The 66129-nt window shown below is 49.4% G+C and overlaps 1 protein-coding gene across 2 annotated transcripts; it reads right to left on the bottom strand.

Annotated features, from left to right (window-relative positions):
- Positions 1-16267: 16267 nt before the first annotated feature.
- CDH5 (cadherin 5) lies at positions 16268-49091 on the bottom strand. 2 transcript variants are annotated; one of them, XM_035025058.1, is made up of 12 exons: positions 48965-49091; positions 37026-37229; positions 32939-33227; positions 32647-32763; positions 31542-31706; positions 30491-30678; positions 28828-29078; positions 24972-25114; positions 23268-23392; positions 22831-22939; positions 20491-20736; positions 16268-19185 (listed from the first exon to the last, which is right to left on the bottom strand). In XM_035025058.1, exons 2-12 carry the CDS (start codon positions 37224-37226, stop codon positions 18665-18667), a joined length of 2355 nt encoding a protein of 784 aa, XP_034880949.1. In that variant the 5' UTR covers positions 37227-37229; positions 48965-49091; the 3' UTR covers positions 16268-18664. The 2 variants fall into 2 exon arrangements, with proteins under 2 accessions (XP_034880949.1, XP_034880948.1); XM_035025057.1 differs by having other exon boundaries at positions 37026-37244.
- Positions 49092-66129: the final 17038 nt, after the last annotated feature.

The following is a 66129-nucleotide window of genomic DNA, read 5'->3' on the forward strand; positions in this document are numbered from 1 at the left end:
ATCCATCCATCCATCCATCCATCCATCCATCCATCCATCCATCCATCCATCATCCATCTAATTTTCCTCTCATCTATCCACCTCCCTGTCCTCCCACACATCCACTTATTCTTCCTCCTATCGATTTAGCCATCCATATACTCCCATTTATCAACTATCTACCCCATTTGCATCTATACACCCATGCATCCCATACATACTTATTGATGTCTCCTACAGGTGTAGCACTCTGCTGTGTACTGGTAAAAAAAAAAATGATGTAGAAAAACCAAGTCCCTGCTCTTATGGAGCTCACAATCTGTTAGGAGAGGCAGATGTGTAAACCAATGGTCACAGAACAGTATATTTTCTGTGCTGGAAGTGCACAAAGGAAGGACACGTAACCCAATCTGCAGAGGTTAGAATAGGCTTTTTTGAGGTTGTGCTCCTTGAGTTGAGTTTAAAGTTCATTTAAACTGTCAGGGATGCAGTAACTTGGAATATTGGGAGCAAAGTTGAGTGAGTGAGCAGTGTGTTATAAGCAAAGACTGAAACAGCAGGTCCATAGTGTTTTCTTTCTTTTTTTAAAAAGATTTTATTTATTTATTTGACAGAGAGAGAGTGAGCAAGCAGGAGCAGGGGGAGTGGGAGGGGGAGAAGCAGGCTCCTTGCTGAGCAAGGAGCTGGACACGGGACTTGATCCCAGGACTCTGGGGTCATCCGATAGCGTTTTCTAACACCAACAACCAATTGTCCAACTCCCCAGATACCAGCTGGGTGTCCAACAATTCAACTCAATTCTGATGCTAACTACCTGAGGTTCACAGAGACACCCCATAACTTAGGGGCTCAATACCACAAGACTGCTCACCACTCTAGATCCCAATCACAAGGCTACAATTTTGGCTCTAAATAGAGGTTTCCCTCAATTGCCTCCTTGGATTCAATAATTTGCTAAGAGAGTTCACAGAACTCAGGGAGACATTTTACTTATGTTGATCAGTTTATTACAAAGCGTTCAACTTAGGAACAGCTGGATGGAAGAGGTGCATAGCACAAGCTTTTGGGGGATTAGTGTGTGGTGTTTCCATGATCTCTCTGGGAACATCACCCTCCCAGCACTTTGACATGTTCACTTATCAGGAAGCTCATCAATCTCATTGTTCAAGAGTTTTTAATAGCTTAATTTCCAGCCACCCCCGCTCCGCCCCCGTCCTGCCCCTCCCTGCCCTACTCTTCCTCCTGTAGATCATTGGGTGGAGCTGAAAGTTCTACCACTTGGTCTTTCTGATGACCATACCTATTCTGAGGCTATGTAAGGGCCCCATCTGAAATCACCTCCTTAGCATAAACTTAGGTGTGATCAAAAGGGCTCATAATGAATAACAAAAGATTCTCCTAACACTTTTAGGAAATTCCAAGAATCTTAGGAGCTCTGTACAAAACCCAATATAACAAAAGATGCTCCTATCACCCTTAACACCCTGTAGATTATAGGGGCTTTAGGAGCTTTGTGCCAGGAACCCGGCCAAGGATCAAATCTATTTCTTACTGTACCATAGCAGGTCATAAAGGCCTTGAATGACAGGCTAGGGCCTCAGGGGCCACATGAGGGTTTTCTGGAGGGGGTGACCTGATCAGTTTGGTGTTTTAGAAGATCTCTCTGACTACCTTGTGGAAGATGGGGTGGAGTATGTGTGTGCAGAGGGGATCAAATGATCCAGTCTCTGCAGAATGAGGACTTTGGCCAATGATGTGCTCTGGGTTCAGCCCCTGGGGTTGGCCAGGCCCCCACATTTGGCCTGGACCCAAACCCAATTCTCACTTCACTTATTTGGCCAAGGGTGAACTCAAGGCAGCCAGGCTGAGGTTTGTGGCACAAGGAGGATTTAGGTATTCTCTGTTTTCCAGGGTGGCATACTGAACCCTCATACCACCTTTAGTTTTGTGGTGGTCCCTCTCCAGCTATGGCTGCTATGGGCTTTCATCAGTTGCTCACTGGCTTCTCTGTCAAGGTCATTAGGAAGTATCTCAGTTCCATGCCCCACTTTTCTGCCTCTATAATTTATATTCACAAAACCCATTAACTTCCTATCAGCCACGCCATGATGTTTCCTTTGGCCCCGTGAAATCTCCATCCTGGTGGCTGACCACTGACACCTGACAGTGTTCATTCCAGGTGGAGATGCTATAATGAATCAGATGTGGCCCTGGCCTTCAAAAAGCTTGCAGCAGGGCTGAAAGATTGATCTGGGAGGGTCCCAATGATCTGGACCAAGTAATGTCAGTGTGTGGAAGAGGAAACAGCTCAGGTTGCAGACCTGGGCAGACCTGGGTTCAAGTCTTTGCTCTGCCACTCACTGGATTGTGACTCTGGGCAAGTCACTTTACTTCCTCCAAGCTTCAGTTTATTCATAAGTGGAAGGAAAAAGAGACTATTTGCCTATCCAAATCTGGGCTTTTTGAGGTCCTAGAGTGGGGAACAGAGGAGCAGGTGGGAACCCAGAGGGACTCTGCCTCTTGTCTCTGCACCTCTCTCCTCTTTCCCCATTATTCTATAAAAAGTCCACACTCCAGGCTGGGGGTGAGTTCATAGCACCTCACTTCTGGCCACAAGTGAAACTAACTGACCATCTTTCAACGCCAAGTCCGCATTCCCAAGAGAGAATCTGATTGGCTGAGCCGCATTAGATGTCTAATTCACGTCCAATCAACTGTGACCAGAGGGGTGGGGGCATATAGCACAAACTTGGCAGCTAGCGGACAGACGTGTGCATAATAAGTAGCGGGTAGTTCTCCGAGAAAGTGGGGGATTTGTGAGTTGGACAAAACTCACAAAGGTGTCTCCTATGTCATCTCAGGTTTTTTTGGAAGATTGAATAGGATAATGAATGTAAACTTTTGGCATTTTCTGGTATATACTATGGACTGTATAAATGGTAGCTGTTATCATTCATTCACTGCCTTGCTTAATAAGCATTACTGAGTGCCTGGTTTGTATTAGATCCTATGCTAAATGCTGAGGACAAAGCTTGAAAAATGAGAGTAATAAAAGTGAAACTATTCCACAGGGTCGTTGTCAGAGTTGAAAGGAATAGTACAAGCAGAATGTTTAGTACAGTTCCTGACACATAGTGAAGTCTCAATAAATGTTGTCTACAAATGTTGAAGGTCTAATTACAAAAGAGCAAAAAAAAAAAAAATTGTATGGCTTTTCTATATGTTTTTTTTTTTTTTTTGGTTCCCTGGCCACAGGACTGAGACATCTTTGGTTACAAAAATAGGTTTCAGTGATCAAAATGATGACAGCTGCCAGACTGACAGTTTTCAGATGGTGCATTTGAGTCTCATTTAAAAGTTTAGAAAAACAACATTGGCATCCTCTGAACTAAAGAACTTAAATTATTAACTAATTACTGACTAGGTTAAAAAGAACCATGTGCAACCTGTGATTGTCTTTATTTTCCTGACCAAGAATGGATCAACCTGTCCATCTACAGGAGAATAAATTGTGGATAGCCACATGATGGAATAGAGCAATGAGAATAAACATACTACAGCTACAAGAAATGTATGGGCAACTGACAAACAGGGTTGAGCGAGAGAAGCCAGACACTGAATGATTCTATTTATATAATTCTCCAAAATAAGAAAAGCACATCTATGGTGTTAGAAGTCTGGGCAGTTTGCCCTTGGTGAGGTATTGGCTAGGAGGGGGTTTTAGGTGTGCTGGTAATGCTGTTTCTTGATCTCGGTGCTGGGTACACAGGCGTATTTTGTCTGTGAAAATTCACTGACTAGTACACTGATGTGCATTTTAATGTACGTATATTATACTTTGAGAAAAAGTCTTAAAAAAAGCAAAAGAGTGCCCCATTTTTTTGTGCATCTGCCCGATTGAAGCAGTCTAGGCTGCTCCCAGCTGGAAGGTGGAGGAGAGATTGGGATTTCAGGCAAAGGGGTAAAGGGAAGGAGCTAATACCTGTTCAGTCCATCAGTCAACTTTCTTTCCGTGCTTGGTAACAAATATAGTTTCACTTCTTCTAAACAACTTTTTTTTTCTTTTTGTTTATTTTTAGATATCCCTTGAATATTGTGACTCTTACAACAGAGGGTGCTTCCCTCCAGTGGTTGTTACTTATAGTCAATTTTTGGGGTCCACCTCTGGCAAATGCAGGGATTGTGTCTTTCAGTGCCATCCTGAGCTTTTTCTTTTATTTCTTATCCTTATTTCTCCTTTGTCCCAATTCACTCACTTATTTTAAAAAAATTGTAATGCATGTGTTTCTCTTGTCCTGAATCACTCACTTATTTAAAAAAATTGAGATGTGTGTATATTTCCTTTGCTCCTAGTTACTCACTTGTTAGAGAAAACATTATACGTAGTATGTGTGTGTTTTTAAGTGGCTTTGATTCTCTTTGGAAGAAGATGGTGTATGAATAAACCAGTGGAGCAGAAAACATTTATGGAAAACCTGCCTATGTGTCAGGCATTTCTACCACCCGTTTAGGGGATAGTTACAGGGGAGGGATGTGGTGCAGGAGGGGCTGGCCTGGCACATAGTAGGTGCCCGTTGCATTTGCGAGGCATTTGCCTGTGGGAGGTAGGGCTGGAACACAGGGGATTGTGTGAGGCCTTTGCTCTAAGTTCTGGAAAGCACAGAGAAGTTAACTCTGGACTGGGTCAGGAGCTCTGAGTTTGGAGCCAGAAAAACCTGGTTTTGTTCCCGCCCTGCCCTTTGCCTGCTCTGCTTCCTGTAGCAAATTGCTCGCTCTTTCAGTGCCTTGGTCCAGCAGAAGGGTCTTATGCAAGCACTGCTTGGGACCTGGGTGTCCAGCATCTTTAGCTTATGGCCCCCTCTGTTGGGGCACCTAGCGAGTGTGAAGGGAACTCTTAACCCTGCCTCTCTTTTCTGTCCTGGTCCTCTCTGTCAAGAGTTCTGGTGCCTCTTGGGGACTCAGGAACATCTCCATATCACCCACACACATCCACAAGACTCAGAAGCACAGAGAATCCTAAACCGGGTTTGACCACTCTCGGGGGCTTTGCTGCCCTCTGCACCTGCTCCTCTTAAGCTTGGCGACTTAGGAGGGCTGAGACAGCTAGAAGCCTAGATGGTCAGAAAGAGAGAGGCCCCCCTTTGTCCCTCCCTTAGGAGGCAGTCTGGCTGCTATTCATTTTGAGCTGACTGGGATGGATTTGAAATGCTGCCAGGAGAACTCGTGCCCTAGAAGTATAGTAACTCTGCCATCTGAATGCAGCACAGTGTACGAACCATTCACACCCCAGCATGGAGCAGCTGAGCCTTTACACGTGGGGAAAGGCAGGGCAGCCTGGTGGACAGCAGAGTCTTCTGAATTCAGCCCTGCGGGGAAGGAGCTGTTTCTCAGCATCTCTGTTGGGACTATCGCCTTGTTCATTTTCACCCTCACACAATGTGCTGCAGGCATTCCGCCCCCTAAAACAGGGCACTCAGTGGCCTTGATATAACTTCTCAATTCAGTCTGGAAGAAAGGACACCCCTCCACACTGCAACCGTGGAGCTTCCTTAAATCAACCCGTGTCCTTGCTTAAGACCTTCAGGAGCTTCCTCTAGCTAAGTCAAGTCCACACTGGAAATGAGTCAAGATTCATTCTGATCTGGTCTCTGCCCACTTTGCTAGCTTCCCTTCCAACCACTCTCCACCCGAATCCCCAGGCTCTAGGTGCCTCTGACTTCCAAAGACCCTCTTCTTCAGCAGCTTCTCTGACCATGTCTCTTCTGAGGTTGAATCACTTGCTCTGTATTAGGGCTCTGGGGTTCCTTAACACACTTCACATTTCAGAATGATAGAAATTGTGTAATACTTTCTTCTGTGTTTGTGCCCACGTGCCTCCCCATTTGTGAGCCTTTGGAGAGCAGGAACCCAGTGTCCCCAGCTCAGGGTCTGGCTCAAGGCTCCATAAACACTTGCTGCACAAATGGAACTGGATCCTAAAGACACCGGCGACGGAGCTGGACCAGGGAGCTGCCTCTGCAGGTTCTTCAGGTGCATAGGCCGATCTGCCCTGGTGCTAAATGGCCCCACATGGCATCACCACAGCGCTTTCTCTCTCCCTGCCCTTCTCGATGTATCATTTTCAGCTCTCCTCCTCCTCCTCCTCCTCCCAATTGATACTTCAAAGCTTCACAGAAGAACTGTAGGTTTCTTGAGCCAACAATCTCCATGACTGCTAAATAAATAAGCTAGATTCACAGCCAATTCAGGAAAACCAGGTTGGGTGAGCATGACTGCATTTTTAGCAGGAGAACGATGGCTGCGTACAAGTCCTTTGGAAGGCAAAACAAAGCACACTTTTTATTGTAAGACACTTTCAGACCTATAAAAAATATTGCAAAAATGGAGTTCATGTGTATCCTTCATCCAGCTTCCCCTAATGATAACAACTTCCAAAACCATAGTCCAGTGATCAAAACCAGGAAATGAACAGTGGTACAATACAATTATTGTCCTTTAGGTGAATTTCACCAGTTTTCCTCAAATTTTCTTCTGTTTCAGGATCTGCTCCAGAATCCCACATTGCTCATGGTGGTTGCGTGTCCTCAGAGTCTTCCAGTCTGTAAGAATTTCTCCTTCTTTCCTTACTTACATGACCTTGACATTTCTGATGAGTACTGATCAGTTACAGAGAAGCTTTCTATTTGCTTCTGGTTCCCGGTTGGTTTCCAGATGATTGAAGTTCCTGGAGGTCTGCCTTTAGGATGAGTTCTGGATAAGTGCTGCTTCTTCTTTCACCCCTCTTCTCCTTGGTTCCCTTGGGATCCTCTGGAGCAAATGTCAGAGGAGGGAAAGCATTATGTGGAGGTGATTAACGTTTCTTGACCTTGGGTGTTCACTGTCATATTCCAAGTTCCCGATCACATCTGCAGTCAATTACACAAGTAGCCATGCATGTTGACTTTGGAATGGAGGCAGATTCCCTCTTGTTCCTCCTTTTCTGCAAATCTTTCTCCATTCCTCCCCTCTTCCATTTGTCCCCTGTTAGTGACAGATTAGAGGAGGCTCCAGGGCTGACCTGGTGCACACACTTCCCTGGAGTCATGCTCTGGGACACCTCTGCCAGGTTGCTGCGGGGGGTGGGGAGGCCGGATGTCAGTAGTGAATTGGGAAGTCGGACGGTGTGCTGATCCTTATAGTGTCCTGCACTCACTGATGGGGTCATGTGGCCCATGAGGTTGGGGACAGGAGCAGGGCCCTGGGAGAGCAGTCAGCTGGGGTAACAAAGCATCAGCCAGCTCAGTCCCCATCACATTCGGAGAGTTCTCCTCTGGTGATGAGCCTCGGCTTTCTGAGGGACAATGGAAGAACATTCTAGAACCCATTCACATTCATTCATTCATTCACTCAAATATTCATTCATCTGTTTATCTAACCAGAGCATACCCTGGTTGGTTATCTTTATTATTGTCTTTGTTTTTGCTGTCATTGTGATTCTTAGGTATGGGGACATAGGGATGAGCCAGACTCGGGGCCTGCCCTCACAATGCTCACAGAGACAGATAGACCATATAAGATCTCAGTGCCATGTGATAAGGGCTCTGTTGAAGGGATGTATTAAGTTTGTGGGAACAGGAGAGAGTGAATGACTTACCTGTGACAGGGATATATAGTGGGTGGGACAGGTGACCCTAAAAGATTTAGAAGGGTTAGGCTAGCAAAATGGGGAAGGGACTGATTTTCCAGGGGAACAGCATGAGCAAAGGCCTAAAGTGGGGAAAGCCTGTGATTACCTGAAGGAATTGAAAGCTCCCTACTCCTTTACTCCTTTATTCATTCATCTACCCATTTGCTCTGGACCATGTGCTGGGCACAGGGCCAGCAAGGGGAGGTGGATCTGGCCTTGCCTAACGGTGTTATAGTCAGGGCAAGAAGACAGAAGGTTATTATGAGACCAGAAATATACACTGATTTCTTAGGGAGGAGAGAGTGATGGGCAGGGAAGGCTTCTTGGAGGAGGATATCTTTGAGGTTTGACTTGAGGAGGATTTGGGCAAGTGAAGAAGCAGAGATGGTCTCTCACTGAGAGAACAACATGTGCAAAGGCCTAGAGGTCATGTGTTCATTCTTTCACTGACTATATCCGTTCGTTCAGGAAATATGTACTGAGTGCCAGCCATGTGTCTGTACTATGCATAGGGCTTACAAAGTGAACAATTATGGAGCTTATGTTCTAATGGAGAGTTTCAGTCCGGTTCAGCTAAGCTATGCTGTGATAGCATGCAACCGGCCAAATCTCAGTGGCTTGCAAAAATGAAGGTTTATTTTTCACTCATGTTATATGTTCATCGCTGGTGGCAGAGAGACTAGAGATGGTGGAACCGTGTGCTGGTTCTTCAAGTTTCTGCTGCAAAGTGACAAGTGTCTCTTTCACTCACATTGAACAAATTGAATCACTTGGCCAAGCTTGACATCAATGGGTTAAGGATGTGTAACTCTCCCACAGAGAAGGGCAGTGTAAATTTTGACCAATAAGACAACCTACCATTTGTCTGAGGAAAGGCTAACAGCTTAATATAACAGACTGTTTGGCATGAAGGCAGATATATCAATACAGAGATTAATATGTTAAGGAGAAGCCAGATTATGCAGGGCCTTGGGTAGTAGGCTGAAGAGTTTGGGCTCTGTCATCTGACAGTGGAGAGCCATGGGAAGTTTGAAAAATTCTGTTGAGTTTAAGGGAGTGCAAAATCTTATTTGCACTTTAGACAAATAATTTCAGTGACTGCAGGAGAACGGCTGGTGGGGGTTGAGGCTAGAGGTAGAAGGAGCAATTGGAGAATTTGGGGAATACCATAGTAGAGAAGGAAGAGGGCCCCGATTAAGGCTGGCACAGTTTAGAGGAGAGGGCTTCAGGAGACATCAGGAGTAAAATCAAGGGAATTTGTTCATTAGCACATTGTTCAACAGATATTTTAGAGACAGAATAAACACGTAGGTACATATATTTGGGTCTTTTGTGCCAATGATGTGACCAGTAACCAATCATTTTTAAAATGAAATAGGGGCACCTGGGTGGCTCAGTCAGTTAAGCGTCTGACTCTTGATTTCGGCTCAGGTCATGATCTCACAGTTGTGAGATTGAACCCAGCATTGGGTCTTGTGCTGGGCATGGGGCCTGCTTAAGACTCTCTCTCTCTAGCTCCCTCTGCCCCTCCCCCTCGCTCATGCACACATACTCTCTCTCTCTAAAAAAAATAATAAAATGAGACCCTGATGAAATCTTTCTCCATTAAAAAAAATGTCGATTAAAAAATATTTACTCTATATTTACATATAGTAATATTCACTTTTGAGGGGAGTACAGTTCTATGACTTTGACAAATAGACTTGTTTACTGCCACAGATAAGATACTGAATGGTCCTGTCACCCCAAAAATCTCCCTTGTGCACCTTCTCTTTTTTAGTCAAATCTTCCTTCCTTGCCAACTCCTGGAAATCCTGATCTGTTCTCTTTTGCTCTAGTTTTGCCTTTTTCAGATGTTGAATAAATGGGATCATGAAATATGTAGTCTTTGGAGTCTACCCTCTTTTATTTAGCATAATGCAATTGAAATCCATTCCAGTTGTTGTACGTATCAATTTGTCCTTCCTTTTTGTTGTTCAGTAGTATTTCGTTATATGTCTGTATCAGAATTGGTGTGAAAGAAAGAAAGAAAGCAAGCAAGCAAGCCCCAGATCACTTTTCACTCTTTGTGCTCTGCAAAATGTTAGCTGCTTTATGTGGTGCCCCAGATGGGGCTTTTCTTTCTCCTGCTGAGCGCTCTCTGCCTGAAGGTCTCCCTCTGCTTAGCCAGGAAAACCTTGAACTCAAAGGTAGAGCTTTGTTTTTTCCCTTTGATGAGAAGACTCACTTCCTGCTCAAAGTCCCATCAAAACCCAAAACTTCCTTGCACAGCTTCCTGTGTAACATCATTAACCATCCCTCCAGCAACCATTATTCAGGAGTGTAATAAGTTAATTGTGCTTTTAACACCCCAAGCCAGGAAAGCACATTGCAAAGTCATGTGAAATTCTTGAGCGTTAGACATCCCCAGATGGCCTCTGGATGGGCTGTGGAAAATTGGTCCCAGCTCTTTCTCATATCTTTGAGAAAGAGTAATGTAGGCTATTTCTATGCATTGAAAATCATATGAGGATCACCTGTCTGGAAAACCAGGTTTTTCTCATTCCATGGACTGCAATTGCACTGCTTTGGTGTTAAAGAACTCCAAATGCTAAGAGGTGCAGGTCCCACATGGCCAAGTTCAGATAAATGCTTTCAAAAATTAAAAAACAAAACAAAACAATAAAATTAACAAACCTTCCAACAATAGTTTTGCCTGGTTCAAAAGCAATGGTTTTAAAAGCAGTTTGGTTAATTTAAAAAACAAAAAGTGTTGCTTTAATAAATCATAAACTTAAAAAACAAAAACTCAATGTTAAAAAATGATATTTGGGGATAAACTTTGCTTATCATATTCAGTTTTCAATTACAAGTAAGTGATTACCTATTAACATAAAACATAACATAAAATAACATCCTTTCTGATTATAAACATACTGCATGCTGATATAGAAAATTTGGAAAACACAGAATTAAGAAGAAAAGAAAAATTACATAATTCCAAAATCTGGAGGTGAATATCTACTAGTAAAAAAAAAAAATTGGGATCCAACTATAAATAATGCATTGGATTCTGCCTTTTTGCTTGACTTTGAGTTCAGCTCAAGATCACCATGTAACAACATGACTTTTTTTTTTAAGATTTTATTTATTTAGGGGCGCCTGGGTGGCTCAGTTGGTTAGGCGACTGCCTTCGGCTCAGGTCATGATTCCAGGGTCCTGGGATCGAGTCCCGCATCGGGCTCCCTGCTCTGCGGGGAGCCTGCTTCTCCCTCTCCCACTTGCCCTGCTTGTGTGCCCTCTCTCACTGTGTCTCTCTCTGTCAAATAAATAAATAAAATCTTTAAAAAAAAAAGATTTTATTTATTTATCAGAGAGAGAGACAGAGGCAGGCAGAGGGAGAAGCACAGGCTCCTTGCTGAGCAAGAAGCCCGATGTGGGACTCGATCTCAGGATCCTGGGATCATGACCTGAGCCCAAGGCAGACGCTTAACCGACTGAGCCACCCAGGCGTCCCAACAACATGACTTTTAATGGCTGTCCAGTATTTTTTTTTAATGGATCTTCCATAATTTACCTAACCAATTTCTTGTTGGATATTTCCATTGTTTCCAATTTTTTGCCTTGTAGATAACCAGAAATTAACACTGTGGCAGGTGTACCCTATGTGTGCCTCTTAGGCTAATATTTGGAAGGGGGATTCATGGGTGGACTAGGGTTTTGGTTGTGAGGATCAGAGGACTCAATCCATCACCTTGAGGACAGTACGATTTATTATGTGTATCCTTGATCTGGGAGGTGCCTGGAACCAGGGCACACAGAGATGGACACTCTTTCTGGCCCAGAGTCCATCCTCCAGGATTGATTTGGTGAAGAGCAGGAGTGCTGGACATGGACCCTGAGGCAGGGGTTGGTACTGGGAGGGATTGTGCAGTGGACTGTGACCCTTACAAGCCAAAGGCTCCTGCAGCCAGGGCCAGCAGATCCCTATGAGTTGAGGTTCTCAGTGCCAACAGGATAGCTGGAGGATGTAGGTGTTCTCTTTCCTCGGGAAGGTGGAAAACTAGATCCTTGACTCTCCCACATCAGAGCCTGGCTGGAGGGGAGGGACAGAGCCAGAGCCTAAGGTGGGTTGTGGGGTTGGACTTTGTGGCTGCCTCTCTGATCCGGGTTCTCGGTCAAGGCCCAGAACCCTCAGAGCCTGCGGTCCACATCAGGATATTAGGGTGTGCTGCACTGGGGTTGCTGCTGAGCATTTGCTTATGTCGTGCGCCCCCAAGTGGTAATTTTTCCCGCGACCAGCTCAATGGAGATGGATAGCACTTCCTGGTCCAGCCTTCAGCTCCCAGGTCTGGGAAAGTCACCTGCAGATCCACATTTTTGGGGGAACGAGGAGGGGGGATTCTAGCACTAGTCTCTAACTTGCTGTGTGGCTTTGGTCATGTTGCAACCTTTCTGGGCCTCACTTTAGTCTTCTATGAGGAGGAATTTCATGTCAGCCTCAGAGATTTGACCTGGGGTAAGGGGAAGGGCTCTGAGCCTCTGCTGCTCCTGCCCACTTTTGCCAGGTGCACGGCCCAGGATTCACTGGAGCAGTATAGTTAGCAGAATCCAGGGAGCACTGGGTTTGTGCCCTACTGTGGTGTCTACCAGAGGCTACAGATTCAGAGGCAAGCCTCCTGCCTTCACTCCTCCAACCTCAGGGTAAACAGGAACCAAAGAGAGGAGGTTGCTAGAGTGGCTGGGAGCTCAGAGCCAGACCCTACTGGGGGGTTGGAGGGATAGAAGGTGATGTGAAGCCTGAGAGGCTTCTTGGAGGAAAAGGTAGTGGACAGATCTCATGAGATCCAGGGGTTGGGTAACTCTGAGTTCAGAGGGCAAGCCTCTGAATTTGGACATTAGATAGGCAGGAAAACTGAGCTCAAAAGCCAGCCTAGGTGGTGGTGGTGGGGTTGACATCCACAGGAATGGCAGAATAAGGAAATCCTGTTTTCCATAAAAACAATGAAAACACTGGAAAAAATTGTCAAAATCAACTTTTTCAGAACTCTGGGAATTAACCAAAGACTTTCAACAATTCTGTGAGTGTTTATTCACAAGAAGAGGCTAAATCTTGGTAAGAACCATGATCTTTGTGGTCTTTTAACTTACCCTAGTTACATTCCCCCCTCTTCAGCCCTGTAGTAGCCTTGAAACCCAATAGCCCCACAATCCTAGTGAAAATCAGCAGCCTACCAATGACTGGAAGGGGAAGAGTGGTGTTGGAGCTCCTCCAAAGCCCAGTTCCCAAGTAATTGTCATTATTTGACCCGTCTGGTGGTCCTTAGAAGACCTCGTTTTATTTTTTTTTTAAGATTTTATTTATTTATTTGACCGAGAGAGAGAACACAAGCAGGGGGAGTGGGAAGAGGGATAAGGAGGCTCCCCGCAGAGCAGGGAGTCAGACTTGGGGCTCTATCCCAGGACCCTGGGCTAATGACCTGAGCCAAAGGCAGACACATAATGACTGAGCCACCCAGGCGCCCCTAGAAGACCTCATTTTAAAGCTTGCTTTTATTTCACCTGACTTGAGATTTGCTCAATGCAAACAGCTTTTTTTCCTGAAGGCATTTGCTGAAAACAATCAGTGGTAATCCTTTCACATCTCAGCTGCTTGAGGTAGTGATAACAGCTCAGGCAAACAAGAAGCTGACCAAAAATCTTAAAAGGAAAAGTTGGGGAGTGAGCTGTCCACTCATTTGAAAAACTCTGGCACAGTCCTGGGAATCTAAAAGGCCACTCACATGTGTAGGGCTAAACACATGTCCAGGAGACACCAGGGGAAACCCCAAGCTCTCAATTCGGGTGGACCTTGAGGCTCTGTGCAATCAGAAAGGGAAGGCTAAGGCTGAGTTGTAAACTGCCTGCCTGAGCTTTGAAGAAATTTTCCAACATACACACAGAGCCTTTCAGCAAGCGCTGAGAGATTTATTGGTTTTAGGCATTTAAGGGGGTATCTGACCACTCATTGGCTGACTACCACCAAGCAGAGACTTCAGTGGCCACACACAACAAAGAGTACAAATTTTACAGCATTAGTTTAGGAAAGCCACTAACAAACTGCAGCAGCAACAAAAACCAAAACAACAAACCTTGGGGAGCAAGGGTATGGTTTCCACAGTTGCCATGTTATATTACTTAAAATATCCAACTTTCTACAAAAACTATGAGACATACAAAGAAACCAGAAAGTATAGCCCATTTGTAGGGGAAAAAAAAGCAATTGATAGAAACTATCCCTAAAGAAACCCAGATGTTGGACTTACTAGCCAAAGAGTTTAACCTAGTTATTTAAAATACATCCAAAGAACTAAAGGAAACCATGTCTAAAGAACTAAAGAAAAATGAGGATTATGTCTCACCAAAGAGAATATCAGTATAGAGATAGAAATTATTAAAAAAAAAATACAAAAACAGGGGCGCCTGGGTGGCTCAGTTGGTTAAGTGACTGCCTTCGGCTCAGGTCATGATCCTGGAGTCCCGGGATCGAGTCCCGCATCGGGCTCCCTGCTCGGCGGGGAGCCTGCTTCTCCCTCTGACCCTCCCCCCTCTCATGTGCTCTCTCTCTCATTCTGTCTCAAATAAATAAATAAAATCTTTAAAAAAAAATACAAAAACAAATGGAATCTCTGGAGTTGAAAATATAATAAATGAAATGAAAAATTCACAAGAGCTCAAGAAGAGATGTGAGTGAGCTGAAGAAAGATCAGTAAACTTGAAGATAGATCAATTGAGATTATCTTGTCAGAGGAACAACAACAAAAAAAATGAAGAAAATGAATAGAGCCTTAGATAGCTATTGGACATCATCAGACATACTCATATATGCATAATGGGTGTCCCAGAGTAAAAAGAGAGAGAAGGAGGCAGAAAGAATATCTGAAAAGATAATGGCCCCAAACTTTCAAATTTGATAAAAATATTAATCTACATATCCAATATGTTCAATGAACTTCAATAAGATAAACTGTTAAGATTTATCCCAGACACATCATAATGAAACTGTTGAAGATCAAAGACAGAGAGAATATTGAAAGCAATAACAGAGAAATTATGTATCACATACAAAGTTTCCTCAATAAGATTAATAGCCAATTTCTCATCAGAAGCTAGGGAGGCCAGAAGGCAGTGGAATGACATTCATAGTGCTGAAAGAAAAAGGCTATCAGTCAAGAATTCTTTATTTTGGAAAAATAAAGGAAAATTAATGCCCAGATAAACAAAATGGAGAGAATTTCTTACTACCAGACTTTCCCTACAAAAATTACTAAGGAGAGTCATTCAGGTTGAAATGAAAAGACACAGACAGTAACTTGAATCCATATGAAGAAATAAAGATCAGCAGTAAAGGTAACTGTATAGGTAGATATAAAAAATTAAAGAGGCAGGGCGCCTGGGTGGCTCAGTTGGTTGAGCAACTGCCTTCGGCTCAGGTCATGATCCTGGAGTCCCGGGATCGAGTCCCACATTGGGCTCCCTGCTCAGCGGGGAGCCTGCTTCTCCCTCTGACCCTCCCCCCTCTCATGTGCTCTATGTCTCTCTCATTCTCTCTGTCTCAAATAAATAAATAAAATCTTTAAAAAAAAAATTAAAGAGGCATATTTTTGTGTGTAACTTTCCCCCTCCTATCTGATTTAAAAGACAAATGTATAAAGCAAAAACTATAAATTTATGTTGATGGTCATACAATGTATAAAAATATAATATGTACAACAATGGATAGTGCAAAGGAGGCAAGAGGGAGTAGAGCTATATAGCAGCAAAGTTTTGTATAGTATTTAAATTACATTAGTAAAAATTCTAACTGGATTGTTATAAGATTTTAAATATAACCTAATGGGAACCACTGAGGAAATTAAAAAAAAAAAGTAAAGACATGACAAGAGAATTAAAATGGTATGCTAGAAAATACCTGTTTAACATAAAAGAAGGCAGTAATAGGGTAATAGAGGAACAAAAAAGATATAAGATATAGAAAAAAATAGGAAAATAGCAGACATATATCTCACCTTATAGTAATTACATTAAGTGTAAAAGGATTAAACATGCCAATCAAAAATCAGAGATTGGTAGGATGGATAAATTGCCATGATCCAATTATATTTTGTCCACAGAAGACACACTTTCTATTAAAAATGCAAATTGGTTGAAAGTAAAAGGATGGAAAAAGATATATTATGCAAACTAACTGAAAGAGAGCTGGAGTGACTATACTAATATTAGATGAAACAGACTGATAAAAATTGTTACCAGATACAAAAGTACATTTTATAATGCTAAAGGGTCAATCCTTCAGGATAACAATTATAAACCTATATGCCCCTAACAACAGAGACTCAAAATACATGAAGCAAAAACTGACAGAATTGAAGGGAGAAATAGACAATTCAACTATAATAGTTGGAGATTTCAGCACCCCACTTTCAATAATGGATAGAGAGTAACTAGACAGATAAGTGAGAGAATAAAAGAGTTGAACAACACTACAAACTGGCTATATCTAACAGACAGCTATAAAATACTCCACTACTAACAGCAGAATACACAGTCCTCTCAAATGCACATAGAATATTCTCCAGGATAAAACATACGTTAAGGCGTAAAACAAGTCAGAAATAAATTTATAAGGATTGAAATAATAAAAATTATGTTCTCTAACCATAAGGGAAAGAAAGTAGAAATCATTAACAGCAGGAAATTTGAAAAATTCACAAATATGTGAAAATTAAATAATGCATTCCAAATAACCAATGGATCAAAAGGAAATCACAAAGGAAGTTAGAGCAAAATGGGAATTAAGACAAATTGACCCCTGAGATCTTTACAAAATATCATCCTTGGAGGACAGTCCCCAGGAAACCCTGCTGGGAGGGGTCAAGGAGCAGGGGCCTTGTTGAAGTAAACTTCAACCCATACCTCCCCAGTTCAAGACCTGACATGGAGGTTTCCTCTTCTCATTTTGATTGTGAGGTTTTCCAGGCAAGACTCCAGTGTTGGGTCCACACACCCCAATACAGTGCTAGCTGTTCCCTCCTGTCAACCAGCTCATTAGAAATTGATTTCCTCCCTCACTGCTGATGAATCTCACCCGCCCTGGTCCATTTGCCAAATGCAAATGGTGTGTCAGCCCCAGCTTCCAGAGGCCCTGCCTGTTGTGTAGGGTGGAGGTGGGATTAGGAGGCATGTACAGAGGCTGAGTGAAGGCATTGAGCACTGGGAAGAAAGAGGGCTGGACTAGGTGTCCAGTGTTATTCTGTGCTTCAATGCAGAGTGAGTGTCTCTGAAATCCTAATTGCAAATGTCCCCTTGTGTCCAGGGTTCCTTTGATGATGATGGTGGTGGTGGTGATGTGTATGTGTCTCACATGAGCTTTCTCAGCTCTAGAAAGAAAAGAATTTCAAGATTTTTCTTTATTTAGGTATAAAAAAAAATACAGTACATCCCATTCCCAGTGTGGCCTATATATAGTCATTATCACTAGAGTAATTACTACAATGATAGGGAAAAGAAGGTTACAGGAATATGTTCATCCAACTAAAAAACCCAAATTAAAGTTGTTAACCTAAATAGCAACCCGCTTATTATGCAAAAACCCTTATTCTATATGTTTGTGAGAGCTAGAAATATGTAAGTTTTATTAGTAAACAAAAAAATTACAAAAACTAGATATTGGTTAAAAAAAAAAAGTCAGTGTTATCTACAATCTCCTGAAGTGTGAGGGCCCTTGTTCAGAGGGGAACCTCAGTCCATGACCAAGGGTGAGTTGGAGAGTTTCCCTCCTGTCCTGCCCCCTCTTGTTGAGTGATGCCACTTCCCCAGGACATGTTTGCAATGTAATGTTCCATATTTGGCTGAAAGTGGGAGATGCACAGATAACCACAGGGTGTGGACAGGGCAGGGGCCTTGCTTTTTGCAGGGTGTGGGGGCCCTGCAGGGGTTTCCTGAGATGTGGCAACAACGAGGTGCCTAAAGGCAAATGGCACAGTTCTGTAGTGCAGTCATGTTTGGGTTTGGACTTTGGCCAGAGTTGCTGAGGGTCAGATTTTGAGGGCCTTGAAGTCAAGAGATAAGGAGTAGATCGAAAGAGAGAAAGAGCATGAGTGAGTGACCAGGCAAGGCATATAGGGGAGAGGTCTTCTGTTCTGGGAACAGGCAAAACTGGAGGGGTTGTCGATGAGTCTCAAAATGGGGGGTCACAGCTACTCCAGGCTCTCTCCAAAGGGTGTGGGTGTGGAGGTTGCCCTCACCAAGTGATCTGTCACACTTGGTCTCCACTGTCCCTCCAGGATGGATTCACAGTTGCTTCAAAATTCAACAAGCCATTTTCCTGACTTTGGTTGAATTTTCAGTGCTTAGTACAGTAGTTATGGGCGTGGCAGGCCAGCGAGGTCATTTCAGGACCCACCTTCGATAGCTGTCAAGGGGCCCCCTCCTCCTTCTTGACAGGACTGGGGAGAGGCTGGGAGGGGTAGGGGACTTGGGAGAGTGGGGGAAGTTGAAGCAGGGTAGGCTGATGGACAGTTCCAGTCTCCCGTGGGACTGGGCTGACGGAGAGTTTTGCCCCACAGGCCATGCCATCCAGCGCTTTGCCTCTAGGCAGACAGGCACCAGGACCCCCCCGACCTCCCCAATCTCACCAGGGGGTTCAGGGACTTCAAGGGACTATCTCCCCCTGGAAATTGAACATAAGCTGCTTTGAGGAGCCACAGAAAGGCTCTGAGTGGGACCCGTGGTCCCAGGGGACAGGGTTATGGGTGTCCGAGCCCAGACAGAACCCCAGCCTGGATCTTCCAGCATTTGGGGGGTAGCTGTCACTGAAGTATGTTCCTGGACCTTTCAGGGACCTGGAGTTCGCTACCCAAGGTGGTGAAGTCTCTGGGACCCACGAGGAAGGGCTGCTGGGCTGGGGTGTCAGTGCCACAGTCTGCGGGCTCAGTGCCTGGTGTCCGACTGGCCTGAGCTGCCGTGGTTTGGGTCCCCAGACGAGAGGCCCAGCGCCCCCTAGTACACCAGCTCCTCCTGGGGCTCTGAGCGGTACAGCTCCGCCAGCATCTTGAACCTGGGCCCCCAGTCGTTGAGGAAGTCGTAATCGATGTCCGAGTCGGAGGAGTCGGTGCCCAGGGAGCTGAGGGACTCGGCGATGGACTCGGCGCCCTCGTAGCCGTAGATGTGCAGCGTGTCGTAGGGCGGGCCGCCGCCGTCGTGGTCCGCCTCGTCCTTCTTCACCTCGATCATGGCGGCCATCTCCCCCGGCCCGCCATGCACTGCGGCGGGCGCGTGCCGCGGCGGCTTCTGCAGCTGCGCGTAGACGGACGGCCGCGCGTCCAGCGCGGGTCGCGGGGGCTTGGCGCCGCCGTGCCGCACGGAGTTGAGCACCGACACGTCGTAGCTGGTGGTGTCCATCTCGCCGCCGCCCTCCTCGTCGTAGGTGACCAGCTGCTCATGGATCTCGGGCACGCTCTTGCCGTGGGCGCGGGCCTGCTTCCGGAGCCGCCGCCGCAGGAAGATGAGGAGGGTGATCACTGCAGCGGGTCAGAGCCCGTCAGACCCGGCCCCTGCGGCTCACCTGCGTCCTCCCCTCCTCCCAGGAAAAGGCCGCGCCAGCCCAGCCTCTCAGCCGACGCAGAGGTTGGTTCGGGCCAGACACTCAGTGGGTACCCGCGCCCCCTCCTCCACCTTCCAGGGGTCGGAGCCAGCCCCCCTCCCCCCACCTCCATGGGACAGACCCATGACGACCTCTCTGCTTTGTTTATATTTGCTAAGGTAGTTGGGGGGTTAAGTGCAATTCTGTGTGTGGTGGTGATGTCATTATCATTATTATCACTCGTTATTATTAAAAGGGGGTCTGAGTCCGGACTCTCTGCCAGGGAAGCGCCAGGATGGTGGCACACCCAGGGCGGGCACTGGCAGGAAAAGCCTGGAGCAGATAATTGCGGGTGCCCCCACAGCATCCCCGGGGCCTTTCATTTTGGTGCACAGGGCGATCCCTGACCTTCCTCTAGAGGGCCGGCCCCTGCCCCGTTTCAGGGCTGGTGAAATCCAGAAGAATTTATTCCCTTGGGAGAAGCCCTCAACCATCAGCTGAGGGGAGCTGGTGGATAAACACCTGCTGTGAGTGCCCCACTGCTTCCCCATCCCAGATGGCAGGAAGCTCCGGGGACCCACACCATTAACTTGTATTGACAACTCTCCCTTCATCAGCTGCCTCCCTTCCCTGTTTCACTCCCCACTCTTCCTTCTAGGGCTTCCTGGGAGCATTTCTAAAATAAATCACTTGTACCCCAATCCTTGTCCCAGGGTCTGCTTCCCTGGGTAACCCCAAACAAAGCAAGGCCTAAAATGCTCCTAAAATTTCTGAGACCCAAACAAGGAAAAAAAAAAAAAGAAATCAAGGCTGTAGGAATCCTAAAAAAGGCAGGAAAGCCACTGGAGGTGAGCTAAGCTAGAATTTTTTAAATTTTCCATTTTTTTTTTTTTCCAAAAGAGATATTTTTTCCAAAATTGGGTTCATGTAAATAAATGCCTAGAACGGTGCCTGGAATGTAGTAAGTGCTCAAAATGTATAAATTGAATGAATGAATGTCATATATGTAAAGTATTTTAAAGTGTGGGAGGGGCCATGAACTCTCCCTTTCCCCACTTCTACCCCCACCCTTAGGATGCAGGCATCCAGGGAGATAGCGCTTCTATCCCTGTGTCCTGCTATGGAACCCTGAGGCCCAGGGTGGGATATGGGCTGGAGGCAGGGTTGCCCCTTGGATCTCTGGTCTCTTCCTCCTCCTCTGAAGCGCCCCCAGTGTCCCCTCCCCACCCTCCTGGGCACTGACCTGTGATGGTGAGGATGCAGAGGAAGATGGCTACCAGGACCTGGATGCTGACGCCTGCCTGGCCTGCCATCTCCTCACAGTAGGTGAACTCGCCATGCTCGTTGCACTTGCAAATGGTCACGACCAGCGTGCTGGTGCTTGTGAGGCTCGGCCTCCCATTGTCTGAGATGAGCACAGGCAGGTGGTGGACTTTGGCACGCTCCCGGTCAAACTGTCCATACTTGACTGTGATGTTGGCTGTGTTATCTGGAAACACCAGGGCTTCAGTCAGGCTCTGCTATCCAGAGTGCCTGTCTGCTCATCCACACTGACAGTGTGGCCTGCCTCCTCCAGGGAGGCCTCCATGACTGTGCCAGCCCACATGCAGCCTGGGCTGCTTCTCCGCCCTTTGCATCCCCTGCCTCAGTGTGGGTCTGCTCCTCCAGAGAGGGGATATTTTGGGCAGTGGCTTTGACCTAGCCTCTAAGAATGGCTTGGCCCAAATGTAAAATCCTCGCTTTCTGTTTCTGTGAGCAACCCATATGTCTGACCCCCACCTCCTCTTCCCTAGCCCCGCTCCATTAACAGGTGGTTATCTTTTGGCTCAATTAATGCATTATACCAAGCTTCGACCATGGGGAAAAAGAAAGTGTTTAAAAGTCTTTTAGCACTGGGCTAATTTTGAAGGCTGTTTCTGCCATTCCTGAAAATCCACTAGAAAGTGAAAACAAAGCACTTATTCCCTGGGGCACGGAGGGAGTGATGACATGGGTAACAGGATTTCCTGGGTAGGCTGGATGGAACCGGGAATGTGCTCTGGCCCAAATATTGGCTCTCCTTCCCAGCTCCAATCAGTGGTTCCACATACAGAAGAATCCCCCGGAGAGCTTTTTAAGCATGCTGATTTTCAGAACCCTGCTCTCCCTTCCCCTCCATATCCCTCCCCTCAGCCCCCCTCCCCCTCTCACATTTCAGATTCAATGGCTCTGGGCAGGCAGAGGCCAGATAGTTTGCCTTTTGCAGGCTCCTGGGAAGTTATAATGCTGGCGGTCAGAGGATTTAGGGATTCCCTGCTCCAGGATTTATCTAGCCCCTCGGGATCAGCTCACTCAGGAAGCTGGTCAAAAGCAAAGGAGTCTATCATTTACATTTCAAATGAAAGCTAGTTACATTTTGTTATTAAGTAACTATGTCTATTATAATCGAAAATAATAGCTACGTGGCCACTGATACTTCATGAGAGAAATGAGTTTTCTCACTATACTCATTTACTATCATAATAGGACATTCATGTTGTAAGTGAATCTGGCACCAATAGGCTTGCCTCCTGGTTGTACATAGGGTGCCTCTGGGGTGGCACTTAAACTTTCTATCCCAGTGCAGACCCTCTCTGAAGTAGGATTGAGGTGAACATGGGGGGATGGGGTGACAGGTATTTTTGCCACATTGTTTACTGCTAAAGACAGCTGAGCAATTGAATGGTCTGTCATTGACTGCCAACACATCATGGCCGCCTCTCCCATCCCACAGGAGGCTCCTTAAGGATGGGTCTGTGGCTCATCCCCTGGGTCTGCCTCACACTGACCTTCCTCACAGGTGGTGGTGGCTGTTCCGTACAGGGATCCTCAGGTACAGGGATCCTCACTGGCAAAACCTCAGTTTTGCCAATCAGAGACAGGCAGGAATTCCGCCTCGCGGTGGGTGAAGGATGGCTCTATTGAGGCCCAAGAGGGATTTTTCTCTGTTTTTCTCAGGAAGCTGGTGAAGCCATGGAAGCCTGTCTACTTTTGGCTAGAGTTCAACCAACTCAGCATCATCATTCTTGTAAGCACATGCTCATCAGAAGCTCTGATCGGCCATTACTGACATCCCAGCCTCTGGGCTGTGAGGAGTGGACCAGATGCTGTCCTGGGGCCACCTGGTGGTAAGTAGTCATTGTAGCTGAATTAAGACAAAGTTCACTGTATTCTTGGCATTTGGGATTTCACATTTCCAATTTAGACTCTTTGGTAGTGACCTCAAAGTTCATAGAGAATTTGCAGTTGTGCTGAGCATAGAGATCCGGTGTGGAAAGGAATCCCTTGGCTCGTTAGTGAACTGAGCAAGTGTCTGCTCCCTATATCTATTCTATATTCCTTGCTGACCTGAGCATCTTCTGGGGAGTGTGGACTTGGCAGTTTGGCCAGGGCAGCTCTGACCATGGCACAGACCAGTAAGGAGTTGTACAAAATATCCCATAACTTGAAGACCTCAGTCAGGACCTGCTCCCCCATTTGTTGGCTTGGTCTTTGATATTGGTGCTTCCAGACTCCCAATAACCCTGCCCCTGCCAGAAGCCAGGCTGACTATTTTGATGCATACCGTGATTATCTGTGAGGGTGAAGTTGCTGTCCTCGGTGCTCAGGGAGAATTTGAATTTCACATCTCGTGGCGTTATGTCCTTGTCTATTGCCGAGATTTGCACGACCAGCTGCAGTATGGAAGATGGGGGACAGTCAGTGGTGGTGTTGGGGTGGCTGGGGGGTCAGTGGTGGTGACTTTGGGTTCAGACCTGACCATGGCTGCATTTCACCTGCAACACTAACCTAAATGGTCTCCACAAAGCCACTCTTTGGACCACCCTCCTCACACATCCCCTCTGGGCCTCAGTTTCTCATGGGGATATCAATCCCTTTCCTCAAGTCTGTCGTGCAGGTTACATTAAGCTCAGTGAAACGCCGGCTGGCTGTGGGTAGGAGGTGCTGCCTCTCAGCCTGTCCTCAGTGGGTGTGCCCCCCCCGAAACTGAGCCAGACTCACCTTGCCCTGGGCAGCGTTCTCACACACTCTGGGCTCATAGGGCTGGGCGAACTCTGGAGGGTTGTCATTCTCATCCAAAATTTCGATGTGGACTTGCACAATGGATTCTTTGCCTGTGGGGTATCCTGCAGGGGGTGGAAAGGGCTCATGATGCCAGCCCCAGAGATAGAAGGTATGTGGATGGGGAATCCTGGAGGGGTGCCCTTTTTGCAGGAAGAGGGGATAGGGACCTCTGGAAGAGAGACCAGGGATGGCATTCTGGATGAAAGGGTGGAAGAGGAGAAGAGGGCATCAAGCTTCATGCACAGGGATGTTTACTAAAGAGTTACTTGTAAGAATCAAAAAGTTAGACAATGCAAACCAATTAAAGAAGGTTTTAATTAAATTAACAATCAAATTGATCCAATAGTTTAAGTAATTACTTTAAATAAAAGTAATTTATCTAAATCAATAAAATTAATCACAAATAATTAAAAGGTAAACAACGTAAATGAGATGGGGTTAACAAATTAAACCACTTTAAAAGAATGGAATGTGTGGCCATTTACAATGCCCATGGAAATTACATTTAAAAATTGTAATAAAAAATGGTATTTTAGTGCCATGAGAAAATAGTTCTGGAATAAGGTTAAGTAAAAATTCAGGATATGATATTTATATAAATATGATGATCTCAGTTATATAAAAATATGTATAGAAAAATAAAAGACCGGAGAAAGTACACAAAAGTGCTAACAGTAATTATCTCTGTGTGGTGGGATTATGAGGGGATGCTTTCTTCTCTTTTTCTGTATTTTCTCTCATATCTTAAAATGAACAACAAACTGTTACTTTTAAAGTTTAAAAATTGTGTGAATGAGATTAGATGGGGAAGAAAGGGCAAAGACTGATCTGGAAAACATGCGGGAGCCCATTGCAGTTGGGGCTTGACTGCCATGCGGGGAGATGATAAGTCTCAGAAGTGCAATAGGAGGCAGGGGCCCTCTAGGGTAGCACCAGAAGGGCCTTGGTCAAGTCACCCGCCCCTCTGAACCCTGGTGGTCTCCTGGGTAAGGCAGGCATATTAATCCGTCTCCTGGAGGGCAGCTGTGATTTTTCTCATGTTAAGTTTTATAAGGATGCAAAACTCCAATACTTGCCCTTCCCTCTGGCAAAAGTTACACTAAGCTGGAGAACCTAATAGTCTTGAAGTTGGAGGGTACTTCAGATTTTGAATTCAACCCACTGACCGGCATATAAATCATCTCCCTCCCCTCCCAGCGAACAGTCTTTTCCAAACATCCATGATAATAAAAATCATGTGGTATTTGTTTGATGTACACTCCTTGGCCCCATGTTTAGATCACTGGACCAGAACCTCCAGAGAAGGCTCTGTGTTTAAAAGGTGTCTTAGGTGATTCTCATCACAGGGATGTCTAGCAGGCTGTTTTATGACTGTGCTTCTTAAACTGGAATGTGCATGAGATTCCAATTCAGTCTGGGGGGTGGCCCAAGATTCTACTCTCCCAACAAGGTCTCAGGTGATGTGGTTGCTGCTGGTCCATGAACAACTTGGAGATGGAGGCTCTATAGTTATTCCAGCCAAGTGGTGCTTCAGCAGGAGCTTATAATACCTCCAGAGATTGAGATGACAGATTGTGCCTTTTTTGAAGGAATGAGGGAAAGGAGAAAAGCCCAGGTCCCCTGGCATATGGGGCCACTCACCACTAGAATCCAGTTCTTTGGCCTCCACTGTCAGGTTATACCAGGGGTAGATTTCTCTGTCCAATTCTTTCTCGTTGTAAATGTTCCCTTGCTTGGTTATTCGGAAGAACTGGCCCTTGTCACTGGTCTTACGGATGGAATATCTGCCAGGGGAGAGAAATTCATGGTTTTCCATTGTTCTTTGCTGAGTGCAAACTTCTCAGCATGACTGATGAGGCCCTTCAGGATCTATCCCTTGCAGCCCCTCCATCCTCCTCTCACTGCTCATTGTGTTCTACCACCTAGCGGGATGCAGAGTGGTGGGATAATCCCATCTATTTTAGCAATGCTACCCGGGCTGAGCTGAAGGTGGTGCCTTAAGACTCCCTTGGTAGCACTTTGAAAACTGAGGCAGGAGGTGCTATAATCCAGTACACCAGAGTTAGGGTTGGTTTTTGTGATTAATGAAAAGATAGCACTGGGTGTTATATGCAACTAATGAATCATTGAACACTACATCAAAAACTAATGATGGGGGCGCCTGGGTGGCTCAGTTGGTTGAGCGACTGCCTTCGGCTCAGGTCAGGATCCTGGAGTCCCGGGATCGAGTCCCGCATCGGGCTCCCTGCTCGGCGGGGAGTCTGCTTCTCCCTCTGACCCTCCTCCCTCTCATGCTCTCTGTCTCTCATTCTCTCTCTCTCAAATAAATAAATAAAATCTTAAAAAAAAAAAAAAAACTAATGATGTACTGTATGTTGGCTAATTGAACATAATAAAAAAAGAAAAGAAAAGATAGCTGGACTGGAGCCAGGAAGAAATAAAAAAGGAGCTGGAATAGATAGGAAATAATTGAAAATAAATTAAGTTTATGAAGTAAAAATTTGAAAAGTTCTTCCAGAAATCAAGAAAAAGGTGTGAAGAAATGAGAGATGAATGTATATGAGATATATAACACATAATATATAATATATATATTTGCTGCTAATGATGAAAATTCCAGAACCAATAGAACAGAAGAAATAACAAAAGATACACTAAAAGAAAACTTTCCTGATCTTAAGAAAGGCTCAAGTCTACAGATTAAAAGAAGTCATTAATATCAGGCATAGTTTTCCAAAAGAGATCAATGTTTACCTGTATCCTGATGACACTTTTGAATTTCAAGGCTATGTGAGGGAACTGAACAGAGTCCAGACAGAAAAACATGTTCTTTTTTTTTTTTTTTTAAAGATTTTATTTATTTATTTGAGAGAGAGAGTGAGAGAGAGAAAGAACACAAGAGGGGGGAGCGGGAAAGGGAGAAGCAGACTCCCTGCTGAGCAGGGAGCCCGATGCGGGACTCGATCCCGGGACTCCAGGATCATGACCTGAGCCGAAAGCAGTCACTTAACCAACTGAGCCACCCAGGCGTCCCAGGAAAAATATGTTCTTGTGGAGAAAATCAGATTCACCTGAGATGTCCCCACAAAATTAAATGCTAGAAACATTGATAGTATTTTTGAAGTGAAGTTTCTATACTCTGAGGATTATAGGAGCACATCTGGTGTTATTAACATAAGAAGGCAAAGGAACTAAGGTATTTGTAAACATACCAGAACTCAGGAAGTGTGTCACCCATAGAGGTGGGTCCTGAAAATTTTTTATGAAAACTTAACTTCATCCAACTAAGAAATACAAAGAAAAAGCCTTCTTTGGGAGGAATTAAGATGAAATGATTTATTTCTTTATCATACATAGGAAAGCAATTGTGTGTCTGTGTGTGTGTATGTGTGTGATATTTTAAAGTAGAAAATGTCCAGGAAAACATTTTTAATTTTACAGGTAGAAGTCAGTCTCATTGGTAGAAGTAAAAATGAATGTATTCCATTCAAACATCCAGGAGAAAAAAAATGAAAACAAAATAGAGTCTATAGCAAATATGGGGGAAAAGAAAAAAACCATAAAGTTTGAGAAATGAGAAATGTGTAACAAGATAAAAAAAGTAAGATCAAGCATATCATTTATGATACAAATGTAAATAGGTTAAACCCAAAGCATCTCAGTTTAGATTAAAAAGCAAAACCAACTACCTTCTATTTTCGAGAGACAACTTAATGCCAAGTGAAAAGCAGAAGTTAGAAAAGTTGAAAGTACAGGTTGGAAAACTTCTATCAGGCAAAGATAAGTAATAAGAAAATAGGACCGGCAAACTTGACATCAGGCAGTGTGGAGCTAAAGGTAAGGTATTTAGCAGAACAAATTGGGTAACTTCATAGGGATAAAAGTTACAAGTCATAATGAAGGTAAAATAGTTATGAACCCTTGTGAATAGAAAAATTAAAATATATAAAGCAAAATCTTAGGTATTCTAGAAAAAATGAATGCAAACACAGTTGTATTGTATCCCAGAACAAGTTAAAGCAAAAACAAAAAATACCCTACCACTGGTAAATGAAAAGAAAAACATCAAATCAATCTCTTAAATAAATTCTTGGAAACAGTAAAGAAATAAAAATTATCATTACAGTCTATTTACAATAGAACGGCCATGAAAACTGTAGTAGTCCCAGAGCTTGTGTGATGTGGCCCAAATTTCCATTTTTGGGGACATGTTTTTTGACCATAGTAAGAAGACCTAATATCATAGAAATACTAATTCTCCCTGAATTGGTATAACACAATTCTCATTAGAATTCTATTTTTTTTTTAAAACAGATAAAATAATTTTATAATTCATATGAAAGAGTGAATGTTTGAGAATGCATAAAAGCTGTAGAAAGTAAAAAAACAGTGAGGGAGGGACTTGGCTTATATCTGCTAAGTTTTAGTATAAAGCTGCTGCAATAAAACAGAATGGCTTTGCCACAGAACAGTGGACAGAATAGAGGATTCAGAAATAGATTCGTGTATATTATATAACAAAGGTGGGAAAATGAGGACTTAATAAATGGTCCTAGCACAATTGGTTACCCCTCTGGAATAAAATGAGATTGGATTAAAATCAACTGCTACATGGCTCTAGAATGTATGAGTTAGATGAATATTTTTGGTCCCAGAGGGTAGGGGCAAGGAGTCTAGTGGAGATAGAACAGGTGGTGATAAAATGGGTGTGGTGTGATCCAAAACATTTTTTTTTAATTTTTTTTAAAGATTTTATTTATTTATTTGAGAGAGAGAGAACGAGAGACAGCAGGAGAGGGAGGAGGATCAGAGGGAGAAGCAGACTCCCCGCTGAGCAGGGAGCCCAATGCGGGACTCGATCCAGGGACTCCAGGATCATGACCTGAGCCGAAGGCAGACGCTTAACCATCTGAGCCACCCAGGCGCCCCAAAACATTTTAAAAACAATCAAAACCTCCGAACAGATAGACAGACACAACAAATCCCCCATGAATGTACATAGATGTTTGTGTAGTCATGAAGAAAAGGTGTGACAGGACCACCTCAAACCATGAACATGAGTGGGATTTATTGATGTTTTCTTTGTCGATCTTTGTGTTCTTTCACTGTGAAATGAACACTTTCTCCTTTTGTGGTTTTGGGAAGGCAAATTTAGTAAAACATATTTAGTGGAGGGGTTTCTCAGTTGGTTACCCTCTTGGCCATCTGATCTCCCTAGATGGACCTGTGGGAGCCGCTGTAAGGTAGAGCAGCCCTGGACAGTTCTAATGGCCAGGACCATGCTGGGTGGGGTGCCTGGGCAAGACAGGATCCCACCTGGCCCCTCGCGTCAGTGGAAGAGCTTGGGCTTCTAGTCCTGCCTCTGCCATGTCCCATGTATGTGCCAGGAGAAGCCATTTTCCCCATTTGAGTCCTGGTGTCAGTCCAGCAAGTGTTAAGAACCTCAATGCCGGGATCGTCATGGTCATCACCACCCTTATGCCCTCTACCCGCTTACCCAATGCTCCGCCGAGCTGCGTCAGGGTCTGTGGCCAGCACTGAGCCAATCAGAGGTTTCTTCTGGTTCTCCCGCAGCTGGAAGTGGTAGAAGGACTGCTTGAAGATGGGGGGCTCGTCCACATCTGTGACGTTGATGATGACACGGGCGGTTTTTCGGATGGAGACGCTGCTCAGGTAGTGGAGGTTGATGGTGGGGTCTGTGGCCTCTATGGTGAAGGTGTATTGCTGAATGTATTCGTAGTCCAGGGGCTGTGGAAGGGACAAGTATGGCGAGTACCTGCTCTGAGCCAAGCATGTGACATGTGATCTTCATAGCAACCCCACAAGTTTTACAGATGGGTGGGGTAGCTGTGGCCCAGAGAAGCGGTGTTTCCAGGGTCATCAAGAGGAGGGAAGGGGAGAGCGGCTGGGGCTCGCTGGCTATCTTCGGCTGCCCCCCCCGCCTCCACTGCATCTCAGCAGCCTCGGGGCTGCCTCCCAACCCTAGCTCTGTGACTGGCCCTGTTCTAAGTGTTGAGGACACCCAGTGGGTAAGCCACAGTCCTGCTCTCTAGGGGATCACAGCTAGTCGTTCTATCCACAGCTCCTTAACAATGTGCCTTTTCCTTATGTCTTTGCTCAAGATGCTTCTCCTGCCTTTGCCCACTTAGCACACTCCTACTCACCCCTCAAGAAGACAGATCCGAAGGTAATCACATCTTCCAGAACCTGTCCTGCCCCCCTGACATAGGCAGTTGCTCCCTGCATGGGTAGCTGGAGCACTTACGTGTGGCTACCCTGTTGGTCTATGCGTGTCTTCCCCACTCACTGGGAGCTTCGGTGCTGTGGAGATTGTATGAGTCCCCTGGGTGCCTCCAGTCCCCAGTGCAGGACTGGAGCAGGGACAGCCTCAGGAGAGTGCTCCTGGGGGAATGGCCCAGTTCAGGCAGGGGGGTTCTAGAATGTCCCCTTTGAGATGGGTCATCCCCGGCCCAGGTAGCCCCAGTCCTCGGCATGGCCATTCTAGAGGCATTTTGTATCCCTTCCCTCCTCTTCCAGATACAGTTGGTCTGACTGCTTTGTCTGCAGTAGCCACTGCCAGTGGCCACCCCCCACCCCCACAGCACTCATTGCTTCCTTCCCTGCCATGGCTCTCTGCTGCAAGTGCCTATAACACTACCGGGGCTCTCCGTGACGCGGGTGCCCAGGGCAGGCCAGAAAGTGCAAGAGTGAAAGCCCCCTGGAGCCCTCAGCCAACCCCACAGCTCCCTCCCGCTCAGCTCCTGCAACTCTGAGGCCTATTCCACACCATCCTCAGATGTCCCCGGTGGGACTGTGCCCCCCTTGCCCGCAGTGATAACCTGATAGTTAGGGAGCCTGTGTTCTTCCCTTTATGTGGCACTGCTCCTGGGGCGTCACTTCCCAAGTAAATGATTTACACCCAAATCCTTGCCTTAAGGTCTGCCTCTGGGGTAACCCAGCCTAAGGCACTGACCCTTCTCTCCTGGCTCCCCTTTCCCAGCTCTGGGGTCACAAGCTCTAAGAGTGCAAGGCTAGCTCTGAGCTGACCCAGAATGGACACCTTTGATGGCCTCTGACCTTGTGGTAGCCCCTGGATGAGTCCTGGGAATGTGGGGAGCCCCAAACCCCACATCTAATGTCATCGCTGCATGCCTACAAACCTTCATGGGCTTGATGATGCCCTCGTTGTGGTTGGGGTCCGTCTCGATGGTGAAGGTGTCCCTGTATTCACCCTGCACGATGCTGTACTTGGTCATCCGGTTCTGGGGCTCGTCTGGGTCCTCAACGAACAGAGAGCCCAGGGAGCTGCCCACACGGATGTCTTCAGGCACGGAGAATGTGTACTTGGCTGATGCAAATAGGGTGCCCCCAAGGGCATTGGGTTAATGAGATAGACCCTTATATTATCCTAATACATTTTTATACAGGAAATGGGCACAATAAAATAATAATAATCGTAATACAACCTCTGGAATTTGGGGTCCCAAGGCAAAGAGGTTCTGCTCTATCTGTCCTTCTATCTGTCCATCCATTTAACAAATAGTAATTGAGCACCTACTGTATGCTAGGTACTCTGCTAGGGGACCTATCATTTGACAAGAGAGACAAGTTCTACCTTTAGCGAGCTTCTGTCATGTACTACAGTGAGGCCACTTCAGGCTGTCCTTGGGGTGGCTGAGCCTCTGAATTACACCTCAGCACTGGAGGGTATAAATGATGAACCGTCTGACTTTCCTCCCCAGCCCTAACCAAGGCATGGGAAAAGCTCTTGTCAGACACTTTTTGTGGGGAGAGACTCAAGTCTGTGGGTGGGCTCAGGGCCCAGCCTCAGCTCTGGATATGGAATTTTGCCATACCCCTGTTCACCAGCTCACAGGGATTTTCTAGCTAGGGCCTGGATTTTTCTGAGTCTGTAGAAACTGGGTGAAACTATTCCTCTCTGGTAGTGGGATTCAGGGCACGGTGGTGGCACACAGCAGGGAGCATGATTTCCCTGTGGCCTGTGAGGGCACTGTGGCAGGTGGCATTTGGACAGCCTTGGGAATGTGTGCAGGGATGGGGAGCAGAGCCTCTGCCTGCAAGAGGGCCTTTGGACCCACCCTGGGGTCAAGGAACAGAGGGACACTGGGCTTCTCCACAAGATCCCCCAGGTCACTGAATCTGTATTCTCCCAACCCCCATCCTCCCCAGGACCCTGGGGGAAAAGCTCACGCTGGGTAAAGATGGGGAAATTGTCATTGATGTCCTGCAGAGTGATCAGCACCGTAGCTGTGCCTGACTCCCCACGGAGGCCCTGGGCATCTCGCGCTTCCACCACGATTTCATACTTGGCCTGCACCTCTCGGTCCAAGGTTTTGGTTGTCGTGAAAATGAGTCCTGCAAAAAGTGTGCCAGCAGCAGACATGTTACTTGGAGGGCTTTTAGAAAATACTGGTGCCTGGGCCCTATCCGGAGAGCACTCCCTGACTTAAAAGCTCCCCAGGTGATTCCACTGTGCAGCCAGGGCTGAGAACTGATGGCCAACCACCCCCACCCCCTGCCCCTGCTTCATACCCTGCTCTGCTGGACCAAAGCTGCCCAAACAGTTTGGTCCAATATTGGTCCTAGCTGTGTGGAGCGTGGTGTTGAGAAAGAGTGTGAGGCCACAGCTAGGCTTAGTGTGGAAAGCTATGATGGATTAGCGATGGCCTGCCTAGGCACGTCATCGGTTGGGGTGGTCTCTTTGCTTTGTTGTACTTGCCATCCTTCTGAAAGACAGTGTGCCCCAGGCCTGACCACCTGGACTTCTCTCTTGCTCCCCAAACTCGGTCCTTTCGGTTTTTAAAGTTACACTGAGTGGATACTTACTATGGGCCATGTATTCTCTATATTTTATTTCATTTAAGCTTCACAGCTGCCATGCAAAATGGATACACGTTTTCCCATCTTCAGGATGAGGTAACTAAGGCTCGCAGAGGTTAGTTGACTTGCCTAAGGTCTTTGGAGGGAGTGAGTAGCAGGAGTGGGTTTGGAAACTGGATTGGTCCTACTCTACACCCAGAGCTGCTAACCAGCATTCTCTTCTGCTTCTTGTGTCACAGCTTGGGTCCTGGTTTATTTCCGGGACTGGAGCCCGTGTTTTGGCAGCTGTCTGCTTCCTTCTCCCCTCATCAGCCACCTTGTCCTAATGGGTAGAAGCAACTGTTTCCATAGGATAGTGTGGTTGGGTGATAGGTGACACCTGTCAGACTAGACTTTGCTCAGCTGCTGCACATGGAATATCCACCCCTACCCTGCTCCAAGCCAGGGCCTGCCCCGGAGTGTTAGTAACACAGACCGGAACCATCAATAGCAAAATATTCTTCTCCCTTCAGGATTTGGTACATGACAGAGGCGTGGTCTGCCACAGTAGGATCATCTGCATCAACTGCTGTCACACGGATGACGGAGGTCCCTGAGGAAAGAGAATCCGGGGGTTACTGCCTTGGGACTGCTGGCCCCTTGCCCCATTCCAGCTGAGGACAGGTGGGGCCCAGGCTGCTCCCTTAACCCAGCTCCCCCAGGTCCTGGGGGGGAGAAAAGGCTGTGTCGTGGTCTGAGGAGCCTGCATGGGGGCAAAGCGCACATACCCACGGCCGACATCTCTGGCACAGAGGCGTTGAACAGCCGGTGTGTGAACACAGGCCAGTTGTCGTTCACGTCGTGAACTTTGATGGTGAAGCTGGACGGAGACTCTAGGTTCTTGTTGGTATTCTTGTCTACCACAAGGGCAGTAAGGTGGTACTCCGGGATCTTCTCCCTGTCCAGCCTCTCAAAGGCATACACGTCGCCTGTGTCCTCTCTGACCCGGAAGACCTTGCCCACAGAGTCTCCTCTGAGCACATACTTGGTGTTCTTGTGGTTCACGCTCGATTTGATCTAGGAAAGAAGAGGCGCCGTGAGCTGAGGATGGGCAGAGGTGGCTGTGTGCGTGTGTCGTTGTGCACGCACACGTGAGCGTACAAGTGTATGTAGGTACGTGGTGTGTGCGTGCACACCTGCATGTTTGTGCACGTGTGTGGACACGTGTGTGGTGCTGGCCACGGATCCTAAGTGTGGCACCTGCTTCTTTCACAAGCGTCTCTGACTGGTCATTAGCACGCGTTGCTCTCAGCCAGGTCCCTGCGAACACCACATTTGTGGGACTTGCCCAGCACGCTGCCCTCGTAGGCCTAGAGCAGCGCTTGGAATGTCGCAGGTGCTTGCAAAAAGATTTGCTTGGTGCCAATGGAAGGCGAGGGGTATTTTGCCCCTTACTAGTCACTTCAGCTCTTAAGCTCTCTGAGTTGTGGTAACCTCATCTGTAAAGTGGAGATAATACCGCTTCTGATGGGCTGCTCTAACGGGCAGAATGATGGCACTTTTGAAAGTCAGTTCCAGGAAACACTGGTGTCTTTTGTTGTTCCACACGAAAATTTGGGCCCATTGAGCTGGGAGATGGCTTGCACCGGCCAGCCAACTTACATTTTTAGGAATGTCTGTGAGCTGCTTGTTAAGCACAGCCATTATTACAAATCCATTTATATCAACGTATCAATTAAATGAATCCTATTAAAAACACAGGTAGCCTACTCAAAGTTCATTGCTTCCTCGTGATTGTACTACATTTTACTATGTTCTTGAGGTTATGTATATGTTGAATGATGGAAATACCACACAGTGCGGTGTTAATATGTATCTTTTCACAACTCTGCCTTCAGTGCCATCAAGTAGGGAGCTTGAAACAGACATGGTGAAAGTATTTCCACATGGAAATGAGCAAATGCTATGAATCAGGACTTCTTCTCCTGGAGAACCAGTTGTCAAACATTTATCAGCACACTACTGGTTCCGGTCAATTTAGTTTTGGAATGGTACATAAAATGTTCTCTTCTTGGAGATTTACAATGCATAGCCCTATAGAAAAAAACTCGAATGAGCTTTAACTCAGGATTTCCCATTGCAATAAGAATACTTTTTGTTTGTAACATATACTATTAGTGCCCTAAGGATCAAGATTTATTCATTTTTTAAAATAAATTTAAAAAATATTTTATTTATTTATTTATTTGAGAGAGAGTGAGAGAGACAGAGAGCACGAGATAGGGGAGGGTCAGAGGGAGAAGCAGACTGCCGGCTGAGCAGGGAGCCCGCCGCGGGGCTTGATCCCAGGACCCTGAGGCCATGACCTGAGCTAAAGGCAGATGCTTAACTGACTGAGCCACCCAGGTGCCCCAGGAACAAAATTTAGAAAAAGATTTGAAAGCTAATGTACGTAAAGCAACTTACACAGGCTTTCAATAAATACCTGTTATTATTCATGGTAGATGCATATGTTAAAAGATATTAGGTTAGAAGTGCTAAACGTTTCATTTATAGAATCTTAGAAACAGAGACACTTAGGAATATAAGAGAATCCTATTTCATGCATGTAAAGTGGTACTCCCATGGATGGTTAGAATGTTCAAAAAATATAGTTCAATTCAATTCAAAGTATATAAATCGGATGCCTATAAGGTGCCAAGCAGCACACTGGAAGCACAGAGGTAAGCCAGACCCTGTTCCTGCTCTCAGGGCTGAGACTCTGAGGAAGGGCAATACGTAAGGGTCCAGGGAGCAAGAGCCTGAGTGAAGGTGTCTGATGAGGAGAACCGAGAAAGAGTGGGTCTCAAGACAGGAGGGGGAGCGTCAAGAAGGGTGTGGTCAAATCCCGTGAGTCTGGAAGACATCCCTAGGGTTGAGCAACAGTGCAGACCCTGGAGCCCTTGGTGAGAGCAGCACTGGGGTGAGGGGAGGTGGGGTGGGAAGGCAGATGACAGGGCTTGGAGAAGACTCTGCAAGGTGAGGAAGTGGGGACCAGAAGTGAGGACCCTCTGCTTTGGGTGGGGCAGGGCCTCGGTGTGCTGGGGCCAGGCGGGTTCATGAGGGGGTCCCAAGACCCAGGGGCCAGGACATATGATGAACAGTGGGTCAGGAGGCAAGAAGCAAATGCCCCAGCTCTGCAACCTGTGGCTTGGGGGGAACAGTGGGGATTCAAGGAGAAGGGACAGTCTGGGACTCTGTGTGAGTTGCTTAGGGTTCGTTGGTAGTTCCAAACTTGGTTCTGCGGGGCGGTGTGTGTTAGGACCCACATGGGCAGGGGTAGTGATGGGGACTGACTGAGCTTTGACCTATTTTATTGGAATTCTGCATAAGATTCTATTTGAATATAAGCTCCGTCCCTTGTGCTCACTTCGGCGGCACGTACACTAAAAAGCTCCTTCCCTCCAACATTTAATTTTTTCGAATAGTTTTAGATTTATAGAAAAATCGAGAAGATAGTACAGAGTTGTCATGCATCCTGCTCCCAATTTCCATGATTATCAACATTTTATGTTAGTATGGTACCTTTGTTATCATCAGTGGGCCAATACTGATACGTTTGTAGTAACTGGGGTCCATTGTTCATACAGATGCCCTCAGTTTTTGCTTCATGTCCTCTCTCTGCTCTAGGAGCCCATCCAGGACACCCCCATTACATTTAGTCATCACTTTGGGCTCCTCGTGACTATGATAGTTTCTCAGACTTTCAGTGTTTTTGGTGAGTACTGATCAGGTGTTTTGTAGGATGCTTCTCTACTGGAATTTATCTGATATTTTTCTCATAATCAGACTGAGATTATGGGTTTCTGGGAGCCCCCCTTTTTTAAAATTATCACTATATTTGGATATAACATCTTAATGCTGAAAGCCATGCTGACCCATATTTGTGGATTCGGAAGGCTGCTCAGAGCTCACTCCCATTGTCCAACCAGTCTGTAAACAAAGGCTCCGGACAGTGGCCTTGATAAACAGGGATTTCCTTCCCTCAGATTATGTCTTTGGGAGCCAGGAGGCGATCCTTGGAGCCTCGTCCATGCCTCTCCCAGGCACGCTGTTCCTTCCCAGGGTGGGACTGCATGTGGCTTCTCTGTCCCGTGCGTGGCCCCATGCCAGGTGCCAAGTGAACGCTCTTAGCAGATGATGGCAGGCCTGACGCTCTTCCTGCTGCTTGAAGACCCTCGGGAGAGGAGAGCCCTCTGAAGGTTTCCGTGTCAGGGCTGCGCATGATGCAGGTGGCTTCCGCTTTCTGCTGGCTCTCCCTTACTCACCCCGCAGATTTTCCTCGGGGCTGGCCATTCTCATCAGTGGCTGATTCATGGCACAGTTATCCCATTGGGAAAGATGTAGGTGGGTTGATGACATTTTCCTCTATGGTGCAGAGTTCACATTTGTGTTGGAAGTCGGGAGCCCTGTGCTTTCCTAGGGCTGGGTTCTCCTCAGGCTCTGTCCGGGTCTCACCATGTGACCCTGGTCAAGCATCTTTCTCTGAGTGGCCATCCTGAGGCATTGAAATTTCCCAGCCATTCTAGGGAGCCAGAGGAGCCCGTGGGCACAGTCAGCTAGCTGGTTGTGGGCAGGCTGCGAGTGGACATTCCCCGGCCGGCCCCACCCCCAGCTGCTGTGGCGTCAGCTTCCGTGTACTGTCCCCATCACCGCCTCTCCCTTCAGCGTCATGACCACTTCTACCAGCTCTATCCGCTCTACCACCATTACCTTCACAGCCGTCAGCCCCACCCTGGTGGCCAGGACGGAATGCGTCACCAGTGGTCGCACCGCCACCATCACTGTGGGCCGCCCGCTGCGGCCGCCACGCCTGCTCCAGGGCCCGAGCCTTACCTTGCCCACATAATGGGGCAGCGAGGTGTTTTTCTCTTCATCAATGTGCATCTGGTTCCAAATCCAGTCCCTCTTCTGGCGCCGGTGGGTGGGCAGCAGGCCCGGGGAGTCCGGCTGGGCAGGGCTGGTGGCCGCCGCAGTTGCCACCAGCAGGCCCAGGCAGGTGCCCGCCGAGGCGAGCAGCAGCAGGAGCACCTGCATCTCCTGAGAGGCACCGATCTGGGGAGAGAGAGGAGAGCCCCCCAAGGCGTGGCGTCACTACTCTGGCGCGTGAGCAACTCCCTGCTGCCGGCGGAAGGTCCCTCCTATGTTCGCTCTGTTGTCCTTTCCTCTCTGCTGATGCCAGCAGAACCAGATGCCGTTCCTGCCCCCAGATCGCTCCCGGTCTGGGAGAGGGAGGCAGACACAGAAACACCTCCTCCTCAAGCGTCACATGTGCTGGTGTGGAAGTGAGCGCAGGCGACCGTGGAACCCTCAGGAGGGCTGGAGGGAAGGTTTCCTGGAGGAGAGGGTGACGCTGATGCTGACGGTAGCTCCCAAAGCCCGGTGCCGTGGGCGCCCCGTAACCCTCCTTTTACGCACGAGAGGTTAAGTCCACACCGGAGCGGGTGGTGGGGCTGCAGTAGAGCCTTGGTGTCTGACCTCAGCAGCTGTCACTTACCAAGTACTTCTTACCAGCCTGACCCCGTTCCCAGCACTTGACGGGTGTCATCTCATTTAATTTTCCTAGTTACTCTCGAAGCGGATATAATTATAACCCTCACGTGACCAATAAGCCGAAGAACAGAGGGGTTTAGTTAACATCCCCGAGGTCGCCTAGACAGTGAGCCCCCGAGCCAGGCTTGAACCAAGTCTGCCTGGCCCCGAAGTTCTTGTTTTTTCCCACTGCCCTCTCTTGTCCTAGCAGCTGCTGCGGGGTGGGACTTCAAGATGCCTCTGAACAAACATGCCCCCCGCCAGCACGAGAGCCCCTGTGGCCGTGTTGCTTTGATGTTGTCTTCAGAAAGCTCTTAGGAAACCCCAATGTCTTAACCCAGAGGGTCAGGCCCTCACCAGGCCCAGAGCTCACAGCTGGTGATCAGTTTAGAAACTGTCGCAAGAGCAGGAGTGGGGGAGGGCAGGGGATTGAGGGGCTGGGCTCACAGGACTGGCTTCATAATTTGTGGGGCCCAGTGCAAAATGGAAGCGTGGGACCCTTTGTTCAAAAAGTATTAAGAATTTCAAGATGGAGACAGAAGAATATGAAAGCAGGCATCAAGCACAGGGCCCAGTGTGCTTGCAGACCCTAAAAGGCAGCCCTTGGGACAGGGAATCATCCTGGACCTGAATCGTGGGTCACCCACAAATCAGAGCCTGGCTTCATCCTGAATTCTAGGAAGGGGGATTTTTCCCCACTGCCCTATGGTGGCTGAAGGCTGTGACTTTGGCTATTACTGTGCTCTCCCAACATTCACCCCATTAGTCTACTCATGCTGGGCCCCTGTGCCACTGTTCTGTGGCTCCTGGGTAAGTTCAGGGGCAGAGGGCAGGTTGGTGGGAGTGGGAACCAGGGCTCCTGCTTGGAAGGACCACTCACTGGATGCTGGATGGGAGGCCACCACCCAGGTTGTCCCCCACCTTGGCCCGAGGGAGAGCCCGGATTCTGAACATTACCGGAGGTTTGTAAACTCCAGTAACATTTCCTCTGAGACGCTGGCGCCACGCTGTCCTCAGTGAGGGCCCAGTATGTCTGCGCTGAGCTAGCCTGGCCTCTGGGTCTGCTGACCTTAGCATCTGAGGCCCCTACCCTGTAGTCCCTGCTGCTGGCCCAGGAGGAAGCAGGCTCCCAGGGTTGGGTGGGACAGAGCGCTGGAACATGCTCCAGAATGCATGTGCTGTGTGCCTGGGGAGAGGTTCTGGGTCTCAGTTTCCTCATTTGTGAGGTGGTGGAACTGGAGGAGGCTTGGTCTCCACTGAGGTAGGACATGGAGAGGGTAGCCATTTTAGGTGGGAGGAAGGCAGTGAACAAAGACTTGGGAAGGTTGGGCGTGCTGGCCAGGAAGCTGGTTCTGACTCAGGGGAGGTGGCCGGCATGTCCCTGCCCCAGCTTTGCTGGGCCCAGGCCTGGCGGGTCATTTCCTTTTTTGCCTACAAAGGAACTTTGAGTTTTGGTTCTTTCTTCCTCTCAAGTGAGAAGTGACTCAAAAATGAAAAAGTAGAACAAACAGAAGTGAAACTGAGAAACAAGGAGAGAGAGTCCTCAGGCCTTTAGACAGGATGGAGTGAGAACCCATGCACTGAGCCAAATGGGTATTGAGTGCCTACTATATGTGGGTTCTGTAATGGGCACTGGGGTACAACAGTGAGCAGGGCACATGGGGCCTGTCCTCAGGGACTGCACACTATAGTGGGAACACCAGGAAAATAAGCAAATATGGAAAACACCAGCTAGTGATACATTGGGGGGTGCAACAGAGAGAGGGGGTGGCTGACTAAGACTCTGAGATCAGGGGAGGCCTCTCAGAGAGATGACACTTTAGCCAGCATCTGAGTGTTAGTCTTAGGAATACCAGGGGAAGGGCATTCCAGGCAGAAGGATCAGCACATGCAAAGGCCCTGAGGTAGAAAACTGGTTGGTGTGCTTGAAGAAACAAAAGAAGTCCCCAGGTCAGGTAGAAATGAGCAATGAGGGGTGAGAGACAGGAAGAGGTGACCAGGTCAGTGTGGCAGGCTGAGTGACAGTCCCCCCAAAGATGTCCATGTCTGAATCCCTGGAACCTATGTATGTGTTATTTTCTATGGCAAAAGGACTTTGAGCAGATATGATGAAGTTAAGGATCTTGATATAGGGAGGCGGTCCTGGATTATGTGCACCATGTTATGCATAATGTAATTACAGTGTCCTTAAAAGATGAAGGCAAGAGGGTCAAAATTAGGTAAAAGGAGATGTGACAGTGGAGACAGAAATTGGTGTGATGTGCGGCCACGGACCAAGGAATGTGGGCGGCCTCTTGAAGCCAGAAAAGGCTATGAAATAGATTCTCCCCTAGATCTCCAGAGGAACGCAGCCCTGATTTTTAGCCCGCTGAAACCCCTGTCAGACCTCAGCCCTCCAGAACTGTAAGATGAAAAGGAAATAAATTGTGTTGTTTTGAGTCACCATGTTTGGGGTAGTTTGTTGGCTCAGCCATTGGAAATGGGTACTATCGGGTTGCATGGGGCCTTGTAGGGCAGCCTGGGGAGAGAGCTCTTCCTTAAGAGGGTGGGAGAGCGATGTGGTCTGATTTGCAGAGGTCGCAGCTGCACTGAGGAGATAGGCTGGGAGAGGGGAGACCCGGGGGTGGCGGTCACTGTCACCCAGATTGGGGTTAGGAGGGGAGGGCCCTGGAGTATGCTTCTGAGGTGGAGTGACCAGGACCTGCTGGGGCAGGGGATAGTGGGGTGAGGGATGAAAAGGAACCCTGGGCTGGCCCCTCATCGTGGCCTCTCCCAGGGCATCCCCCATTGCAGCACAAGCTTGGGCCTGGTCCCAGGGTTGATGCCCAGGCCCTGCCGCAGGCTCAAATCACAGCACCCTCTCCTTCCTGGAGAACATCATGCCCCATCTGTGTCTTCCCTACTCCCCAAGGCCAGCCACAAGTCACACATAAATCTTTCCTCTTTGGGCTCAGGCGGCATGGGGTGATGGTCGCGGGCTCTGTGGTCTTCGTGTACCTCAGCTGCACTGCTTTGTCACTGCATGACTGTGCACAAGACGCTTTACCTCCTGGAGCCTTGGTTTCACCATCTGTGCAATGGGAACACTAGCATCTACCTCTCAGCGTTGTTTTCAGGCCTGAATCCAAAAGTATTTGTGAAAAACAGTAACAATGAAACCAAACGTGGACAAATCCTCTCTGACAACTGGTTCTGCTTCACTGAGTAGTCGATTTACCATTTTATTCCTTGACACCCAGTCGTCAGGCTGGAGATTTGCGGGTCCCCACCCTGCCAGGTCTCCGCCTCTTGCACCATCCCTGTGCTCTGCTCTGTGTCAGGGGGTCTGACCCTGGGCCTGACTCCTAGTGTTTGGCTACCAGGGGCTCCAGCAGGAGCTCTGAGGATGGGAGGGGAGAAGTGGGGGATGTTTCTTCCCCGTTGCTCTCTGTTCTGGTTTGCATCTCTTGCTGTGGCTGCATCTGTCCATGCTGGCAGCTCCTGTTAGGCAGCACCCCCCGGTTCTGTCCCTTACTGGGTTCTGGAAATACGCCTCCTCTTTGTGCCTTCAGCCCTGGGGTGCTTACAGCTTCCCACTCTTGCTGGTTTCTGTATGCCTCAACAGCCCGTTTGTTCCCTTAACATGCTCACAGCTCTGTAGTACTTCCTTCATAGAGACCCTGCGTTTGACACCCCCCCCCACCCCCCACCCCAGGTAACTTCTGTTTCCTGCTGGGACCTTGTCTGATACAGCAGACAGGAGCATGGCTTTCTCTTGGCTGGGACCTGAGTGGATGGGCTAGTGGTCTCAGGGCCAACAGCTGCCATCATCCAAATGAATAACCAAGCTGGACTTAAGTAAAGCAGAGGCCACCAGTCACAGGCTTTGGCCACATGGCTCACAGGGGACATTAACTCCTTGGTGGGTTTTGGCTGGCTCCACACACACACTGTTCTCTGGACGTGCAGAAAAGCCCCTTGAATTCTAGTCTCTGTCCAGTAGAGGCCCTGCTATGGGCCCTGGAGAGAAATCCCTTGACACACAGGATTGGCCCTGGCTCCCAAGGTCACCCCACATCACTGGTGTGTCACCAGTGTGGCAGGGGGAGAGTTGTGTGTGCTCAGCTCCTTGTCAGCAAGCAGTGAGCGAGGGGGCAGGCCTTTGGAGATGAGGATCATATAATCCCATGTCCATCCGCATGCTTACCCTGGAGTGCCCTCTCAAGCCAGCCCCTTCTTGCCTGGGGCGGTAGAATGGGGTTGACAGCCCTGAGCATGTCCTCGGTGCTGTGTGCTATCTCATTTAAACCTTGCAGACTACCAGATAGCTGGCAGTAATCCCCCTGTGCGGGTGAGGCTCAGACAGGTGGAGTGAGTCATCCCGGGTCATAGGGTGGCAAGAGATGGAGCCAGGATTTGAACTGAGGCTGCTTTTCACCCCAAATACTGCACTCCCCACTGTGTTGCCCTCTGACCGACTCTTTGAAGACACTCACATGTAATGATAATAAACAGTTATCCTCCATGCTTAGCATGCTTAGCTTTCATAGATGCTGTCTCAGTTAGTTTTCATATTATCCCCAGGCTATAGGAATTACTGCCTCCACTTCCCCGAGGGAGAAACTGAGGCACAAAGACAAACAACTCAGAAGTGGGAGGTCTAGAACCCTCACCCAGCTCTTTTTCTGAATCCTGGGCTCCTTCCACACCCAAACTGAGAGGGGCCTGAGGGACTTTTCCATCTGAAAAGCCACATTTATTTGGGTCTTTTGCCTTTTGTGTTAGAAATTTGGCCTCCAAAATGGGGGCCAAGAGAAAGGGTTTTGTCAGACAATTGTTTCTCCTACTGCTGATGGAGAGCACACAGCTGGAAGCAGAATTGCCCTTGGCTGCACCTCTGGAGGTGTGGTCAGAGCCGCAGCTGGGGTCAGGCTTACTTTAGCTCTTTCCCTTCCTATGAGCGGTTTCCCTTCACCAAGTTTTGGGAGCTATCGGAATGCTGCCAGGTGGATTGGGGTATGACGGACAAGCAGAGGGTCTGAGGAGTTTGGAAGTGATTTCTATGCTCAGAAAGTCCCAGCTGAGCAGCCCCGGGAATTTGCCTGACAACAGCCTGGAGGGGCACGGGAACCTGCTTGGCAGCTCCACGCAGAGGCCAGGTGCCTGCCCGTGTCCCTGTCAGGCAGGATTTGTGATGGGGCTCCGTCCCTGGAGCCCTGTTCGTGGCTTTGGGGCAGCTCCAAGTGCACTCCTGGATGAGGGTGGGCTCTTGTGCCCTCAGTCAGTCTGGCAAGGTCTGGGGGGCCCAGAATGAGAAGACAGAGTGTGTGGTCTAAGGTGAGTGGGCATGGAACCAGGAGAAGGGGCAGAGGAGCCTCAGAGAATCTGGGGGACAGCGGGGCTCACCTCTGCCCAGATGGGAGGTCGGGGCCTTAGAAAGCTCTCAGGTCCAATTCTTCGTCCATGGCGGGTGGGACCACTGGTGGAGATGGCTGGGCTGAGCCTGAGGACTGAGGGGTGGCTCTGAAGGTGGAGCCAAGTGTGGGAGCCTGTGCCTCTGTCTGCTCCCCTCCAGTTACTGTCTGGGTCCCGGGGTGCTTGGTGGGCTTCTGGCAGCAGCCCCAGCCTGCAGGACGTTAACACCCACCAGGTCACAGCCTCCCAGCCTCTGCACTTGGCATTCTCTCTCCACTGCCTGGATTTAGTCACATATCCCCACTTCTGGAAGCCTTCTCTAGAGCCCTGGGCTTATACAGCCACTCAGCAAACACTTACTGAGCACCTGCTGTGTGCCAGGCGCCGAACTACATGTGGGGAACAAACACAGGCTGTGCCTCCACGTTAGGATACTAACCGTTTGATAAACAATGTCTAGTTTTAAATTGTGAGGTGTGCTGATGGAGGAGAGCAGGAAGCTGGAGGAGGGGGCCAGCCCACCCCAGATTGGTTTGAGGGTCTCAGTCCAGGAGGGAGTCTTCCTTCTCTCTGACCTACTGTGGGATATCAGGCAAACATCCCTTTGGTCCCTTTCTGTTTGTTGCCCCCATCTGTCACTGGGGTTTGGTCTCGAAGGTGCTGTGAAGTCTACTCAGCTCTGTGAGTTTAAAAAAAACTCGAGGGACACAGAGGGAGACAAAGGGAGGGGAAGGGAAGAGCTGGAGCTGCTCCTTTTGTAGCTAAATAGACCCTAGGAAGCCTGGACCTAGCTGGGAGCCCCTCAATGGAGTGGCCTGGCGGGTGCCCCTGGGCTAGTCCTGCCCCCAGTACCAGCAGACCTCTGCTCCTTGACCTGACCAGAGCCCTGCTCAAACCTGAGGTTTCAGGGGCTGAGTCTAGGCCTGAAGGTGTTATCAGGCAGGTTGGAGGGCCCTTTGGGGTGGGGTAGAAGAAGCTTGCAGGTCAGGGATACACACATGACATTCTCACACCACATGGACACACAACACCATCAACGGTGTCTGCATAAGTACACAGTACACACCCCTGTCCCCACTCATCTGCCCTCTCCGCTCCCACGCAGTACACCTCCACCAGCCGGGACAAGATCTGGCAGCTGAACCCAGCTCCAGGCAAAGCCTCAGAGGGCGGGCAGGACGATCAGTCCCAGCCCAACCTCCCACGGGCTCTGGACTCTAGCCCAGAGGCCCTGGGTCAGGGATTAAGGGCTGGGCTTTGGGAGGAAAAGCCCAGAACATGTGGGGGCTGTGCCTGTGGGAAGGGCAAGTGCTGGAGCCCCCGCTCCTTGTGTGGCCCTGAGTGGCTCTCCTCACTGCTTTCCCACCCCACCACCTTGAGCTTCTCAGTCTGGGACAGAGATTGGAGCCAGTGATCCCCAGACTCCCACATTGTCCACTTGATCCCCAGCATTTACCACTGGGCCTTGACAGCTGTGAGATACTGGGAGGATGAAGGGTGAGGCCCTAGGAGGCCCTTGGCATGGGGTGTGTTGGGGGGCAGGATTGGGCAGCTATTAACTGGCCCCTTGGGGCTTTCTCTTGGTTTGTGGCTCAATTCAGGGTAGGGACCTGCTCTTGTGGGTCCCAGACCTAATCTCCTTCCTTTGGGGTTCTGCCAGTAGCTTCCCTGTTTTGAGGCCCCTTCTTGCTGACCATGCTGCTCCCCTGCTGACCATTCCTCCTTGGCTCTCCACCCCCAGCAGGATGAAGCCTGACTCCTGAGCCTGGTTTCAGGGCCCAGCATGGCATGGCCCCTGCCCATCCCGCTGGCTTTCCTCTCCTCTCTCTCCCTGCCCCTTCCATCCATGAGGAGAGCTAGACATTTCTGGAATGCACATTGCTCTTCCTCTCTCCAGCAGGCTCTTTGCACAGGCTGTTGCCTCTGCGTGGGATGCCCTTTCTTGCTGTGTCCCCTGGGTGAATGCTCTACTTCTTTTCAAGCCCCGGGCTGCCTCCTTGACGAGCTCTTCTGATTGACTCCTGCCCCTAGCACAGCCTCTGCCTCCTGGCCTGAGTGTCTCTGACCAGGCGGGTTTTGGACCTAGGTCTCCACTTGGTCCCAGCATCCTGCTGCATGAATTCAAGGCCCTGGACCTTGAGGTGTCAGTGTCTCCACTGCTGCCTGTCAGCCTACCTCAGTCTCCAGTTCTGGTCTTGTCACTGCTTCCCTCCTCACTTGCAGGATTTAAAACACAAATTTGCGTATTCACAGGCAAGACCTTGGGTGGTCAGAGCAGATGCAATCCTTGGTATAGCTCAAGAGAATCTCCTCCTTGTCCCCAAATAGCATCTTTTTTTTTTTTTTTTTTTAAAGATTTTACTTATTTATTTGACCGAGAGAGACACAGCGAGAGAGGGAACACAAGCAGGGGGAGTGGGAGAGGGAGAAGCAGGCTCCCCGCAGAGCAGGGAGCCCGATGCGGGGCTCGATCCCAGGACCCTGGGATCATGACCTGAGCCGAAGGCAGACGCCCAACGACTGAGCCACCCAGGCGCCCCCCAAATAGCATCTTGAATGGCCCATCATATCAGACATACCACCAGTAGGATTTTGATTCTTTGAGGACGACAAGGTTATACTCTGACGAACACGTGCCTGTCCCTGTGCAAGGAACCTTTTATGTAGGCCTGGCCGGACCGAGCTCCCAGGGTGTCACTCACCCCTTTCCATACCCCTGGTAGACCTCACTGATCACAGTATCCCAGTATTTATTCCCATTGAACTTGAACTCAGTCCCTCAATCTTCAGTACAATCTTACAAGTAGATAGTAACAATTCACCAGGCCTAGTTTGTGATTTCAAATAATTTTGTGTTGGGTGTCTGGGCTCTAGGATCATCCAGTCTACCCCTTGTTTTCTAATGGGGGCAGCTCCAAGCTTCAAGGAGAGAACACCCTCACCCCCAGCAGGGAGCCTTTTCCAGTCTTCTTTGGGCTTCCTGACTTCGACTGAGGTTCTGAGACAGTCATTGGGAGCAACAGAATGAGCCCCACATACCTGCCTCTTTGTACTGGCCCAGCTGCTCAAGAGCTGTGTGGCCTTAGGCCCATCCCTTGCCTCTCTGAACCCCAGCTCCCTCATCTATAATGGAGGCAACAGTAGCTGCCTTGCTGGTCAGGAGGATCTCATTTGAGATCATCGGTGTGAAACCCGGTATACAGTTGGTGCTCAGTAGGTATGCAGGTGTCTTGACTCTTATGTACCCACCCACTCCAGCCTGATGGCTGTGGGCTGGGCTGGCCAACTCACACCTGACTTCATTTCCTGGTTCTGCCCTGGGCCCACCTCCTACACCCCTCTGTTCCTCTCCAGAAGGAAATCGCGTTCGCTGCCTGCCTGGCCCTGGGGTCCCTGCTTCCCCTCCTCCCAGTATCTGTGCCTGGCCGGATCTGACTGTTACTGTGTCCCAAGACAGACAAACTGGAGGTCCTTGAATGAGTTTAGGGACCATTTGGTCCATCCCCTGCCCTAGAGAGATTCGAGGACTGAAGGTCAGAGCAGACCTAAGGCCTCTCAGTATTCCTCCTCCAGGAAGCCTTCTGGTATTTTTCCACCCAGCATCCACGTGGACTTGGGTTAGGGTGGACATTTTAGTATCTCTAGCCAGAAGCCAAGCTCCTCAGGGCAGGACCTGTCTCTTAGAACATTCCTTCCAGGATCATTTGGCTCCTCGTGCCCGCTTCTGTGGCTTAAACTGTCAGGTTCAACCCTCCCTGACTTTTCCCCGCTCCGAGCTTCACTATGGAGTGTGGTGGGGCTATGGGGTCTGAAAGGGCTGGCCTCACTCCCTATTTTGCTTCCATCTCATGCTCACTGTGTAACCTGGGACTGGCGGCTTGGTCTCTCTCAGCATCCAGCATCCGCGGTCCCCTCTGTCAAATGGGAATTCTTTTAGTAGCTTCAAGGATGCTGAGGGGGTGGGGAGAGGTGTGGAAGTAACTGGGATAGATCCCCGTAGGCGAGAAGCCCAAGATTTTTCTAGAGCGAGTGGCAGCTGTGTTCACCTTGTGTCCCTGAGGCAGCAGCAGAGCCGTGAGTCAGCCAACTTGGGAAGAAAATACGTGTGGCCCCTCTGGTTTCCTGCCCCCATGTCCGGCTCTTGTTTGCAGCACAATCGGTCAGGTTGAAGCTGCAGGGTGGGCAGCTTAACCCCTGCGAGGCCAGTGCATGCCTCTTCTACTGCCTTGCAATGGTAAGCAGGAATTGGCAGGGCTGCCGGGGGGCCGCTTAGCAGCTGCTGGGCCCCTTGGAGATCACCTGCTGCCCCCCAGACTGGGGCCCAAAGAGGGCTGGTCTCCGCTGCTCCCCACCACCTGACGGGGGGGGCCAGAGCCCCTGGTCCTGGCAACTGGGGCCTTCAGTGTCGCTAGCCTTCCTGGCACTTCCTGCTCTAAAAATCCCTGTGGCCACGGCAGCCTCCCTAAGTCCTCTGAGCGGCCCAGGCTTCCTGCCTCCCCCAGAGTGCCCTTCATCCCCTGGGGGATCCTGTGTGTCCCCTTCACACAGCAGCATCGTCCGTGGGGTAGGGAACAAGCTCGGCCTGGAGTGCTTGCCAGAGGAAGAGCTAAGTCCACATCCTCTCCCTTGCATCCCCCCGCCCCCCCACCTGTGGAGGACACACTGACCTCAGGGGTCAAAAACCTTACGACATTCACAGCTCTGGGGTGGCGGCGACAGTCAGCTGTGATTTCTTGAAGGCCCCCCTCCCGTGAGCCATTCCTGGTGCCGGGACTGGGTGTGCACACCATCTCCTTTCATTGACTCATGAAAAGACTGCTTTCCTCTGGCTCACAGATGAGAAAGCTGAGACATGGAGCAACTCTTTGGCACTGGCAAGAGTCTGGGCTTTGGGGTGCCGATCCTGGTTCAGATCCCCACTCCCGCTCTTACTTCGCCCAGTCTCAGTTGCCTCCCCTGAAGAACGGAGAAAGGACGCATCTAAACTCATGGATTCGTTGGCAGTAGTAGAGTCATGAGCTCCGTCAGACAGAACCTTTTATCCTATCACCTTCAGTTCCCATAACCACTTGCACAACGAGTCCCTGTCTCCATTGTTCAGACGAGAGCGTGGAGGTTTAGAGGTGCTGAGTAATTTCCCCAAAGCAACATGGGAAGGATTGGGAGATCTGGGGATCTCACCTTAAACTGCCTGCCTTCAACTCTTTTGGGGGGACTTCCCTAAAATATGAGGGCTCTGGGGTCCCAACCTCAGGGCATCTGACTATAGCTCCCATGGCTCAAACCTGGCCCCCGCAGTGTCCAGGGCAGGGCGGGGAGGGATCCATAGGCAGGGCCTTAGGTGCTCAGAGACAAGCCTCAGCTTGCCTATTCTAAAAATGGGGGCACTGGCTGACAGAGAGGGCCTGGGGCTCAGAGCTCCCCTTCCAGGGCTCCTCTCCCAATACCAGCACAGAACTTGGGCAGGAGGGACGATGTCAGGCCTTGGGACCACGCAAGGGGAGACTAGGCCTGGTGCCAGTCCTCTGCCTCTGCTGTGCTGGCAACTCAGACAGACTCCTTCCCTCTCTGATCATGGCAAGGGGCCTTCACGCCACACACAGTTGGAGAGTCTCCATGTGGAAGAGCCTAGTCCTTCCCCCCCAGTCCTGAGAATGCCCATTTGTGTCTGTGGCACCACCACTAGGCATACTCTCCTGGCCCTGCTCTGAGCCAGGAGGAGACCCGGTCTGCCCCCAAGGAATGGCTCTTCCCTGGGACCCCGACAACCACCGCTCTATACCCAGGGAAGCCGAGCACCCTCACAGCGTGGTCTGGGATGGAGTGGGGCGCAGAGATTTGTCACTCACCGTGCTCGTGGGCTGAGAGGTGTCTTCGTTCCGTCAGACTGTCCGTCTGGGGCTGAGTTGCTGTGGAGTTTGTGGAGCTCTGCCGATAGCCTCTCGAGGAGAGCCACACCCGGCCGACTAGGGAGGCCTGGCTGCCGCCCCTTCAGGTTTTCCAGCTGGCCCTGGCCCACTTCCCCCTGGGATGGCTTCCTGTTATTGTTCCTTTGTGAGGGCCAGGCTGGCTGCAGATAGGCAGGCTCTGTGGTGGGCGGCTGCCTTGGCCTGGCCAGGCTACCCCCACAGAGCGCTAGGCCTAGATCTGGCCTGGGATGCTCAACTCACACCCTGACCCCAGGCCTCAGCTCTGGGGCTCTGGGCCTGGCACCCGCCAGGGTCCTTAGTTCATCCTCCTTGTAACCCTCAGGGTAGGTGTCATCACTCCCATTTTATAGCTCAGGGCACTGAGACTCTAAGTTTAAGGTGCTTCTTTACCCAGCTGGGGTGTACAGAGCAAGAGATCCAGCCTGGGTCAGCCCGGCCCTGGAGCCAGATCTTCCGAGGTGACCCATGACATGCTGAGAGAGGGGCAGACTTTGCAGGTGATGGGGAGGCTTCAGGGCTTTTGGGGGTGGCTGGGTGGGAGATAGGAAACAGGCAGCAGCTCTTGGCTCTGGAGGGCCAGATTGGCTTCTCCCTGGTAGGGGCGGGCATGGGTTCTAGCTCTAAGGTAGCAGCTGGGGCTTGTGGGGGGCATTTGAGTGTGGGAATATCTGGTGGAGTCAAGTGCCCTAGCTCTGCTTCTGATGTGACTGTGGGGCCAGTCATGTGACCCGATACTGAGTTTCCTCATCTGTAGATGGGGATAATCAGAGCCTCAACCTCACATGGCTGTTGAGATAAACAAGAGTCAAAATGAAGCTGAAGGTGGGATCAGTCCATCCGAACCAAGCACCTGGGGGCAGGAGGGGATCAGATTCTGTGAACCTTAAGAGTCATAGGAGGAGTTTTTGTAACCTGCAGATACCGGGGCCCTACTCCAGCTCAGCTGATTTGGAATCTCTCAGGGTGAGCAGTGGGAATCCGTCCTCTGAATGGTTGCCTCTGTTTTCCCATGGGTGAGTGGTTGGGAAGCCCCAAACTTGTTCCTTTATAGGACTGGGCAAACAGAGACCTGAGAGAGGGAGCCTCTTGCCCAGGAGTGCTCTGGACAGCCTTCAGACAGGAGTACGGAGATGGGGAACAGGGTGGAAGAATATTTTCTGGGAAGGGGAGGTAGAAATTTCTCTGTTTTGGGCACGTCGAGTTAGAGATGGCTTTTAGACCCCCAGGTGGTGATGCCAGGTTGGCAGATGGAGAGGGGTGGATACAGGTGGCCTAGAGATGAGGTTCAGAAACCTTGAACTTATTTATGGCTTATTTACCTGAGGTCCTGGGATTGGATGGACTTACCTGGAGGGAGACCCCAGCCTCCTAGATTTGTAGATCTTCTAGGAGAGCCCAGCCGGTAAGGGGGAAAGCTGGGAGAGAGCAGGGCTATGGACAGTAGGCGAGGATGAGGACAGGGTATCAGCTGGGTCAGCCTGGGTGAGGGGAGGGCGGATTTGGAAGCTGGAAGTCATGGGCCATTGTGGGCAGAACAGGTTAAATGGAACGGAGAAGACAAGGCAGATGAGAGGGGCCAGCGAAGGGGGATGAAGGGGGGAGATGTGTGTGATCACAGCTCCTTCCTGAGACTTAGAGTGAACGGGAGCAAGAAATGGAAGGTTTTCTGTGTGTGTGTGTGTGTGTGTGTGTGTGTGTGTTTAAAGCTACGTTTGTGCTGAGGGGACTTCCAGCAGATGGGGAGGCCAAATGATGCTAGAGGGGGAAGAGTGACCTGTGGAAGGAGGACGGTCCTGAGGCGGGCCTCTGCACAGCATCCAGCACATTCCATCACTTTCGGCGGAATGAACAAACAAAGGCGCAGCATTTTCTTGTTTTCTTCTCCAGCAGGCTTAACTCTGCCTTCCCCTGCCGGAGGGTGAGGGGGGCCCCAGAGGAGCCAGGACAGGCCAGCACTCTGTCTCTGGTCCCTCGGCCCGATTCTCCCGGCCCCGCACCCCCTTAGCCTACATCGACTGCCTGCTGTGTGGTCTGCGTGCCCACGGGGCCAGGCTGGGCCTGGCCTTACTTCCTGCTGGGTCTCGGACTTGGCGCTGGTGGCATATGGGGACAGGGTCTGTCTTGGAACCATCTGCCAATTCCCTTTGTCCTCGCAGTCCACGGGGAAGTCGACTCTGCCCTGAAGCCTGCAGTTCCTGTGGTCTGTAAACAAGGGGATGGCCATTCAGGCCTGTGCCCCTGGGGCAGGGATGTGGTCTCTGTGCAGAGGTAGTCCAGGCCACAGGAGGAGGGTTAGTGCCTCTTGGGGCCCCTGGGGATCTCATGCCCCATATCTGCCACCACCCAGCCTCTGCTCCAACCCCTCTGCAGGCAGAGGAGGTGCTGCGAGGGCACAAGGCCAGGAAGTGCCATCGGGAGCAAAGGAGGCAGCCGGGGGGGCCGGCAGGAAACGGGATGGTCTGTGAGACCTGATTAGCAGTGGAGGAGGAAGCGACCGTGGGGGCGGTGGGGTGGGCTGGGGAGTGTAGCAGGGGGGCCTTGGGACACCTACCTAGCCTCTGCCAGGACGACAGCTGCCTGGGGGCTTGGCCCTGTGATGCTGTCCTTGGAGAGCTACAGACCTGGTTCAAATCCTACCTTGGCCTCTCATTGCTGAGTGACCTGGAACAGCTGATGTACCTCTCTGAGCCTTTCCTTACCTGTGAAATAGGTTTCTCGTCCACACTCTGCAGGGCTGTCCAGAGGATCAAAGAAGATGACACAAATGCATGACCTCAGCAAGAAGCATTTACTGAGCAGGTGTTTCTTTCTTTTTTTTTTTTTTTAAATTTTATTCTTATGTTAATCCCCATACATTACATCATTAGTTTTAGATGAAGTGTTCCATGATTCATTGTTTGTGCACAACCCCCAGTGCTCCATGCAGAATGTGCCCTCCTCAATACCCACCACCAGGCTAACCCATCCTCCCACCCCCCTCCCCTCTAGAACCCTCAGTTTGTTTTTCAGAGTCTATCGTCTCTCATGGTTCGTCTCCCCCTCCGATTCCCCCCTTCATTCTTCCCCTCCCGCTACCTTCTTCTTCTTTTTTTTTTTTTCTTAACATATATTGCATTATTTGTTTCAGAGGTACAGATCTGAGATTCAACAGTCTTGCACAATTCACAGCGCTTACCAGAGCACATACCCTCCCCAGTGTCCATCACCCAGTCACCCCATTCCTCCCACCCCACCCCCCACTCCAACAACACTCAGTTTGTTTCCTGCGATTAAGAATTCCTCATATCAGTGAGATCATATGATACATGTCTTTCTCTTTTTGACTTATTTCACTCAACATAATACCCTCCAGTTCCATCCACGTCGTTGCAAATGGCAAGATCTCATTCCTTTTGATGGCTGCATAATATTCCATTGTATATATATACCACATCTTCTTTATCCACTCATCTGTCGATGGACATCTTGGCTCTTTCCACAGTTTGGCTATTGTGGACATTGCTGCTATAAACATCGGGGTGCACGTACCCCTTCGGATCCCTACTTTTGTATCTTTGGGGTAAATACCCAGTAGTGAGTAGATGTTTCTTAAAGTGTGGCCTTCAGGCTTCCTGCCTCCGGATGGATCACTGGGGGAGGGTTTGTTGAGAATACAGGTTCCTGGGCCCCAGCCCAGGTGGATGGAGGCAGGATGGCTGGCAGTGGCTCCCTGAGGCCTAGGACATGCGGGCACTCACGTCCGGGGAGCACAGCCTGTGTGCATGGGCAGTGGGTGGAGCTCTCTCTCAGGAGCTCCTGTTGCAATCCTCAGAGCACCCTGGGGGACAGGACTGTCATCATCCCCACTGTGCTGAGACGGGGAAACAGAGGCTGCGAGTTACGTGCTTTCCTACATCAGAGCTTGTCAGGGTTGGAGTGGCACTTCCGAGCCAGGCCTGTATCTGGAGGCCGTGTCCTCGCCCCCTAAGCTCTCCTGCCCCCCTGTGGCTGGCACACAGTAGGGACTCATCAACAGGAGTGCTGTGCCTTCTTCCCCACGGTGCTGGAGGCCCAAGTGCTGGGCAGGGAAGCCAGGCAGCCTCTCACCTCCGGGTCTTTGCTCATGCTCTCCCACCTCTGGGGTTGCCTTCTCTCTGCCCCCTGGCCTGCTTGCAGAGCCTCTGTCATTGCCCTGTCCACCCAGAACACCCCCCTCCTCTGCCCTCTCTGCCACTCCGCTCTCTCCCTGGGCTCCTGAAACATCCTGCAAGACCCCCTTCACGGCCCACCACCTTGCTCACCTACTCATCTGGCCTCCCTCCACCCAGGATCAGGATCATGTCCCCTTTGTGTGTCTGTCTGTGGTGAGTTCCCGGCCCAGGGCGAGTGCTCCATATACATGGACTTGACACCGTGGCTTGCTAGCAACCATAGTCAGCCCATTGTGGGTCAGATCTGTGGCTTCCGCAGGGATTGCATGGGTGCACAGGGCTCTTCACCCCTGCACTGAGTGGTAAGGGGCTGTGTGCAAAGCGCCCCAGGATGCCGTGAGCACGCACACAGTGTCACAGAACACGTAGGCAGGGGATACAGTGAGGATTCTCCTGTGAGGAAACTCCTGGGTTGTACTCCATGGATGCTGTCAGTAGCTTGCTCTGATTGCTGAAGTATTTCTCATTTCCTTCCTCTCTTCTCCAGATAATGGCTCCAGACACCATAGCTGTTGAGGAGTGTGGGTACCTGAGGGTCAGACTTTCCCTGGGTGGAGGTTGGGTGGGGACAGAGGGGACAGTTGAGCATGTTGGGCTCACCAGGCTGCTGCTGGGCTCCTGCCTGCAGGGGAGAGAGGGCAACATAGCCCATGAGTTACAGGCACAGAGGGCTTTGTGGGCCAGCCTGCTTAGTTACACGCAAAGGAAGAACCCTTTTGCCCACCAGGGATTTAGGGGAGGCCCCCTGGCTGTGGTGGGGGTGAGGGTGGACCCAACCTTCAGGGGAAATAGAATGGGAGTCTGTGTGGGGTAGGCTCCGGGAGCCCACAAGGGGAGAGGAGCAGGAAGGAGGAGCAGGGGAGGGGTCTTTCCCTCAGCTGGGTGCCACAAGGAACAGGGAGAGCTCCTCGGGCAGGGACAGGGCTGGGTTTAACATCGGGTGCCCAGGGTGGGAACAGAGCAGGGCTCATTGAAAGAAAGAATCCATGAGTGAGTGACTAAATGGGTTGATAACCACTGGTATAGGGAGGCAGACCCAAGGCCTGGGGCCAGGTATGTCCCTGTGTTCTGCGGTGTATTCCAGTGCACAGTGGGTCCTTTTCTCGAAGGCTTCAAGGAAGTACCGAATCAATCAATCTGTCCATCTCTCCGCCCTGCTGGGTGCCCAGCTCTGTGCCAGGCTTAGGGTGGGTGCCCAGGGAAGTGAAAGAGATCAACCCTTGATAAACTCTGAGTCTGGAGTGGAGGTCTGGCAGTCACCAACAGTGCCATGAACTCAGCACCAGCTGTGTGTTGTCTCTGCCCCAGGCCCTGTACTTTCTTGTCAGTATTCACGATGACCCTGCGAGGGGTTGTGGCTCTGCCCAGCTCACAGTGTTAAGTAAGAAGCCCGGCGTGGCACTGGCCAGCTCAAACGAGGCCTCCTGTGTGTGCTGAGCCTTGATGAACACCCTAGATCCAATCCTCCTGCTCCAGCTTCTGCCTCCGAGATTGCTCTTTGTTTCCTACCTCTGCCAGCCCAAACCCTCCCAGCCCTTCAGTGCCCAGCTCAGATGCACCCCACCCTCCATCCAGTCTTCCCAGGTTCCCATTCTGGGAAGCATCATGCCCTCTGGGAAGCTTCCACTCCACCTACACCCCACTTGTCCAGTTTCAAAGCCTCGCGGGCCCCTCCCCTATTTTCTTGTGTGGTGATTCCTCCCTACAGCCCTGAGAATTGTCAGTACTATTCATATTTCCTTTTTTCCTGTGAGGGAGTCAAGGCTCAGAGAGGCTGAATAATTTGCCCAAGTTCACACAGCTCCCGAGTAGCAGAGCCAGGATTCCAGTCCTTGTCTTCTGGTTCCTGGTTTAGTGCTCATTTTACATCATCCTACTTCTGATAACCTGTCATTGTGTAATAATGTTTATGCTCATTTATTATTAAAATATACTGTTAATGGTGCCCAGGCTTTGCCTAGCTTTGTGCTGGGTATGGGGGATGCAGAGGTGACCCAGCCTGGGTCCTTGCCCTTGATGTGTCAGATTAGTGGTGGCTACACTAGGTGGGGTCATGTTGGTGACAGAGGTATGTGCCTTGTGGTGGGGGTACTTGGAGGTGGCCTTGGGGAGTTGCCAGAGGTTGGGATCCCCAAGATGTTGAAAGGGTAGACAGGAGTTCCCCAAGCAGGAGGAAGGACTGGCCAGGCAGAGGGAACGACAAAGTCAAAGGCACAGAGTCCTACTTGGGAAAGAGAAGCCATCCCATGTGGGGCAGCACCAAGCTTCTGCCAGAGGGCATTGCAGACTGGCTGGATGGGGCAGGTGGTGGAGAGCTGCTCAGGCAGGGCGCACCTGGGGCCTCACGCTGGGCAGGGACCCCAGGAGCCCTTAGCTTTAGGGGTATTGCCTGGTCCAGGCTCATGGCCGGTGGTCAGGCCAAGGCGAGGACGCAGGCTGGGGAACCTCAAGCCTCGCTGTCCCGCAGGTGCAGTCGCTGGAGCTGGGCTAAGGCCTCTCCTTGGCCAGGAAAGGACTGGCTGAGCAGGAATTGAATTCCCGACAGTGAGAACAATACCTTATCTGCCGAGCACTTTCGCAGATGTTTCTCACTTTTCTCCCACAACATCCGGGGAAGGTTGGTAGGAAACGGTGCTCCCGTGCTGTGGGGCTGAGGGGACCGGGGAGTGGCCGGTAAGGGTTTTGAAGGGGGCCTTGTTATGTCCTGGGCATGCCTGCCACTTACGGTCCCGCTGATCCTGGACAAGCCTGGTGCCTCAGTTTCCCCTTCTGTAAAACGAGAGCGATTGCATGCCTTCCTCATGGGGTTGTTGGAGGGAGTGATTGAAAAGCTTCAAGTGCATGGAGCAGTCACTGGCATATAGTAAGTGCTCAATAAACGTTAGTCCAGAGAATGATGTCCGCCGAGGTGGACGGTGGGGCCCACGTGAGTGTGTGCGGAGGGCCCCTGTGTACATGTGAGGGTGTGTCTGCTGGGCAGCTGTGTGGCTCTATGCGTATGTGCCAGAGCACCCATAGAGCATGGCAGGTGCCCACGTGGACTGACCGTGCGTGTTTATGGGTACGTTATGCACTGAGGGCTCTAGCCGGGCCAAGGGAGGGCCGGGCCTTGGGGCAGCACCTTCCTCCTCCATCACCTGGAATCATCTGCCCCGCTTACCCCACTGACCAAGCCTTCTGTACCCTCGTCTCCTGCAGAGGCCCAGAGAAGTCAAAGCCTTGCTCCAGGGTGGCCCAGCGAGCTGGAGCAGGATTAGACTAAAGCCCCTGCTTCCCTGTCTGGAGGGCAGGCCTGAGTCTGGCAGACAACTCACCCCTTGAAAGCCAGGACTTCCTGTCTCCAGGCTGCACATTCCTTGTGTCCTCCGTCAAAGTGTCTTGGAGAACAATGAGTCAGAGCCTTTGCCATCTGCAGGGCAGGAAGGTGGGTCAGGGGCAGGTCAGTCCTGCCTCTTGAGGGGGCAAACAGACAGGGCTCCAGCCCCAGCCCTAAGCATGGCATTGTGACAGCAGGGCCAGAACCTGGCAAGCCTGGGGCGTCTGCTTCCTGCCTGGGCTGGTCCATCCCTTCTTCAGGCTGTCTCCAGATCCCTCAGCACACTCTGTTCCCTGTTTTCCTATGGCCTGAGTCAGGTCTTCTGGGCATAGTCCAGCTGGGGGAGAGGAGTTGGAGCTGGTCCTGGGGAAGGAAGCTGCCAGGGAGAACTCAAGGCAGATTGGATGGGAGTAGTCACTCAGGCTGGCAGAGATCTTGGGGATCCCCCACTTCACCCACCTGTCATGCCACTGAGAACCAGGAGGGAGACGAGAGACTCTAACCAGTCAAAAGAAATCTTCCCCAGTCCTGGGCTGCAGCTCATGCTCCCAGGGGTGTCACTGAGCCTGTTACCTCTCAGTTCGAGTACAGTTCTAACAAGCCTGGGGGCAGGAAAGGGGCAGGGTGGCGCTGGGGCACTCCTGAGCTGGGCCTGTCTTCAGTGGGAGGGCAGCCAGACCAGTGAAGAGGGGTAACTTGGGGCTCTTTTGTTTGTGTGGACAGCTCTTCAGAGCCTCGGGCTGGTTTTGTATCTCTCTGGGTCTGTGAATCTGGCTGCCATCCGGGGTTCCTCTGTCTTCGGCTGAGGGACCATCCTGAGAACAGCTCAGGACTGTTTGTGCTTCTGGGAAAGTTTCCTTCCACCTCTGAGTCCTGGCTGGGGCCACTTACCGGAAACATATGGTGGTCCTTTGCTGGGGTGAGGGACGGCTGGGGTCAGGGCAGTGCGGTTTGTGGTGTAGGGGTGGGCAGTGTCTGGAGTCCTGGGGCCTAAGAAGGCTTGATGGGGGATGGTTTGCCCCTTCTCCTGTCCCATAGGCCAGCCCTGCAGCACCTTCATATCTGGGACCCCTACTATGGCCCTCCCTTACCCTATCTCACCCCCTCCCACCTCTGTTCCCATCAGTCTGCTGTTTGTGCCAGATCCTACATGATGGCCACCATCTTTTTACTCTTTGGGACAAAGTCCAAGCTCCTCAGCCTGGCATTCAACACCCTGATGCCCCTTGCAGCTCTACTCCCCGCCCCTCAGCTCCAGCCATACGAGAGGCAGGATTGAGTTCCCTACAAGCACAGTGCTCTGTTAGGCCACAGGGCCTTTGCATGGGTCATCTCCACTGCCTGGATTCCACCTCCCCAAGACTCTCTAGCCCCTCCAACTCCCTGAAATTCAATCGAAAAGTCATTTTGTCCATTTCAAACAGTAACAGTAAAGAATATAGATACTTGCCTTTTAAAAATAAGAGCTTTATCAAAATATAATTAAATATCATAAAGCTCACCTTTTAAAGCATACAATTCCATGTTTTTTTGTTTCATTTTTGTATATTCACAAGGTCGTACTTTAGTCACCACTATCTAAGTCTAGAACGTTTGCATCACTCCAGAAGAAGCCCAGTACGCGTTAGCAGTGGCTGCCCATTCCCCTCAGCCCCTGGCAACCACTAATCTACTCTTCAGTCTCTGTGGAGTCACCTATTCTGGACATTTCATACAGACGGGATCGTACACCACGTGACCTTTTGTGGCTGGCTGCTTTCACTCAGCGGTGTTTTCAAGGTCCATCCATGTTGTAATACGTATTAGGACTTCATTTCTTTTAATGGCTGAATACTGTTCTCATGTATAGATATACCACATGTGTTTATCCATTCAGCAGTTGGTGGGCATCTGGGTTGTTGCCACTTTTTTGGCTGTTATGAATGAAACTGCTGTGAACACTTGTGTACAGGTTTTTGTGTGAAGATGTTTTGAATTCTCTTGGAGTGTATAGTTGGAGTGGAATTGCTGGATCATATGGTAACTCGAAATTCAATCTTTGAGGTATTGTTAAATTGTTTTCCCAAGCAGCTGCACCATTTTATATTTGCATCAACAATGTGTAGCGGCTCTGATTTCTCCACATCCTCACCAACACCTGTTAATATCTGTCTTTTTGATGATAGCCGTCCTGGTGGGTGTGAAGTGGTACCTCCGTGTGGGTTTGATTTGCATTTCCCAAATGCCTAATGCTGTTAAGCACCTTTTCATGCTTATTGCTGTGTGTGTATCTTCTTTAGGAAAATGTCTGTTCAGATCACTTGCCCATTTTTAATTGGGTTATTTGTCTTTTTGTTGTTGTGTTGGAAGTTTTTTTTTATATGTCCTGCATGTAAGTTCCTCAGCAGATATACGGTTTGCAAATGTTTCCTCCCATTCCTTGGGTTGTCATTGCTTTCTTGATTGTGTCCTTTGAAATACAAAAGCTTTTAGTTTTAACGAAGGCCAGTTTATGTCTATTTTTCCTTTTGTCTGTTGTACCTTTGGTATCAAAGCTAAGAAACCATTCCCTCATCCAAGGTCAGGAAGATTAGCTACCACTTTTTGAAAGTTACCCTGTGTCAGGTCCCATACATAGATCATCTCACATCACATCCTGGCAAGGTAGTTTTCACTCCCATTTTACAGATGTGAAGTTGAGGCTCGAAGATTAATCCCTGTGTATATAGCTAGTAGATGGCCAAGTGTCTGGCCTCAGAGCTGGGCTCAGGAAGGTGCCAGCGTGACCCACGTATAGCCTGGAAGCATGGCAGTGGGTTAAGGAAAAGAGTAAGGAATATTCATTGGAGGGCGCCTGGGTGGCTCAGCTGGTTAAGTGACTCAGGTCAGGTCATGATCCCGGGGTCCTGGGATCGAATCCCACATCGGGCTGCCTGCCCTGCGGGGAGTCTGCTTCTCCCTCTGCCTCTGCCGGCCACTCCCCCTGCTTGTGCTCTCTCTCTCTCTGTCAAATAAATATATACATACATAAATAAAATCTTAAAAAAATAAAGGAATATTCACTGGAGGGCTTCCTTTGGCCAGGGGCAGTGCTCAGAGCTTGGTGTGCATTAGCTCACTTTCCTCCTCCGTGGCAGTGGCTCTCAGCACGTGGCCCTGACCAGCAGCATCGGCCAGTTCTTGGGCCCTCCCCTAGACCTGCTAAATCAGAAACTCGGTGGGGCTCAGCAGTCTGTGTTATTTAAGAGCTTCAAGTGATTTTGGTATGCTCAAACTTAGAGAACTGCCCTAAAGTGCTGTCCCTCCCCTCACGCCCCAACTGCAGTTACCCAGGGAGGTTTTTTTGTTTGTTTTCTGTTTTCCAAGTACCACGTGAGGGAAAGGCACACCTAGAGATTCTGATTTAAATGGTCTCAGTAGGAGTTGAACTTCACAGTTTTGAAAAGCTCCCTGGCAGGTCCTCATGTGCACCCAGGGCTTTAATCACTGCCTTGGGAGTAGGTCCCCCCCCCTCCAAGCTCCATTGTATAGGCGCAGAAGCTCTGGGAAGTTTAAGGACGTGTCCAAGGTTGTATAGTCACGTAGAAGCAAGACGGGCTGGAAGCCAGTGTCCCTGTTTTCCACTTCCCCTCCTTCCTCCCATTCCTTCCTTTTTTGCGGCTGCATTTAGAACCTCTGTGTTGGTTCTCCTCTCTGAGCTCTTTGGAAAATTTTAACTGATGCAGGATGTCACCATCTAGTGGCCATTGGTGGGAACTAATGAGCATCTCCAGGACTTCCAATGACGCTGTTCTCAGGGGACACATAAGGGAGGAGGAAAGGCCACCATTTACAGTTACTGAAGACAGATGTTTTTGGGAGACTTGGGCTGCCCATTTGTCCAAAAGGCGTCTTTTGAGAAAAGGAGAGTGGAATGATGGCAGGTTTCATGTTTAAGCACTGTTGATGAGAGTCCATTTGCAAACTCTGAGAGAGGCTGGGGAAGAAGACACTCTTCTTGATCAAACTTTGGGCAGGTTCCATAATTTTCTCTGAGGCCTAGTCTGTGCACTTCTTCATAAAATCTAGTTTTAGCAAGAACCCTGCTAAGTCAGCTTAACCAGAGGCGCCCATCCCCAGGTAACATCTCATTTCCCTGGCCTGCCTTGATCAAGAATCCTGTTAGGTCAGTTTAGGCAGAATTCCTCTTACCCCTTATGTTTTTCTTACCAAATTTCCATCCACTGCTCCCACTCACCTTGCTCCTTGGCTGTAAGTTCCCTCTTGCCCATGCATGTTTGGAATTGCGCCCTCTCTCTCCCCGCAAACTCCACTGCAGTGGTCCCTGTAGCTATTGTGAGGGTCCTGAATAGAGTCTGCCTTACCATCTTTAGCAACTGTCAGAAATAATGTATAACTCTGGGGAGGCTGGGTCCCAGGCAGGACTGGAGGGGGAGGCAGAGAGGAATCTGAAATGACAGACATTCACTGGGGAAAGAGAGCTGAGCCCACCCTTGGGGCTGTCTGACCTCTGTTTGGGCATTGGTTCATTTGACAGATGGCCACTGTAGGTCAGGTATGAGAGGGGTGCTGGTCTCAGACATCAGGGGGAGAAGCATGGAATATTTGGGGTGCTCCATTTCTTGTGGTACAAGCGGTTCTGTTCTCAGCCCTGGGAGGGGCTCCGGCAGAGGCAGTGGCGTGGGGTGGGGCGGGGTGGCGCCCCCAGTTGGGGGACCTGAAGTGGCTGGGGTGGGGGTAGCCTCTTGAAGCTGGTGCCCTGGGTCTGAAGAGGAGCCCACAGAGATGAGTCAAAATTGATGGCTGCTACCTGCCTTGCTGGCTCCTGTGGGACCAAACAAGGGCCCCCAGGAAGTTCCTGAAACCTCTCGGGCTGGAGCAGCTGGGCGTTCCACCAGGGGCAGGGGCATTGAGAGAAATAAAGCATCAGAGGAAGGTGCGAGTGACTGGCTACAGGCAGGGCACCCATAGGATGTACACATAACAGAAGATTGGCCATCTGAACCATTTGTACGCGTGTAGTTCAGTGACATTAAGTACATTCACATTGCTGGGCAACAGTCAGCACCGTCCATCTCCAGGACTCTTTCCATCTTGCAAAATGGAAAGTCTATACCAATTAAACACTAACTTCCCTTTCTCCCTCCCCCCATCCCCTGGCAACCACCATGCTGCTCTCTGTCTCTATGAATCTGCCTACTCTAGGTACCTTATAGAAGTGGAATCATACAGTGTTTGTGTGACTATGATGTCCTCCGGGTTCATTCATATTGTAGCATGAGTCAGAATTTCCTACCTTTTGAAGGCTGAATAGTATTCCATTGTATGTATACACCACACTTTGCTTGTCCATTCATCTGTCCATGGACACTTGGGTTGCTTCTACCTTTTGGCTGTTGTGAATAATGCTGCTACAAATATAGGGGTACACATATCCATTTGAGTCTCTACTCTCAGTTCTTTTGGGTGTATACTCAGAAGTGGAATTGCTGGATCACATGGTAATCATATTTTTACTTTTTTAAGGAACCACCATACTATTTTTCATTTTCTATCCCCGCCCACAGTGCATGTGGCTTCTCATTTTTCCAAGTCTTCACCGGCATTTGTTATTGTCTGTGTTTTTTTTTTTTTTAATTTAAATTTAAATTTTTTAGTAGCGGGGATCCTGCTGGGTGAGAAGTGGGATTTCGTTGTGGTTTTGATTTACATATCTGTAATGATTAGAGATATTGAGCATCTTTTCTTTTTTTAAAAAAGATTTTATTTATTTATTTGACAGAGAGAGAGAGAGCATAAGCAGGGGGAGCGGCAGAGGGAGAAGCAGGCTCCCCGCCGAGAAGGGAGTCCCATATGGGGCTCGATCCCAAGCTGAAGACAGACGCCCAACCAACAGTACCACCCAGGTGCCCTGAGCATCTTTTCTTGTAGCTTGAAATTCTTATATAAAATTAAATCTCAGTGGATGGGGCACCTGGGTGGCTCAGTCAGCTAAACATCTGCCTTCGGCTCAGGTCATGATCTCAGGGTCCTGGGATCGAGCCCCATCCCCATTCAGTGTGGAGTCTGCTTCTCCTTCTCCCTCTGTCCCTCCCCCCTGCTTGTGTGCATATGCTCTTTCTCTCTCTCAAATAGATAAATAAAATATTTTTAAAAAAACTTAGTGGACAAAACAGATCTAAGAGTTTATGCTGTTATAAGGGAAACCATCTAGCCTGGAAGCTTACCAGTAGATGTTGTGTCTTTGTTTTTTTATGCAAGTGCTATTTTAGCATCTGTTGTGTGTTAACCTCATCTGATCACAGGCTCTCTTATTCTCAAAAACATATTTGTATCTCATGGAAAGTAAAGGTTCTATGGAACGCAGTTTGGGAAACACTGACCCAGAGGCAGATCTTCAGTGGTAAGCCAGAGGGTTCCATCCCAGGCCCGTCTAGATCAGCGTTTTTCATCAGTGACTTAGAGTAAAACATTGATTATCTGCTAATCCACACAGTGAGCTATTCCAGCTCCGGTGGATTGGGGAATGCATTGGGCATCAGGGTCAGGATATCTTGACAAGACAGAGAAATTATTCAAAATAACCGTATGTAACATTACAAGGATGAATTGAAGGCCTTGTACTGACACTTAAACAACAAATCAGGAAACGCTGCCTACAGATAGGGAGACATGTATGAAAGAAATTGAGGATGCTTGGTCAATGGTTGGGATAATAATAATATTAACAATAATGATAGCTAACATGGATGACTTTACCGGGCCCTTACAATAATGTGTGATATAGATATTACTATCAGTGCGCATTCAACAGGTGGAGAAATTGAAGCTCATGGAGGTGAAGTAACTTACCTAGGGTCACATAACTAGCTAGTTGGTGACAGAGCTTTAATCAATGACAGGACCTCCCCCGAGGCCTGCTGGCTCCACGCCGGCCAGACCCCGTTGGGAATGCTGTGTTCATTCCTTTCAAGCTACTGTCAGATGCATGGGGAACAGCCACAGGGAAGTTTGGCCTAAAGTAGACCAGGAGGCCATGTTGGTAGTGAGCTCCCCATGACTGGGATGTGTAGGCAGAGGCCGGAAGACCCTGGTAGTGCCATTGTGGTGAGGATTCCAGCATCAGATGGAGACTAGGATAAATACAATTTAAGGTCTCTCCTTCCTCTGCAATTCTATAATTCTGCCATAGCAACTTACTACTTGAAAGCCAAGTGTGTGATATGGGAGAACTCTATTTTTTATACACTGCATGTGTGCGTTATTTATAATACTTTGGGGTTTCTCCTATGACAAACATGCACACTGTATTTATTCACAGGTTTTAGGACTTGTGACAAATTTTACATGACCATTTAGGTTTTACATTTCAGCTGATTATTGAGACATTTATAGTTATTGTACACCTATATTTATGATACAGGGTTCGTCATATTTATGATGTACTGGATGCCCAGTCATTGATCAGAAACCCAAGCTGAATATCTTACATTGTTCCTGTGGGAAAACGTCCTATTTTATTCATTTTATGATGTGGCTTCAGAAACTCAGAGAATTTACTTGGGGGGAAGTTCCCTCAGTCGCCAGGTTCAAAAAATTCCTGTATATTTAGACGTAACGCTATGTGGCTTGGAAGAGTTTCTCAACGTTTCTGTGCCTCAGCTTCCTCATTTAGGGCTGAGGGGGAGACATGCCCTTCCCAGTGTGCTGAGGCCGTGCGCGTGAGTGCCTTACTCAGTGCTGCATCTTCCCCCTTTTCTCCCCTGTGGTGTTGATGGCACTGCCTTGGGAACCACTGGCCTTGAAGGCTGGCTGCTTGCTGGGGGTGCTCCAGCTTTTGGGGTTCTTCCCAGGAATCCTCTTGCCAAGCAGCTTCTTTTCAGCAAACTTAGGATTTTGCTCGGGGCCTCTAAACTAAACTAGTTTCACCTTAAATAAAAGAAATAAATCTTTGCAGCTAAGCTGTTGCTATGACATTGATTTGGCATAAATTTTAAGACAGCTTGGCTAATAAATAAACATCAGAGAAAATGATCTGCCTGCGAGGGGTTCAGGGCTGGCAGCCAGGGAGGAGGGACCTTCCGGCCTCCCTCCCCTGCCTCCCTTCTACTCCTAGCCGGAGCCCCTTGTCAGTGGGAGGGCGGCAGCAACCTCAGGACCCAGGCTTGGCCCACCTGATGTGTGTGATGGATTTGGAGAAGTGGGGAGGCTGTGGGGCCTCCTTGAGACTCCTGGGCCCTCAGACCAGCCGGGCAGAGCAAGGAGAGGCCTGCCTCTCTTGTCCTGGGTGCCCACCGCTTAAGTATGAATCTCAGCCCCTGAGCTTGTGAGCATGGGAAGGTGAATTAATCTCTCTGTGTCTTGGTTTTCTCACCTGGGAAACTGGGGATACTTCTGGCAGGCATCGTGTGAGACACAGGGACAGTACCACCCACAGTCAGCGTACCAGTACCTGTCAGCTACGGCGATCATGCTCGGGGGGTTCAAAGGAGCTGTCTGCCAGGTACCCAAAACACAGGCACTCTGTGAACAGGTGTTACTATTCTGGGGTGTGCACTAATGAGCTTCTGGGCCCCCACGCTCAAGTCCTGGACCCGTCCTCTTCTTCACCATGCTTGTGTCCTGCTCCCAGCCCCACTGCGGCTCCAGGATGATCCATCGTCCCCTTCCTTGGTGTCCCTTAAATTCGCCAATTCCCGGTCTCAGAGTTCAGGGTCCTTGACTTCTGCTGGGCAACCCCTTACCCGCTGCTGGCCTCTCTGGGCTCACTGGGTCACGGTCCCCAGGTTGCAGGGGTGTGGCAGGGTCTCCACGCAGTTCTACCGCCTGACTTGTCTGCCCTGAACAGGATGCTCTTGCCTGCATAACTGCATTTTTCATAGTGTGTTAGCAATGAAATTACTGGTTAATAGGAACCTCAAATAAATAACTCTTACCCACATCTGCTTACTGGTAGGTGATGAGGAAGAAACAAATGTGTTTTTGAAAAGTAAGACATTTCCCCCAACATGATTTCTGTCTCTGGTCATAAATGTCAGAGATAAATGAATCTGTTTTATTAAGAATCAGCACGCTGGTACAGGGAGGCATCTGCTGGGCTGTGAATCATGGAGCCCCTGGCACCCCTGCCCCGCCGCACTGTCAGTACCTGCAAGCATCGCCTTCCTGCTTGAGTACGGGGAGCTCTGAAGAGCTAGGTCAGCCTTCCCATCCCCAGTGAAGCCAGGCCCTTCCAGGTGCTGTTGCTGCAGATGGCTTTCGTACCCCAGCATGACCTTCCCCCAGATCCTGACCGCAGCTGTGCACCCCATTCTCAAACTCAGAGGCAGGCAAGGCTGAGCTGGCACCTCAGCTCTATGCTGTGTGACCGCTAGGGAACTGCTTGCACTCTCTGAGCTTCCATTTTCTCAGCTATCGAGTGGGAACACATGCTCAAGGCTGATTTTCCCATTAGCCTTGGCAGGGACAGTGCAGGGCCCAAGATACTAAAGTACGGGCTGTGGTAGGCAGAATAATGGCCTTCCAAAGATGCTCATTCTTCATCCCTGGAAACCGAGTATGTTATACTATGTGGCAAAGGGAAATTAAGGTCCTGAAGG

The sequence above is a fragment of the Mirounga leonina genome, unplaced genomic scaffold (assembly GCF_011800145.1).
Source record: "Mirounga leonina isolate KUSES-001 unplaced genomic scaffold, KU_Mleo_1.0 Mir_180, whole genome shotgun sequence".
NCBI lineage: Eukaryota > Metazoa > Chordata > Mammalia > Carnivora > Phocidae > Mirounga > Mirounga leonina.

Excerpts from the sequence above, each read along its gene's own strand:
- CDH5 (XM_035025058.1), bottom strand. The coding sequence starts at position 37,226 with ATGCAGGTGCTCCTGCTGCTGCTCGCCTCGGCGGGCACCTGCCTGGGC. Across the intron at positions 25,115-28,827 it reads GCAGCTCGGCGGAGCATTGG|ATATTCCATCCGTAAGACCA; the intron begins GTAAGCGGGTAG and ends CTCCCCTGGCAG. Across the intron at positions 22,940-23,267 it reads AGAACGCTGCCCAGGGCAAG|CTGGTCGTGCAAATCTCGGC; the intron begins GTGAGTCTGGCT and ends TCCATACTGCAG.